The 71,809-nt window shown below is 40.7% G+C and overlaps 6 protein-coding genes and 1 pseudogene across 9 annotated transcripts in view; 4 read left to right on the top strand and 3 right to left on the bottom strand.

Annotated features, from left to right (window-relative positions):
* LOC121987490 overlaps positions 1–914 on the top strand; it is a 1,295-nt gene extending 381 nt beyond the window's left edge. The window contains exons 2-3 of the mRNA XM_042541257.1: positions 63–282; positions 477–914. Of these exons, the coding sequence (XP_042397191.1) occupies positions 63–282; positions 477–562 (306 nt within the window). The 3' untranslated portion in view covers positions 563–914. The remainder of the gene's footprint in view (positions 1–62; positions 283–476) is intronic.
* Positions 915–16,719: 15,805 nt separating this feature from the next.
* Positions 16,720–17,058, top strand: LOC121986730 (heat shock protein 90-1-like; the record flags this gene model as incomplete). The annotated part of the gene is made up of 2 exons (XM_042540674.1): positions 16,720–16,827; positions 16,909–17,058. Coding segments are annotated over 2 exons (258 nt in total), but the record flags the coding sequence as incomplete, so codon positions are not given.
* Positions 17,059–26,090: 9,032 nt separating this feature from the next.
* Positions 26,091–29,603, bottom strand: LOC121986731 (annotated as a pseudogene).
* Positions 29,604–47,427: 17,824 nt separating this feature from the next.
* LOC121984532 (O-glucosyltransferase rumi-like) lies at positions 47,428–50,594 on the bottom strand. The gene is made up of 6 exons (XM_042537501.1): positions 50,275–50,594; positions 48,716–49,428; positions 48,416–48,608; positions 48,204–48,268; positions 47,915–48,125; positions 47,428–47,842 (listed from the first exon to the last, which is right to left on the bottom strand). Exons 1-6 carry the CDS (start codon positions 50,446–50,448, stop codon positions 47,480–47,482), a joined length of 1,719 nt encoding a protein of 572 aa, XP_042393435.1. The 5' UTR covers positions 50,449–50,594; the 3' UTR covers positions 47,428–47,479.
* Positions 50,595–51,574: 980 nt separating this feature from the next.
* On the top strand, positions 51,575–54,731 carry LOC121984533 (transcription factor SRM1-like). 4 transcript variants are annotated; one of them, XM_042537505.1, is made up of 4 exons: positions 51,575–51,858; positions 51,971–52,033; positions 52,124–52,493; positions 54,188–54,731. In XM_042537505.1, the coding sequence occupies exons 3-4, from the start codon at positions 52,144–52,146 to the stop codon at positions 54,642–54,644; spliced, it is 807 nt and encodes a 268-aa protein (XP_042393439.1). In that variant the 5' UTR covers positions 51,575–51,858; positions 51,971–52,033; positions 52,124–52,143; the 3' UTR covers positions 54,645–54,731. The 4 variants fall into 4 exon arrangements, with proteins under 4 accessions (XP_042393439.1, XP_042393438.1, XP_042393436.1 ...); XM_042537504.1 differs by having other exon boundaries at positions 51,575–52,033; XM_042537503.1 differs by lacking the exon at positions 51,971–52,033 and having other exon boundaries at positions 51,576–51,761; positions 52,070–52,493.
* An 8,767-nt stretch (positions 54,732–63,498) lies between these two features.
* Positions 63,499–65,127, top strand: LOC121984534 (pentatricopeptide repeat-containing protein At1g61870, mitochondrial-like). Its single transcript, XM_042537506.1, has one exon. The coding sequence runs from the start codon at positions 63,531–63,533 to the stop codon at positions 64,902–64,904; it is 1,374 nt and encodes a 457-aa protein (XP_042393440.1). The 5' UTR covers positions 63,499–63,530; the 3' UTR covers positions 64,905–65,127.
* A 906-nt stretch (positions 65,128–66,033) lies between these two features.
* LOC121986732 (mediator of RNA polymerase II transcription subunit 32-like) lies at positions 66,034–66,303 on the bottom strand. The gene has a single exon (XM_042540676.1). The coding sequence runs from the start codon at positions 66,301–66,303 to the stop codon at positions 66,034–66,036; it is 270 nt and encodes an 89-aa protein (XP_042396610.1).
* Between the last annotated feature and the right edge of the window lie 5,506 nt (positions 66,304–71,809).

Genomic DNA, 71,809 nt, shown 5'->3' on the forward strand with positions numbered 1-71,809 from the left:
AACTCCATTTTGCTTCATCATGCTTTAGTTATTCAGATGGTAAAGCTAATTTACTCCTTCAGCACACAGTTTTATGGAAGGTGGCTGGAAAACTAATCATGCCAAAACCAAAGGGCTTAACATCTGAGATTAAAAAAGCTCCGTCATCTGGACTTAAGTGGTCCTTTTCTCCTGGGACTAACCTGCTATCAGGTGGTGCTGCAAAACTTGAAAAAGAGTCTAGGCAAAAACTAAATGAGTTTTCCAATGAACTTAGAACATTCAGAAGTGTTGACTTGTCAGGTTAGCACACTAAACTTGTTAGAATGTATCTACAGCAAGTGATTACAGTTGTTCACTCTATAACTGATTATTTCTAAATCTAATATCTGGTAATGAATATGCTGAGATAACTTTTTCAGGGGATTAAACTTACATTTACTTTACCAAGGTAATGGAATACTTGTAGATATTTAACAAATTCATGATTCTATTAGGTCGTAACTTTGGTGATGATGGTCTGTTTTTTCTTGCTGAAAGCCTTGGTTACAATAGGTTAGTTCTTTTCCTTCCTTTTCCATAACCTTACTTTTTTTCTTGTTCCTACTTGTAAACTATTACTGAACCAGACTCTTAAAGGTATGCCATTACTAAAGCAAGACATTTAAGCATAACTTTTTTAGTGTCGTTTAGCATCTCATTAGTTTTTTTCCAAGTCTCAGGCAGCAGAGGAAGTTGATTTTTCTGGCAATGGGATTACAGCAGTTGGCCTAAAGGCACTTGATGGTGTTCTTCAGACGAATACCATGCTTAAAACTGCAGTTTCTGTGAGATAATCAAGACTCTTTCACATGCCCACAGTTTTCCCTTTTGTTTTTGGGGAAAGGAAAGCAAATTAGAATACTAATTCTGATCACATTCTTTTTGCAGTTCAACTTTGGGCTTCTTCCTCCACTGGCAGCCAGTGACAAAGCCCTCACAGAACCTTGCTTGTCAATATGCCCGAGTGCTAGCCGCCGCAAAGATCTTGGTACCAACAAATTTAAACAATGTCCTACAGTTTAAATGTTCAGATGTATATTTTACTTTCTCTTCCCCCCCCCCTTCCAAATGTAACTTTCATGTTCCAGGAATGCATTCATGGTTTTTGAAAGCGCTTGAACTAGCAGTGGATCAAATATATTTATGGTAACTGGTTCTTCAGCCAATTATCTACACTCAGTGATTCCTTAAAATTGTTTGGTATTAACGCATAGCAAATAAAATTGTAATTTAGCACGAAAAGATGATTGTAATTTAGTTTCCATTTCTTATGAAATTTGCATCAAGTTACCTTGTTTATTTTTTTTGGATTTGTTTACCAGTTTAGGTGTTGGACTAAGGCACAGAATTTCGATATTCAGTTTCTTATTTCTTTTGGCGAATTTGAATCAGGATAGGATACAAATTGCTAGTTCTTTAATACTCATGAAATTCAATGCATGGCTATATTGTTTATTATTGAATCTCACTGTCCCAGAATTATCACTTTAGTATTAGTCACTTTGTTAAGATTAAGAGAATTATATTTTTCAAGTAACATTTATTTCTTCTTTGTCATCTATTACCAGCATATTTTTTGTTTTTATAACTTTTGTCAAAATGAGTAATTTAACATTTTTTGGGTATTGATTTTGTTTTCTTTATGTGTTTATTTCTTAATAATTTTTCTCAATGATCAAGAAGTTTTTGGACATGTTATTTTACTTTACATTATTCCTATTTCTTTTCATTAGATGTTGAGATTGTGGAAATTTCCTATGCAGTGTCTTTCAGATATTTTGAAGGTGAATGGATGTATTCAAAAACTTCAGCTAAACTGTAACGACCCGCCTTCTACTAACTAGGCTGTAAGGCCAGACCGTCACAATATTCTGTGCTACACTATATCCATGACCATCACTAAGTCTATGTGCGGAAAATTGTACCAAATTAAACCTTTGCTAAACTAATACCATTTCTTTATTCTACATGTGCTAAGGGATGCAATCTAAGGTATACATGGCATATCCTACATCCCCTATGGTCAAGGAGCTGAGTTACAGGGTTTCCTGGTCGAAACCCAGCTTCCCAATGGATTCAGACTCAACTCAATCGATTGCAAGCTGTTGGATCAATCCATGGATCGATTAGGATGGCTATTGTGCTCGGGTTAATATTCTAGATCAATCGGCTGATCGATCCAGACTGGCCAATCGATCCATTGATCGATTCCAGGGCTCTCTGTTCGCGGGAACGATTTTCTCGATCGATCAATCGATCGATCCCCAAACTCTTTGTTCGCGATAGAATGCGACTGGATCGATCGGCTGATCGATCCAGGACCTTACTGTTCACGGAACCAGGCTCCCAATCGATCCACTGATCGATTGAGGGCCCCCAATCGATCCACTGATCGATTGAGGGCCCCCAATCGATCCACTGATCGATTGGGGTTTCTGATTTCGTATCAGAAGTCTGATTTCAGTACTGTTTCATGCCAAACTCACCTACAAGAGTTCTACAATAGCTGGGAACATACTAATAACACATAACTAGGATTATGAGCATAAGTACTAACAATCTAAACAAGTCTTTCATGATTCAAGGCATTAAAATAACTAGAAATGCGGAAATAACATTATGTAAAATCTAAAGTCTTAGTTTGCTAATTTCTCCAAGATCTTCATTCCAGGTTCCTTCCACACACATCTTCCTTGCATTGACCTCCAGCCTCCACTAGTCCATCTTTCCTTTACCTATATTTGCAGTATAAGGAAAAGAGTATCTGTAAGCTTGAGAGCTTAGTAAGAAACCATCTACCTCACAAAACATGCATACGATGCAATTTATGATTTGAAAACATGCTATTTGAAAGATACGCTGAACAGATGAGAGCATGGCATGGTATCATACACATGGAAACCAAAAACTAATCATAGAACTATCACATGTATCAATGATGAACTAAGCTGAAGCATGAACTGAGCTAAAACTAAGACTAAGCTAGAACTGAGTTGAAACTGTATACACAACTGATTTGTGAGTTTTGAAAACTATTTATCATAGATAGATAAAAATACATAATCATACTGCTGAGGGGCCCGACATCTGTACGTGCTATGCGCGCATCCCTTACTAAACCCGGGTTTGCAAGTCCCGAATTTAGTAGGGTTACTAGGTTATCTGAACCTAGGGACGACTGTGGGAGCCCAACCCAATGAATATCTAATCCAGTACAGTGCCACTGCTAAAATAAAATACTGATTATAGCTGAGTTCTTCTTATATTGCTATTTCTAGGTTATCTGAACCTAGAGCTAGGTTATCTGAACCTAGAGGCGACTGAGGGAGCCCACCCATTGGACCGTAGTCCCACAAAAACTGTAATAAAACTGGACATGCTATAAAAGTGCTTCTATTGCATTTACTGAGCTATTACAATGCCTAAGTTGCATTTTAAATGAGCTGCACCTACTATCAAGCACTTGGTGTGCGCTATTGCTCACCCTATGTGCCCAAAAATCCATATACTACTAAACTAAAACATGAAATCATACGAAAGCTACTTATACTGTAGGTGAGGGGTTTCTTACATCCTGCGCTAGATTTCCTTACGATCTGATCGCTATATTTCCGGTGGAGAAGATCCCTTCGGCGATCTCCTTGCGTCTACGTGTTCCTCTTGTAGTGGAGAGCGTCCTCGTACCGGAGTTATCGCCGGAAGGTGCTCTTGGAACCCTTGGAATGGAACCCTAGTCTTCCTTGTGGTTGGCGCCGAGAGATGAGGGAGAAGGGAGGTTCGGCGGGATTAGGGTGAGGAGAAGAGGTAAGTCACGATAAAAATAAAACTCCTCACTTAATTCCCTATTTATAATAAGGAATTAATTCACCCAACTCTAACTTAAATAAAATTAGTTTCCTTTCCTTTCAGCACAGCTCTGCTGGGTTCTCCTGGTTACTAGAGTTCACCTTAAGTCATAGGACCCAATAGGTCTCGGGTTCAATTCCCGCGTAGGCTATTCTACGATTCTATTTATTTTTGCTACTTCCGCTACTCTAAAAATTCCATAAAAATATCCTAAAATTCTAGAAAAATCTTAGAATATTTCTAAAATAATTTTGAAAATTTCCAGGCATTACAATCCCCCATACCTTATAAAAAGTTCATCCTCAAACTTAGAATAACTCTGGGTACTTCTGTCTCATACTAGCTTATGTCTCCCATGTTGCCTCTTCTGTGGTGTAATCTTGCCAAATGACTTTTACTAATGGTACCTCCTTGTTCCGCAATTTCTTAACTGCTCGGTCTATTATCTGAATAGGACTATCATAGCTGAGGTCTTCGCGGACTGGTACCATCTGGGGCTCAATCACCTGGGTGGCATCTGGGATATGCTTCTTCAGCATAGAGACATGAAATACATTATGGATGGCTGACATCTCCTGTGGTAGCTCTAGCTCATATGCTACCTTGCCAACTTTTCTAGTGATGAGGTATGGTCCCACATATCTGGGACTTAATTTGCCCTTCTTCCCAAAACGCATTACTCCCTTCATGGGAGCTACTCTGAGGAACACTGAATCCCCAACTGAAAACTCTAATGGTCTGCGCCGGGTATCAGCATAGCTTTTCTGGCGGCTCTGAGCTATCTCTATCCTCTGGCGGATCTGCTGTATAGTTGCCGTGGTATCTGCCACTAGATCTGTCTGAAGTTCTAGTTCCTTCTGTTCACCACTTTCATACCAGCAGATTGGGGATCTACACCTCCGCCCATAGAGAGCCTTGTAAGGTGTCATACCGATAGTGGCCTGATAGCTGTTGTTGTATGCAAATTCTGCTAAACTCAGATATTTACACCAACTTCCTTTGAAGTCTAGGGCACATGCGCGGAGCATATCTTCGAGTACCTGATTTACTCGCTCCGTCTGACCATCTGTCTGAGGATGGAAAGCTGTGGTAAATTTCAACTTAGTGCCCAATGCTGACTGTACACACTCCCAGAAGTGTGATGTGAATCTACTGTCCCTATCTGAAATAATGGTCCGTGGGACTCCATGTAGTCTGACGATCTCCTTGAGATACAACTGAGCTAGCTGTTCCATGGAGTAGGATATCCTGATAGCTAAGAAGTGGGTTGATTTAGTCAATCTGTCGACTATTACCCAGATGGTATCAAAACCATTCGTGGTTCTGGGTAGTCCCACTATAAAATTCATAGAAATGTCTTCCCACTTCCTTTCTGGGATCTGAATAGGCTGCAGAACTCCTCCTGGTTTCTGGTGTTCTGCCTTGACCCTCTGACAGGTCAGACAGGTGCTAACATATCTAGCGATGTCTCTTTTCATCCCGGGCCACCAAAAACGTTTCTTTAGATCTTGGTACATCTTGGTGGAACCTGGATGCATCGCATAAGGAGTCCTGTGAGCCTCATCTAAAATATTCCTCTTTAGTTCCTCCTGATCTGGAACACAGAGTCTGTCACCAAAGTATAATACCCCACTATCGGACACTCTGAATTCTCTACTTTCTGATTCTGCTAACCTTTGCTTGATTTTCTGAATTTCAGGATCCTGCTCCTGAGCTGTCTGAATGTCACCAAGCAGGGTAGATGCTAATGTCATAGGAGAGAGCTGTTCCACTATAAGTTCGAGACCGAAATCTGTGATCTCTTTCTGTAGGGGCGGTGACATGACTGCTAGGGATAGTAAGGTAGCATCGGACTTCCTGCTAAGTGCGTCTGCTACCTTATTGACTTTTCCTGGGTGATAGAGGATGTCTATGTCGTAGTCTTTGACCAGCTCTAGCCATATGCGCTGTCGCATATTCAGATCTTTCTGATTGAAGAAGTACTTCAGACTCTGATGATCTGTATACACTCTGCACTGAGCTCCATACAAGTAATGTCTCCAAATTTTGAGAGCGAACACTACTGCTGCAAGCTCAAGGTCATGAGTAGGGTAATTCTTCTCATATTCCTTGAGTTGTCTGGAGGCATAGGCGATCACCTTGCCATGTTGCATCAGTACTGCTCCTAGTCCCAATTTAGAGGCGTCACTGTAAATATCAAAGCTGTCTGTGTTTTCTGGTAGAGTCAAAATGGGAGCACTGGTCAATCTCCTTTTTAACTCGCTGAAGCTGTTCTCACAGTCCTCTGTCCACTGAAATTTTTTGTTCTTCCTAGTGAGAGCTGTCAGTGGGGAGGCTATTCTGGAGAAGTCCTCTACAAACTTTCTGTAATAACCTACTAGTCCCAAAAAGCTTCTGATTTCACTGGCATTCTTGGGTCTTTTCCAATTACTCACAGCTTCTATCTTACTAGGGTCTACCATGATACCATACTTTGAGATGATGTGACCCAGGAAGGACACCTGATCTAACCAAAATTCATATTTCGTGAACTTGGCGTACAGCTGGTTCTACTGAAGGGTCTACAATACTATTCTCAGGTGCTCTGCGTGTTCTCCCTGAGTTCCTGAATAGATAAGAATGTCATCGATGAACACGATAACGAACATATCTAAGTATTCCCTGAATACCCTGTTCATGAGATCCATGAAAGTAGCTGGAGCATTTGTCACGCCAAAGGGCATGACTACGAACTCGTAGTGTCCGTATCTAGTCCTGAATGCTGTCTTGGGTATATCCCCTTCTTTAACTTTCACCTGATGATAACCTGATCTGAGGTCTATCTTAGAGAACACTGCTGCTCCCTTTAGCTGATCAAACAGGTCATCTATTCTGGGAAGAGGATACCTGTTCTTGATGGTGACTTAGTTCAGTGCCCGGTAGTCTATGCACAGGCGCATGCTCCCGTCCTTCTTCTTCACGAACAATACAGGCGCTCCCCATGGTGAGTGACTAGGGCGTATGAAACCTTTGTCAAGCAGCTCCTGTAATTGCTCCTAAAGTTCCTTCAGTTCTGCTGGGGTCATGCGATAAGGTGCTTTGGAGATAAGATTTGTACCGGGAATGAGTTCTATCTCAAATTCAATCTCCCTGTCTGGTGCTAGGCTTGGTAACTCTTCAGGAAAGACTGCTGGGTAATCACACACAACTCAGACTTCTGCTAGCTGTTGGTCCTTGTCCTGACTGGCATTGACTACATGCGCTAAAAATCCCGTACATCCTGAATCTAACAATTTCTGTGCCTTCAAAGCTGAGAGAAATTTCTTCGCTTTTCTCTTTGGTTCTCCGATGTACTCGAATTGCCCTTCTGCTTCATGCTGGAATACGACTTTCTGTTTACGACACTCTATAGAGGCACCGTATCTGATCAGGAAGTCCATTCCAAGGATGACATCATAATCAGTCATATCTAGCACTATCAGATCACAAAAGAGTTCTCTGTCTGCTATAATGACTAGCTCTATACTCGAATTGCCCTTCTGCTTCATGCTGGAATATGATTTTCTGTTTACGACACTCTATAGAGGCACCGTATCTGATCAGGAAGTCCATTCCAAGGATGACATCATAATCAGTCATATCTAGCACTATCAGATCACAAAAGAGTTCTCTGTCTGCTATAATGACTGGCACCGCTCTGAGCCAGTGCGTGGATGCCATAATTTCTCCTAAAGGTAGTGTTGTCAAAAACTGACCACTGAATACCTCTGGGGTACTGCTAACTTTTCAGAAAATGTCCTGGATATATAAGAATGGGTTGCCCCAGTATCGAATAAGACAGTTGTACTTTGCTGTAAAATACTAATCTGACCTGTAACAACTGTCGAGGCATTCGCTACGTCCTCTCTGGTTAAGGAGTAAATCCTTGCATTCGTCATAGCTGGAGGGGCTTCTAGTCTGCCCTGGCTGATATGTGGACCATCTAAAACAGCCTGCATCTGATGTAGCTGTGCTGGCTGGCCTCCATACTGTATCGGTTGTGGTTGAGGAAGACTTGTCTTGTTCGGGCATTGCTTAGCCATATGCCCTTCTTGTCCACATTCAAAGCATCCTCGTGTGCCCTTGCGACAAACTCCTGGGTGAAATTTCCCACAAGTAGCACATTTGGGATAACTAGGCTGTTTGCTGGCTGGTCCTCCCTTTGGGTAACTTCCTGGTTTGCGCTTGTTGCTGGAGTTCCCTTTCCAATTAGAGTTGTGGCCCTATTGTTTCTGAGTACCTGAGCCTCCTTACCCTTTGGACTCTAAGAGGACTTGCTTCTGCTGCTTGATATGGTTCTGGTAATGCTCGGTGGTCAGAGCACTGCTGACTAGTTCTTCGGTGGTTTGCAGCCTATGGACGCCGCCAGCCACGTTCATTGCTATTTCCGGCCTCAGCATCTTGAGCATCAACCGGACTCGTTCTTTTTCTGTGCTGACTAGTTCGGGGCATAGACGAGCCAGTCTATTGAACTTCTTCACGACTTCCTCAACTGATAGGTTGCCCTGACGAAACTCAGTGAACTCATCGTAGTGATGGTTTGTGACCCGCATGTGAAAGAACTCCTCGAAGAATTCTTTCTCTAAGTCAGCCCATGTCATCTGGTTCACTGGTCGCTTCGCTCTAATTCTCTCCCACCACATACGTGCATCTCCTGTCAAGCAGAAGGAGGCGCACTTCATTTTTTCATGCTCTGGCCAGTCCAAAAGCTCCATCGTACTCTCCAGTGTTTTGAACCAGGCTTGAGCATCCCATGGTTCACTGGTGCCTGAGAAGTTCTCGGGCTTGACTCTCTGCCACTGGATCAGATAGGCTTCTCTCTTTGCCTCTGGGCCACCGTGCTATAGGTTGGATGGTGGAACCTCTATAACCACTGGGTTGCTATGTTTGGTTCCGGTGACGGGAGTATTATGTTGGTTAGCCTTTAAGGTGGCTATCTCCTGTCGCTCGCTAGCCGCTCAGAATCGAGCCACTACTCAGAAGGTTGGGAGGCACCGCCGCCTCATGTCGCGGTTCAAGAGTGGTGCCCTTCTAGTCAAGGCCCTCGTGCCATTTCTAAAGGAACAAAGGACGTACATAACTAAAGCATCATGTTTACATAGCTAATACTATCATGTTAGTTACTATCACAGATAAGCATACTCTAGTTATCTACAAATATGAAAACAATAAACATAGCAAAGTGAGAGGTATTCTTACTTGGAAGCTGCAGGTTCAATGTTGATGTGTGTGTAGGAAGTATGGAACTTTCTGCTCTGATACCACTCTGTAACGACCCGCCTTCTACTGGCTAAGCTGTAAGGCCGGACCGTCACATTATACTGTGCTACACTATATCCATGACCATCACTAAGTCTATGTGCGGAAAACTGTACCAAATTAAACCTTTGCTAAACTAATACCATTTCTTTATTCTACATGTGCTAAGAGATGCAATCTAAGGTATACATGGCATATCCTGCATCCCCTATGGTCAAGGAGCTGAGTTACAGGGTTTCCTGGTCGAAACCCAGCTTCCCAATCGATTCAGACTCAACGAAATCGATTGCAAGCTGTTGGATCAATCCATGGATCGATTCGGATGGCTACTGTGCTCGGGTTAATATTCTGGATCAATCGGCTGATCGATCCAGACTGGCCAATCGATTCATTGATCGATTCCAGGGCTCTCTGTTCGCGGGAACGATTTCCCCGATCGATCGAACGATCGATCCCCAAACTCTCTGTTCGCGACAGAATGCGACTGGATCGATCGGCTGATCGATCAAGGACCTTACTGTTCGCGGAACCAGGCTCCCAATCGATCCACTGATCGATTGAGAGCCCCCAATCGATCCACTGATCGATTGGGGTTTCTGATTTCGTATCAGAAGTCTGATTTCAGCACTGTTTCATGCCAAACTCACCTACAAGAGTTCTACAATAGCTGGGAACATACTAATAACACATAACTAGGATTATGAGCATAAGTACTAACAATCTAAACAAGTCTTTCATGATTCAAGGCATTAAAATAACTAGAAATGCGGAAATAACATTATGTAAAATCTAAAGTCTTAGTTTGCTAATTTCTCCAAGATCTTCATTCCAGGTTCCTTCCACACACATCTTCCTTGCATTGACCTCCAGCCTCCACTAGTCCATCTTTCCTTTACCTTTATCTACAGTATAAGGAAAAGAGTATATGTAAGCTTGAGAGCTTAGTAAGAAACCATCTACCTCACAAAACATGCATACGATGCAATTTATGATTTGAAAACATGCTATTTGAAAGATACGCTGAACAGATGAGAGCATGGCATGGTATCATACACATGGAAACCAAAAACTGATCATAGAACTATCACATGTATCAATGATGAACTAAGCTGAAGCATGAACTGAGCTAAAACTAAGACTAAGCTAGAACTGAGTTGAAACTATATACACAACTGATTTGTGAGTTTTGAAAATTATTTATCATAGATAGATAGAAATACATAATCATACTGCTGAGGGGCCCAACATCTGTACGTGCTATGCGCGCATCCCTACTAAACCCGGGTTTGCAAGTCCCGAATTTAGTAAGGTAACTAGGTTATCTGAACCTAGGGACGACTGTGGGAGCCCAACCCAATGGATATCTAATCCAGTACAGTGCCACTGCTAAAATAAAATACTGATTATAGCTGAGTTCTTCTTATATTGCTATTTCTAGGTTATCTGAACCTAGAGCTAGGTTATCTGAACCTAGAGGCGACTGAGGGAGCCCACCCATTGGACCGTAGTCCCACAAAAACTGTAATAAAACTGGACATGCTATAAAAATACTTCTATTGCATTTACTGAGCTATTACAATGCCTAAGTTGCATTTTAAATGAGCTGCACCTACTATCAAGCACTTGGTGTGCGCTATTGCTCACCCTATGTGCCCAAAAATCCATATACTACTAAACTAAAACATGAAATCATACGAAAGCTACTTATACTGCAGGTGAGGGGTTTCTTACATCCTGCGCTAGATTTCCTTACCATCTGATCGCTAGATTTTCGGTGGAGAAGATCCCTTCGGCGATCTCCTTGCGTCTACGTGTTCCTCTTGTAGTGGAGAGTGTCCTCGTACCGAAGTTATCGCCGGAAGGTGCTCTTGGAACCCTTGGAACGGAACCCTAGTCTTCCTTGTGGTTGGCGCCGAGAGATGAGGGAGAAGGGAGGTTCGGCGGGATTAGGGTGAGGAGAAGAGGTAAGTCACGATAAAAATAAAACTCCTCACTTAATTCCCTATTTATAATAAGGAATTAATTCACCCAACTCTAACTTAAATAAAATTGTTTCCCTTTCCTTTCAGCACGGCCCTGCTGGGTTCTCCTGGTTACTAGAGTTCACCTTAAGTCATAGGACCCAATAGGTCTCGGGTTCAATTCCCGCGTAGGCTATTCTACGATTCTATTTATTTTTACTACTTCCGCTACTCTAAAAATTCCATTAAAATATCCTAAAATTCTAAAAAAATCATAGAATATTTCTAAAATAATTTTGAGAATTTTCGAGTGTTACATAAACAGTTCAAGTATTGGAGATGAGGTTGTTTAATTTTACTTGTTGCAAGTTCCGGTTGTTTGTTTCTTGAGGAATAAATGATTCTTGATTCTGGTAGTCTCAATGCTAAATATGTTATGTAGGGTGCAAGGGTTATTGCAGATATGCTGACAGAAAATCAAACTTTACGTGTACTGGAACTTAACAATAATATGATTGAATATTCTGTATGACCTTATTCTTGGGCAATCTTTCATGTTTTTTATGAAATTCCTAGATCTTTTACACTTTGTTTCTGGTGTCCTTACTCCTTACACCTTATTTCCATGTGAAATTTTATAGGGTTTTGTAAGTCTTGCTAGAGCACTAGTTGAGAATAAGGCAATTCGATCTATACATCTCAAGCTAATAAGACTTACACACACTTAGATTTTCTATCCATACAGTTCTTTCTTGCAGATTTAATTTCTTCATCAGATTTGTTGGCTTTCCAGTATTTATTGATTGTACTACTTCTCAACAATTATGTAAAACTATATTTCTTCTTGTTTAGGAAAAATAACACTTCTAGATATTGGCAACAATGAGATTGGTCCCAAAGGCGCCTTTAGCATCGCTGAGTTTGTTAAGAAAACTAAGTCCTTGCTATGGCTGAATCTTTACATGAATGACATTGGCGATGAGGTGTGGTTATTGACTATTGTTGTTTTATGCTATGTTGCTTCACTTCTAAAACATAAATTATCATCTAAGGTGCATATATATATCTCATTGGAAATCATATAAATGAATTGATGTTACTCATCTTTATTGCTGCTGAGGAATTTATTTACTTTCCATGTACTCTTAGTGATAAAAGTGAATTTATTATTTGCAAACTAAAAGTGAATTTATTTACTTTCCATGTACTCTTAGTGGTAAACAGTTATGCCATTTGGGTCGACTACTAATGAATTGAATTTGAAGGATTAAATTGTTGTTTATGTAGTTAGATTAAAATTTTTGGTTTGGATTATATTAAGTTCACAGGAATGATAGATCTATCACTATACGATGTGGTTGAGATAAATGATGAATATTTTTCTTTTTACGCAGTCTAATTAGTCATCTTGTTACTTGGTGCTCTTACTACTTTTTCAACTATGATTTTTAGTCTTGGTTTACTAATATATTATTTATGTGTTTTTACAGTTTACAAATCTCAAGTACTCGAAAGTTGAAATTGATGAAGTGCGGTTCGAGTGGATTGAATGCATGCGAGATTACATTTGAGTAGATTATTTATGTATTTTAAATACATAAAAAAACCACATGAAGATTATTTATGGATACTGTTGTAAGAAAATTATTTATGTAATTTGTGAATATTTGTGTATTTTATGGATACTGTTGAATGAAGAATATTTGTGTAATTTGTGAATATTTGTGTATTTTTTTTGTTACTGTCAGTTTTTCATTGTTTCGGAAATCAAATTTGTGCTGTTAAAAAATATTGATATTACATCGGTTTTCCACCGCTGCAAAATCGGTGTTATTAACTGATATTACATCAGTCATTTACCGTTGCCAAAATTGGTGTTATTAACATACAATATTACATCGGTTTTACACCGTTGATGAAACGGTGTCGTTAAGTGATACTACACCGGTTAATAACCGATTCGAAGACCGGTGTCGTTAAGTGATACTACACCGGTTTTAACCCGATGTCTAAACTGGCAGACTTTTTACATCGGCTTCATAGACATCGGTCGAAAATGAAATAGACACCGATGGAAAACCGATGTCTATGAGGGTTTTTGTTGTAGTGCATTGCCACATACTCGGCCTCGGTTGTGGACAATGCCACACAAGGTTGTTTTCGACTACTCCAACTTACAAGAGAAGGTCCAAGAAATTGACATCCACCGCTAGTACTCTTTCTATCCAATTTACAACCCGCATAATCGGAATCGGTATACCCAATTAAGTCAAAATTTCTAGTTCTAGGGTACCAAAGCCCCACATTAAGAGTGCTCTTGATGTATCTCAAAATTCTTTTTACCGCTACTAAATGTGACTCTTTAGCACATGATTGATATCTTGCACACATTCCTACCACGAATAATATATCCGGTCTAATAGCGTTTAGGTATAGCAAACTACCAATCATGCTCCTATATTGCTTTAGATCCACTAATTTTCCTTCTTGATCACTATCTATCTTGGTGTTTGTCCCCATAGGGGTAGTTGCTCCTTTAGCATTTTCCAACCCAAATTTCTTGATAAGTTCTTTAGCGAATTTGGATTGGTAAACATAAGTTCCCTCATTAGTTTGTTTGACTTGTAATCCCAAAAAGAAACTCAATTCTCCAACTAGACTCATTTCAAACTCACTTTCCATGTGTTTGATAAAATCATGAAGAAGGTCATTATTTGTTGAGCCAAAAATGATGTCATCAACATAGACTTGGGCAACGAAAATGTCTCCATCTTTAGACTTTAAAAATAATGTTGGATCAATTGTTCCCCTCCTAAAGCCCTTAGAAATTAAAAAAGATGAAAGTCTCTCATACCAAACCCGGGGAACTTGTTTTAAACCATATAATGCCTTTTTAAGTTTATAAACATGGTTCGAATAATCTATATTCTCAAATCCGGGTGGTTGCTCTACATAAACTTCTTCCTTAATGAACACATTTAGAAAAGCCGATTTTACATCCATTTGATGAAGTTTGAACCTCATATAGGCGGCATATCCTAATAGTATCCGAATGGACTCTAATCGTGCTACCGGAGCATATGTTTCATCATAATCAAGTCCTTCTACTTGATTGAAACCCCTAGCTACCAACCTAGCCTTATTCCTAGTGACTCTCCCTTGATCATCCAACTTGTTTCTAAAGACTCATTTTGTTGTGACAATTGTACTATCATTTGGTCTTGGAACCAACTCCCATACATCACTTCTTTCAAATTGATTCAACTCTTCTTGCATTGCTAGAATCCAATCCGTATCAAGTAAAGCGTCATCAATTGTTTTTGGTTCAAGTTGTGATATTAGAGCAATTTGACTAGTATGATCTCTAAAGTATGATCTAGTCCTTACCCCTTGTGCAACATCTCCAACTACTTGATTAATAGGATGATCTTGATAATGCCTTAAGATCCTCGAGGTTATGGAATCATCATCTTTGGGAGGATCATTGTTTACATTGTTTCTTTCATCATCCGAACCATCTCTTCCTCCCCCTTGATCAATACCCCCTAAATGTAGATTTTGTAATCCTTGAGTAACGTCTTGATTTGGTTCACTTATATCCTTATCAATAGGGGATTTCCTAGGGTAAGTACTAGTGGATTCATCAAACTCAACATTGGATGATTCCTCAATCGTTTGAGTCCTTTTGTTGTATACTCTATATCCTCGACTAGTAGATGAGTATCCAACTAAAATTTCCTCATTGGACTTGGCCTCAAATTTTCCTAAGTCATCTTTAGTATTAAGAATATAAACCTTATAACCAAAGACTTTAAAGTAGTGAATTGTAGGGATTTTGCCATTCCATAATTCAAAAGGTGTTTTACCTAAAAACTTGTAAATCAAGACACGATTTTGAATATAACATGCGGTATTAACCGCTTCGGCCCACAAATAGCTAGGTAATGAGTATGCATTAAGCATGGTCCTAGCTGCCTCTTGTAAGGCCCTATTTTTTCTCTCCACTACACCATTTTGTTGAGGTGTTCTTGGATAAGAAAATTCATGCTTATAGCCATTTTCCAAACAAAATTTAGAAAAGTTCAAATTTTCAAACTCTCCACCATGATTACTTCGAATTTTATCAATCTTGAGGTTCTTTTCATTTTCTACCCTCTTGATAAACCCGATAATTGTTTCTAAAGTTTCCCCCTTTTGTTTCAAAATATAAACCCAAGTATATCTAGAATAATCATCTACTATCACCAAACAATATTTGTTACCTACCAAAGAGGGTGTTCTATGACAATAAAAAAGATCCAAATGCAATAACTCTAATGGCAATGAAGTGCTAGTTAAAGTTTTACCTTTGTGTGATGACCTTGATTGCTTACCCTCTTGACATGCATCACACAATTTGTCCTTGATGTACTTGATCTTTGGTAGTCCCTTTACTAGCTCCATCTTGGTTACCTTGGCTATGTTTCTCATGTTGATATGTCCAAGTCTTCTATGCCATAACCATCATTGCTCTTATTTTGATATCAAACACTTAATAGGAGGATTAGAAGCATATGAAAGATCAATATAATAAAGATTTGCTTTTCTAAATCCGTTTAGCACAACATTCTCAAGATTTTTGTGCTTAACTAAACATTTATCGGGATGAAACTCCACATTATATCCGGCATCACATAATTGGCTAACACTAAGCAAATTAAACCCCATACTTTTAACCAATAGGACTTTATGAATGGTAATTTTAGATGATACCTCAATTGTACCTTTACCTATAATCTTGAGCTTTCCACTATTCCCAAATGATACCATTCCCTTCTTTATATAATTTATTGTAGAGAACTTGCTCACATCACCGGTCATATGTCTTGAGCAACCGCTATCCACAATCCACATACTTGCATCCTTCTTATCCTCTACCTAAGAAACATAAAACACACAACTCTTTGGTACCCATGCACTAGATTCGGAAATATCATTCAAATATTTCTTAGGCACCCAAGTTTGTTTTACCTTCTCTTTAAGATTTTTCGTAACTTTGTTCCTAAGTGCATCATTTCTAGTACCATTGATTAGAGACATATATGCAACTTCCTTTTCCTTAGGTCTATATCCTATTCCGGCTTTGTTGTAAACGGCTCTTTGATCTCTAATGATCATATCTAGATACTTGGATCCATTTGTGAATTTTTCTAAACATGCTCTTAATTCAATCACATCATTCTTCAATTTCTCATTTTCTTCCTTGAGCATATTTGACTCACTAGACATGCATGCACTACAAGAAAAACCCTCATAGACATCGGTGGAACAATAACAGTTTTAAGTAAAAACCGATGTCTTTGAGTATTTTACACCGGTTTTTTAAAAAACCGGTGTCTATGAGCGCAGATTTTCGCTCATAGACATCGGGTTTTTAGCCGATGTCTATGAGCGCCTTTTTTTTGTTAATAGACACCGATTTTAACAGCGGTTTTTAAAACCCGGTGTTAATGAACCAAAAAATAATAATTTAATTTTTCCACCAGCCAAAATTTACAACACTTTACAAAGTTCCCTCCAAACCTAAACCAATATCGCGCCCCTTCTCTCACCCTAAACCTAAACCTAAACCTAAACCTCCGCGTTCCAGGCGGAGATCAACCAGTTGCTGAGTCTCATCATCAACACCTTCTACTCCAACAAGGAGATCTTCCTGTGCGAGCTAATTAGCAACGCCTCGGATGTGAGACATCGTTGCTTTCCATGTTGTTGCTCCCGTTTTTTTCCCGTGTTGTCGTTGCTGAAGCAAATCATGTGACTGCAGGCACTCGATAAGATCCAGTTCGAGGGTCTCACCGACAAGAGCAAGTTGGACGCCCAGCTGGAGCTCTTCATCCGCCTCGTGCCTGACAAGGCGAACAAGACGCTTTCCATCATCAACAGCGGCATCGGCATGACCAAAGCTGGTAATTTCTCTTCTCCGCACCTTGTCGGGATGGCGCCGCCGTCCCGACGAACGCTCAAGGTAATGTAGTCCGAGAAATGCCCTAATTTTTGGCTCCTCACGCTTATGATCACTTTTCCTGGCAGCCCGTAGGCGGCATTAGCCCCGTGATGTTCGGAGCGTAGCTGTCGGCAGAAGAGGCGGAGAGCTTGAGCAAGAGGTAGGGAATGGCTTATATAGTGACGTCTGTTCTTTCTTCTTCTTATTTTCTTGTTAAGGTTTATTTCTGATCTTGTTTTCGCCTCTCACTCGGTTTGATTCGAGTTCCATGGTGAGAAAATTGTCGTTTTGTTTTCCTCCCATTATCGACTTTCTTGATATGACGAGAAGAAAGGGTTTTTTTTCTTAACAGTAGGAAGCATGTAGCAGTGTAATAGTTCCGAATGTTGCTGATCTCCTTGCTTTACAACCCGCAGCTTCATTTTCCCCTGTTTTCCTCTAGTTCTTGTGTTCTTCTATTTTATTTATCAATTTTTCTAAATTTTGTTTATGCCACCTCAGTTGACCTAGATTCTCCTTTGTATCACAGACTCGAGTTCTGCATATATCTTCAAGATTGTTACTCTGCCTTGTGTGTATCATCATTATCATATGTTCTGCACATGCTGTGTTTGTCAAAATTCCACACTCGTCGGTAACTTTGATTTGCTCTTCAGTTAAATCGGATGGATTGTTCATTTAGTCGATGGATTCTTCCCCTTTTTGCCTCATTGGATTGCTAAAGCTCGTAATGTTGTTTTGCAGCATGGGCATTTAGGATTTATGCTCTCATGTTATGATGCTGAAGTTAGCTACGATGGTCGCACTGACACTTTTCCGGCAAGGTATGCGGACAATTGCTCTCATTTGAATTCAAAATATGTTCTCCTTTTGATGAAAAGTTAAGTTGTGTCTGTCAAAGTTATCACACTGGCTTCATATAACATGGCGTGCATTATTCATTCTTCTCAACTTGTAGATATCCACCACATGGAAGAAGAACTGTGGTCATAGAAGAAGTTGACCAAAATATATATATACTCTATGATCGTATGTATAAGAGACTTTCTTTAATGTATATGAAAATGCATATTATAAACGTTACAGTCTTTGTTCAAATTAGTGCCTCTTTTACATTCTCAAAAAGACTCTTTCAGGCACAAGGAAGAAGAAGAGCTTCTGAATCTTTGTTTCTTCCAGGTTCAGACAGCTATGGAATCAGCTTTGGTAACTGCTATGGCTCGCATCATGGGCGAGAAGGTGGCAATTCTCATCCGAAGCAACAAGAACGTCAAGGAAATAACTGATATTGAAGAGAAGATGGAGAAGCTCAAGGAGTTGTTACTGATTGTTAACATGGTGATCCAAGATGTCGAGTCTCGCCCTTTCACTTATGATGTGAAGATCTTGTCAAGGAAGCTCAGGTACTTGGTCTACGATCTCAAGGATGTTGTGGATTGCTATGACACTGAAGTCTTGCGCAAGCAGAGATCAAGAGCTTCTTTTAGGTCGGTGAATGATTTCTTCTCTTCTAATAACCAAATTTTGTTTAAGAGTAGGCTAGGCAGCATGATAAAAGCTGTAACAGATAGTCTGGATTCAATTTTACTGCAAAAGTCAAAGCTTTTGAATTTGTCACAAGGCAATTTTGTGATGGAAATCGGCATTTAGATCAGTACAGGTTGATAAAACTTGATCAATATAGGTTGATAAAACTTGAAAATATGGATATTAGTAGTGATATAGTCTTGCATAAATCTCAATGGAGATATAGATCAATATAGGTTTAGGGTTTAGATACTGTGTTTTTTCACCTTGTTTGTTCGTCTCAAGGAGTTGGAGCTTTTCCCGAAGGTCAAATCATTGGAGAAAATACGACTATTTCATGATGACCTCTACCACAGTTATTCTGTGAGGGATCAACTTTTGAAGGTACATCTTCTCCTTTTCTTTTCTTGCTAACCAGTTGTTTTCTCTTATTCTAACTTGGTATTTCTTTAGTTAAAACGAGCTTATTGTCTTCCTAAAGGGTTTCTTATATGGAGGCATATAGCATCACTGACAAATTATATTTGATTTCATTTCCAATTTAATATGCTGAATGCCAATTAATTTGGATTAAATTATATGTTTTTTTAAGTCTTCGAAACCTTCACAAGAAGTTGATGTCAGGAGATATTATTGAGAAAAAGATTAATGATATAGGACAGGTGTCTAAAAGAAGCTTCTGGGATAATGATCCAGATGTTATTAGTGTGTTTGGATGCTTGTTGACCTGTGCAACTCCAATGAAGAAAATATTACGAGTGGAATGCTTGCAGATTTCATATCTCGGGTTAGTGGTGAACTTTTTTTAAAAAAAAAAAAAAAATTTACCAATGACCTTCAAGATGTTTTAGATCTACTACAATATGACATTTGACACCTGCTATTTTCTAAGACTGGTATAGGTGATCCTTGTCATACTGGCTTTCATTTGCCTACTATGTCTACTGAAAGCCACACCATGCATTTTGTTGGTTGATGTAGTTGGACTGATCTCTCTCTCTCTCTCTCCTGGTTGTCTATTTGCTGCTTTCCCCTGTTAGAATCATACAGTTCCATGCTATTAATTGCCCAATGACTTGATGTTGAACTTTGTGTAATTCCTGGAATATGCAGCTAAAGGTGAACTCTACAAGGAACTACAGAAGTCCAAATGCTTCAGTGAGAGGCGAACTGCTACAGTGAGTTCTTTGCAAACACACACTAACGGTTATCAGTGTATGAGCTTTTATCTATTATTGCCAATGAAGGACTAACACTCTAATCATGTACCCATAGAATTTGCAGTTCCTTTCTCACTGTATGTACAAGTGTTGTGCATTTGCAAATTTAATGAGGCTAGTGTGTCTGCAAACTTGAACAAACGTTCTGATAATTTATAAGCTTTATGTGTTTTTTTAGAAATGCCTTAAGGTACTTCTTAATGAATTTTCCCATGTTGTCCAGGTACTTCTATAGATTCTTCCTCATGATATTTTTGTTTATCATGGCAACGTCCAGAAGTCTATGGCAGTCGCTTCTGCTGAGGGTGGCCTCGATCCCATACTTGCCTACACTGCCGGAGTAGAGATCGAGCAACTGCAGTGGTCTTCCTCCCAACCCGACTGGGTTACCATTGCCTACTCCACTAAGCTTCAGATTCTGAGAGTTTAATGGAAAGCAAATGGATATTAGAGCAGTAAACAATGAACAATAAGATTTTGTTCAGAATTCAAGTCTATGAACCCAAATTATTCAGAATTCAAATTTCCATGCATGAAAGGTCACCCTTGGCATAAGGTAGCTGAACCTGTAATATAATGATGATCCTCCTAGTAATCCAAACAATAACGCACCATGTCTACAACATGCAGTTTTTTACAAATTCTGTACCCCCTGAGGCAATTGATCTTGTGTCAACACTACTTCAATACTCACCTAATTTTTGTCTTACAGCGGTAAGTATATGATACATCCAAATAAAAATAAAGTTTTTCTGTTTCACTTTCATAATGTCTTCTCTACATCTTGCTAGTTTCTATTTTGATCATTAATGGTTTGCCATTGGTATGTATTCCAAGTGACATAAACATGTTTGTCATCATTGATACAGTTGGAGGCCTGCTCTAATCCATTCTTTGATGAATTGAGAGATCCTAACACATATTTGCTTAGTGGCAAACCTCTTCCTCCTTTATTCAACTTCACATCTAAAGGTAATGCCTTGTTCACCTTCTTGTCTAATCATCGTCCGTCCATCGATGGTCCTTTAAATGAGATTTAAACATGTTTGCAGAGCTTGAAAGCGCTTCTCCTGAACTAGTTCGATGCCTCCTACCCGAGCATTGAACTAAACTCGGGGTCAAGAAGTTTAGGCTGAGTTTGGTAGAGAGCTTCTTTTTCCAGTTTTCCTGATGTGGTCAATGGTTGGAATTCAAGATGATAAACAAGAACCATTTCAGTTTTAAGGCTGCAGTGTGTGCTTGAAGTGCAAGATTTTGCGAAGACTTGATGAGACAGGGAAAGAGAAAGGATTCCTTCTGCAGCAGACAATCTTGAATTATATCTGACACTACTGATGGCCATCTTATAATTGATCGGAGACATGAAGGGGCAGAGCAAGAGAAAGGTTCCTTCTTTAGCAGTCAGTTTTCTGTTGCATTACCATTGACCATTTCTTGAACGTACGTAGCCTCGTTGTACAACCCCAACAAAATCTTATTGTTCATTGTATTGTTGTAAGAAGAATATTTATGTAATTTATGAATATTTGTGTATTTTATGGATACTGTTGAATGAAGAATATTTGTGTAATTTGTGAATATTTGTGTATTTTTTTTGTTACTGTTTCGAAAATCAAATTTGTACTGTTAAAAAATACTGATATTACATCGGTTTTCCATCGTTGCAAAATCGGTGTTATTAACTAATATTACATCAATCGTATACCGCTGCCAAAACTGGTGTTATTAACATATAATATTACATCGATTTTACACCGTTGATGAAACGGTGTCGTTAAGTGATACTACACCGGTTAATAACCGATTCGAACACCGGTGCCGTTAAGTGATACTACACCAGTTTTAAACCGATGTCTAAAATGGTAGACTTTTTACATCGCCTTCATAGACATCGGTCGAAAATATAATAGACACCGGTGGAAAAACGATGTCTATGAGGGTTTTTGTTGTAGTGATGCATCAACTTTAATGGTCTTAAGCTTTCCCTTCAAGGTTTTTACCTTAGATTGTGATTTGACAAAAACATTTTTGAGGTGAGCAATAGTTTTATAGAGAAATTCTACTTTGGGAGATTCTTTTATGTCATCATCATCACTTGATGATGATTCCTCACTTGATGACTCTTCATTTGATGAATCCTCTTCACTTGACACTTCTTCTTGACTTGACTCTTCTTTGTCATCTTCAAAAGCCATAAATGCCATATGTCGAGTAACATGGCATAGCTCATCTTCATCCGATGAGTCAATGCTTGGTGTATCCCATGTAGCTTGAGCCACCATGGCTTCCTTCTTCTTTTTCTCCTTCTTCTTCTTCTCCTTTTCTTCTTTCTTCTTTAGTTCCGGGCAATTTGGCTTGATGTGTCCTTTCTTGTTACATCCATAATAAGTGACATTAGTGTTAAAACTTGAACTTTGACTACTTTTACCTTTTGAGGGTTGAAGCATTTTCTTCACATCCTTTCTTGTGAATTTTCTTGATCTTCCCATCATCTTTTTGACATAGTGAGCCACTTCACTCGCCGACATTTCATCATCACTATACGATGATTCTTGCTCGGATTCGGATGATGAGGATTCTATCTTCTTTTCTTTCTTCTTTTTCTTTTCCTTCTTTTCTACAATAAGAGCCATACCTTTCTCTTTTGAAACCATATTAGCTTGTTCATGAAGTTCAAATTCACAAAATAATTCATCAAGCTTAACTAAGAAAAGATCTCTAGAAACCTTATACGCATCAACCATTGATGCCCATAAGGTAGTTCTAGGAAAAGATTGAAGAACATACCTTACTAGGTCCCGATTTTCAATTTTTTCACCTATTACATGAACATCATTCACTATCTCCTTGAATCTACCGTGCATTTGACTCACGGTCTCATTTGTCTTCATAGTGAAAGTTTGAAATTGCCCCAACAAGAGATCTCTCTTGGCCCTCCTTGATTCGCTTGATCCTTCATTTAACTCAATGAGTTTCTCCCAAAGCTCCTTGGCGGAATCGAATGGTCCTACTTTGCTTAGTTGCTCCTTTGAGAGTCCACATTGTAGGGTTGTTGTGGCCTTTGCATTTGCTTGGGCCTTCTTTGCCGTCTCCTTTGTCCACTCTTTGGTTGGAAGAGGTGCTCCCGACCCATCTTTTGGCTTCTCAAATCCATCTATAACACTAAACCAATTTTCAATATCATTCATTAAGTAATATTCCATCCTACCTTTCCAATATGCAAAGTCATTGCCATCGAAGAAGGGTGGTCTAGCGGTGCTATATCCCTCTTGAAACACCATCTAGATGCTTCGGTTGACGATTAGTTCTTCCGATGCGAACCAAGCTCTGATACCAATTGATAGGACCTTGAGTATGGCTAGAGCGGGGGTGAATAGCCTTTCTTTGATTTTTCACCTACAATTTGTTAGCGAAAGCACGAAAATAAATGAAATTGAAAGACAATAAGAGAACAAGGCTAACTCCTCGATTTACTTGGTCTCCACCTCCTTGAGGTGACTAATCCAAGGCACACACACACCCAATCAAGCTCCACTAAGATCTTCTCCTTTTCAATCCAAGAGTGATGGTGGAGAAACCTTTACAAGATGATCTCCTCCTTTTACAAGTTTTTGATGAGCTTAGGGAGGAGAGAATAAGAGTAGTAAGATTTGGAGATCACTTGGAAAGCTTAAACAGTAATTTGAATCAGTTAAGTTGTTCTTTCCAAGCTTTCAACTTTATATACAGTATGCTGGAATTTCCGATATCAGTCGACTGATGAAACATGCAGTCGACTGGTATCACACAACGACTATTATTTTATTCGAATCTTTGGAGATCTTGTGCGTCATCATCCCAACGGTATTATACCAGTCGACTGCTAAAACATGCAGTCGACTGCACCAGTCGACTGCATGTTTCATCAGTCGACTGGTAACTGTGGACTGAGCGAACAGAGATATTCTATTCGCTCCCAGTCGACTGCATCAGTCGACTGGTGTCCGAAGTTGTCCTTGAAGTCTTCCTCCTTTGCCTTTGTCCCTCAGATGCACTCAAGCCTGCAGCTATTCTTCGTGCCATCCTTCACATTGCCTTGAGGTTCACTTCCCTTCACTCCGTTTGCTTCTTGTCCGTGGTCCATCGGATGCACCATCCTTCACCAATCTTTAAGAGCCTGAGCCATGAAACTTTCCAAGCTTGTGCAATCTACCAAGTCCTGCACAACTTAAGTACATATTAGAACCAATATAAAGCCTAACTTAAACCCTTTGACACACACATCAAAAGCAAAGATCACCCTATTTAATCCTAGGTCGATTGTATCAACACTGATAACATGATCTTCTGTGTGTGACACTACACACCATGTTATCTACAATATAAATTAAGTGGACAACTACACTTAGCATAAATGTAGACATTTGACCAATGTGATTCTTATAAATGTTTACAAAAAGCTAGGCTTTTAGTATACATTCCAACAAACCTAACTTAAACCCTTTGCCTAAACACCAAAACACATGGTCGTCCGGACCATTGGGATTGCTCCAACAGTACGCAGGCGGACGAGCAGGAGGCGCGCGATATTTCCAAGGGACAAGAAGCTAGGAGTGAAAGCTTACTCGAGAAGGCCGAAAGTTGGTTTAGGGTGAGCCCTATTTCGGATGGCCGAGATCACCCAAGCAAGAGGAACCGAAGAGGAAGACCTTGACCGAGGCGAGCGAAATCGGAGAGGAAGGCTTGGACTGAAAAAGTCAGCATGGTTGACTTTCTAGGTTCGGACGCCTGAACTCAGTCCGAGCGCCTGAAATCGAATTCTATCCGGATCACATTTGACCATAATTCGTTGCGAAGAGGATAAAATTTTATCCCCCTTCAGGTGCCTAGAATCCTTCCAGGTGCCCCAAGTAAGGCTATATAAGCAGCCTTACTCCCAAAGCTAAAAAAACAACAAAAAAAGATCAATACAACACTTGTACACACTTTATTTTTTGTTTAGTTTTCTGTTTCTGAGCGTTCACTGCTGTAAAGAGGCTTCTCCACCTGAAGGAGAATTATTAGTGCGCTTTTACATCTTGGATTAACAACCTCTTCGGTTGTAACCAAGTAAATCCGCTGAGTCTCTGTCTTTTAGTTTCTTAATTATTTTTATATGCAAGTGTTCTTTTAATCAAGTTATTTGTCCAAGAAAAGTTATTTTTGTTTATTTTGTGTAGGGGCTATTCACCCCTCCCCCCTCTAGCCGGCCGCCAAGGGTCCTGACAAAGATGAAAAAAAGGGAGTTCATGGGTCATCTTGGGCTGCCTTCTACAAACCAAAGAGTTATGGAGGTATGAGTTTTCACAATATTTTATCCTTCAAGAAAGCTCTTTTGGCCAAACATATTTGGAAGATTATTCAATCTCCTTATTCGCTGATAGCACAAGTACTGAAGGGGATGTACTTTAAGCACACTGATATTATGGTGACAAATCTTGGGTCAAATCCATCTTATGTTTGGAGATCCTTGATGTGGAATAGAGATCTTATTTAAAAGGTTTGTGCTGGTGAGTAGGGAATGGACAGAGCATCTTAACAAATTCATATCTGTGGATTCCAGGCCTTCCAACTTTTAAAAGCTATTTCAACTCTCTGCCAGGCCCATTGATTAGAGTAGTCAGTTTTATCACAAACACGAGGATGCGGGATGAGCAAGCGGTGCACATAAATTTTACCACATATGAAGCCGAAACAATCCTTAATATACACTACAACAAAAACATTAAAAGACAACGGTTAAAAACCGTTGTCGTAGGCCCTTTAAAACCGTTGTAATTGGCAGTGTTGTTAAAAGTGGGGGCTACGACAACGGTTTAAAACCGTTGTCGTAGAATGAAACGACAACAGTTTTGCAACGGTTTAAAACCGTTGTCTTTGAATGAAAAGACAACGGTTTAAAATCGTTGTTGTTTAGAGCACTTTTAATAACGCTGCTGTCAGTTACAACAGTTTTTGGGGCTACGACAACGGTTTTTAACCGTTGTCTTTTAGGGTGATAGACAACAATAATAACAATTTTAAATCGTTGTCTTTTAAACTATTGTCTTTTAATACCAATATATCATATTTCAATATAAATATATAATAAAAACTTATAATCACAAAAGAAAAAATATTCCCCATATCAATGTCATTCAAAATATTACTTATACAAGAATTATAATCATAAAAGAAGAAACATGTCTCATATTCAAATAAAATTTATCCCAATACAAATAAACAAATAAACTCCATCTACAACTGCTTCCTGTGGGGCAACTCCCTGAACGTTTGTGGGCTCATTTGTGGACTCTCTTCCCTCAACGTGTCGTTGAGTATGGCCAACTCCCTGAGCTGTTGCTTCTTGTAGTAGTCCATTGACTCGTCCTGCAAGATTTGGAGTTTGAATAGTGATTATGTTTCGATAATAACATTCGCGACGACATCTTGTAGAACAATGAGGAGGATGCAACCTAGGTGAAAGTTTTTGTTGCCACAAGCTTCAGAAGATCTTCAAGGGTGGCAACAGCTTGGTTTAAGCGAGCATCAATTATGTCTAGTGTAAATTCTGCCTCCAATAGTATGTGCAGCGGTTCGTTTAAGTGTTCATATCCAGATTTATCCCATAAGCTTTCTTCCTGTTCAAAAAAAGGAGAGAAAACTTGAGTATTAAGACAAGAAATAATGCACCTTAGCTTTTGAGTTGATAATAACAATCCATTAATTAGGACATATTATAGGATGCTAATATCAAAAATTACATAAGTTCTAAAATGCACGGTTAACTTAATGTCGGTGTAACTTGTACAAAGAACAACATACTCTAGCAGAAACAAGAGAAGAGAAACTCATATCACATTCAAAAACATCGATTATTTTGCCTTCAAACATAAAGACAAAGATCTATTTTTTATGTAGGTAGGCCTTAAAAAGTTAATAGTGAGGATAATACATCAAGGTTTGGGAGATTGGAATATACTCATTTTTCATTAAGATAAATATTACATGATATCCACATACCATTATAGAATCCTTCACTGAACCTCGACCTCATATATAAACCCTGCATTGAGTTGAAGCTTCAACTCTTTTTAAGGAGTTCCCACGTGGTCCTAGTAAACAGCCAACAAAGTTATACTGAAACGCATGAAACCAGCAGTTTAATACATGTTGATAGATTAACTAGTTGAATTGATTTAGACAATCTATCGACAACATCTTGCTAAAGAGACCTGTCATCAGTTGCATTGCCTGCAGAACCTTGGTATCTGGAGTCATTGTGATCAATTTATTCTGGATATAGGAAAAGAATCAGCATCAGATTGGAAGCAAAATAACAAAATCTTGAAATAATACTTCTACTCAATTCAAAATTTTCAGACATTGTCTGTACAACTTGAGATTGAAATTTACCTCTTCAGTCATGATGTCACCAACTTTAGTTGACTTGGAAGATCTTCCCTGTACAATCATTTTCCGGAGATAATATGAAGAAGAAGGAATCGTTAAGAACACAAGTAATTTGCACGGCAAGTATAATTGCATAAAAGAACCATTATCAAAACTGGTTCTTAGTTTTCAAAAAAGATATTGAACAGAGGTGAAGACCAAATTTATCTGCTAATCAACTGCTCTTGTAGGATGTTAAAATTGTCTTAAACTTATTTCCCTAATGTCTTGAAGAGGTGAAGAACAAATCTGCTGCTTAGAGAGAACTGACACACACATTGGACCATCACACAATTGATTTGCATCAAGTAAATGATTGTGTTTGAGACAATGTGATTATCAAAATGTCATGAAAATAACTTTCAGGATAATTAGATAATTTTTAACTTAATTGAAATTTAAAACTTCACATTGGCGTACACTCAGTTGTAAAAAGATTTCCATAAAATTTGAAGCTGTCGAAGAACATCTGAAAATCATCTACCCAGTTGAATCTACTGGAGCAGCCATAGAATTGAGAAATTTACCAACTAATTGGAAAATATCTTATGATTTCACATAAATGTTTAGCTTTATCCATGCACCCATGAGCACATTTAATACAATTTCACAGCCAACAAAAACAAACATGGACAACCAATTACCTCTCTCAGTAACAACTCCAGCAATTGCCTTCTCTTCTCCGAGTCTCACCACCACTAAAGCTCCAACATTGTGTTGTGTCATCTAGAAACAGTAGAGCATAAGCCATCAGTTAAAACTATTTAAAGATGGATGGTAATCCCAAACAAGATTGACACAATGGCCATTTACAGATTTGACAGCATCATAAACAGTGTCATCAGTTGTGCACCATAGCCAGGAACCATCAGCATTCTTCCCCTTAGCTGTAAGAACATCCCAGATAGTCGTGCTTTCAAAACCATGCTCTTCCAACTATGTAGGCGAAACTGACTCAAAACATGAAAACACAGTAGGTAACATCGCTGGGTTCACACGCATGTGTTGAAGACGCATGTGTGCGCGTCTTCTTCGTGTAAAGCGATGTAGTCTGAACCAAAACTGACGACCGGCACCACGGTGCACCTGACTTTTTTTTATTATTATTTTTTGTGAAAAGGCGAACATAAAAAACCTAAGTGACAGAGGGACGGTGGCCACAAGTGGTGAAATTGGAGTTAATAGAAAGAAAAGAGACAAGTCTCAGCTAAGTTAATATAATTGACAGAATATGAAATAATGGCATGAGACGACAAACAACTACCACAACAATTAAACTTTTTCTTATTAGATGGGATCGACTAAAATAGGACTCAAAATAAGACCACCCAACATATTTCTAAATTCCCTAATTGATTCAACAGGCTCCGGCATAATCTAACGTAGAGGTTATGAAAAGTAAGCTACTTAAATTAACGTTGAACTCATAGGGATCCAACCAATACAGTTTGAAATCCAAGAATTAGAAGAGAGAACCAAAATGACTTAGTATGGCTTATATCTGCGTCCACGTCCACTGTCATTGTTCTGACCTCCACTTGAGCTGCCACCATATTTTACCCCATGCTGCGGTCTTGAGACAGGTGCTTCAGGCTATTGCCTAAGATAAATGGAGAATGTATTGATGATTTAACTATCTTAGTTGCAAAACAAGACAAAAAAACATATGGAAGACAAAAAACAAAGAGCTTTTGTTACTCCACGAGAATGTTTATCTATTGAAACAATTGTTAGCTCACTTACAGCACATATCCAAGTCGTCCATCGGGTAAGACCATGGGCACCATTGTCATGCCAGTAGGGATCTGCCCCCTTCCATAAGCCATAGACTGCAAAGTAGGCGAAATGAGATATGTAAAACCATCTTAACAGAAATATGAGAAACAAAAGGTAAGGCAAATAATGCAGTAAAACAATGAGCCTTTCGCATTTTCCTTAAAGAAGCATGTTGTACTTTATACCTGCTGGAACCCTGAAGCTAGAGCACCATAAGCACCTCCCAACACACCGTACCCCATTTGAGATAAAACTCCCAAGTACTTGAAATTCAAAAACCAAGTTGACTACCAGCAGCTAAGATTGTGGAATTACTAACCGGGATCGCATTGTTGATAGAAGTCCTCGAAATCTGCACAGGCGAATAACCAGGAAACAACAGAAGGTTAATGACGATAACATCGTTGAGAAAGGAAAAGAAGAAAGAAGCAGAGTGGAGTTACCGGTGGTGAGCGCCCTAATGATGGCGGCTCGCCGGCCCTTGATGTCGCGGAACACCTCCTCCACCAGGCGGGAGTTTTGGGCTGCCGATCCATGGTCCATCTCGGCGATCGAGGGGGCTCCTAATTGGTCACGGAGCTGAGAACGTAGCCAAGAGAGAGAAGGGTGTCAAGCTTCGTGAGCGAGGGGCAACTCGATCAAAAAGGGAAAACCAGATCTTTCTTTCAGATCTGAGTTTTACCGCCATCCATACCTAAAACCTCAGATCTACAAGAGGGAAAGAAGAAGGAGACTCACGAAGCTGGTCCTTGATGGCGCCGGCAACGGAGTAGGGGAGGGGGTTGATCGGGGGAAGCAGATGGCGGTGGAAGGAGTCGCAGATTGTTGATGAAGTCCCCGAAGGGATCAAAGTTTGGTTTCAACGTCATGTCGTGCAGCCGTATGAGGAGAAAGATCGTATAAGGGGAGAGGTTTAGGGTTCGGGTAGGTTAAGGGGGGAAAATAGAGCGCCAAAAAATTTTCGGAGAGAGGGAAGCAAACCACTGCTACAACAAAAACAACGAAGGAGAAAAACGACGAAAGAATAAAGTCAAAGACAACGGTTTATTAAAACTGTTGTCTTTGACCCCTAAAAAACCCTTAAAGACAATAGTTTTAGAAAACTGTTGTAAAAGGTGTTGTTGATTTTACAAAAAATCGCTCAACAACAACGGTTTTTACAAAACTGTTGTTTTTTTTTTTTTCAGACGCTCAAAGAAAACGGTTTTGTCAAAAACCGTTGTCTTTAACCAAATTAACAACAGTTCCTTCTAAAACCGTTGTCTTTATGGTGTTGTCTTTTAACAATTTTGTTGTAGTGATATCATTGAACCGTAATGGAGGTGAGGGCCTTATATTTTGGCATGGAAGCCACAATGGTTGATATATAGTCAAATATGAGTATCTTTTGGAGACGAACACTGTGAATCCTCCTCCTTTTCAATCTTCTCATGTCAATCAATCATGGTGAAAATTTATTTGGAAACTTTAAATTCCCCTTAAGGTTCGAATTTTTTGTGGTGGACATCCAAAGATATTATTCCTACAGCAAGAAATCTTAAAGCTAAGCATGTTCCGATTGAAGGTTTTTACCCTTTATGTAAGTTCCACGATGGGTCCACTAGTCACTGCATCTTGTTTTGTCCAATGGTTTGAAGTGTAGGGAAACGCACCAGCTCTGGAGCTATCTTAGCAAGGCTAGTATGACTTCTTTTGTGGATTGCGACATCTACCTATCCATGATGGTTTCAAAGGATGAGTTCGAACTATTTGCAATGATATGTTGGGCAATGTGGAGAGAGATTTGTAAATAGAATCATAATCCAGATAGCATATTAATGGAGATCAGGGCAGATTGGGTGCTTACGATGTTGGAGGTATTTTGGGAGTCTAATTTGACAGAAGATGTACTATACCTTTGATGAAGGTAAACTCAGAATGGGTTTAAAAACCTCCTGATCCTAACTAGGTTCGGCTGAATGTGAATGCAGACTATGATGAGGTCAGAAACCTTTTTAGTGTTGGAGAAATTGTTCAAGATTCGTATGAACATATTTTGGGTGCTAAGACAGAAGCTATTCGGGACTGTGGGTCGGTGAAGGTGCAAAGTTGACAGTGATTTACTATGGAATGGACTTATGTGCTCATTTGGGTATTCAAAATATTTGTATCTATTCAGATTCCCTAAAGGCGATTCAAACAATAATACAATCTGTTGGTGCAATTGACCTCTAGGGTTTCGATGTTTGACAATGCACCTAAGTCTGGTCAATTTGACCAAGGGTTAATCCAATAGGAGAGTAGTCTAGTCAGGACTAGATGACTAGCAAGTGAGAAGTCCTAACTAGATGTTAGACAAGTGGAAGTCCTGGTGAGTGAAGTTGGGCCCTAGTGAGTGAAGCTAGATGGTGGAAGTCCTGATAAGTGAAGCTGGTCCTCAGTGAGTGAAGCTAGGTGGTGGAAGTCCTAGTGAGTGAAGTCGGGCCCTAGTGAGTGAAGCTAGGTGGTGGAAGTCCTGGTGAGTGAAGTCGGACCCTAGTGAGTGAAACTAGGTGGAGGAAGTCATGGTGAGTGAAGCCAGGCAATGAAAATCCTAGTGAGTGAAACTAGGTAACCCTAGGGAGGTAACCCTAAGTAATGTGTGATTGATTGTTTTCCGGCCTACCGCGCGCGGTTGACCAGACCAGCAAATCCTGAAATATGTTGGCACTGTGTTACTTTACTATTTTATCTATTGTACTAACCCAGTGTGCAGGAGTTGACATGTCTGAGGGAGTCCAGCTAGGTCAACAGACCAACCGGATAGCTGGCATGAAGTCCAGACAAGTCGACGGGCTGATCAGATGTCTGACAAACTAGTAAGTTAAGGTAAGTCACTGGAGGAGAGTGACCAAGTGAGGACACGTCCCGGTTGAAGGGACAGTAGGCGTCGGTCCAGTTTAGATCTATTTGAGATCTCTAAGCTAAGACCTTGACTAGTTCTTGGTCCTAGGAGGACATGAACTAATTACTATCTTTTATTATAATTTATTATTTGTTCTAATACTTGTTTTGCAGGCTATTTGGACTAACATGGTTTTTGCAGGACAAAAGGAGTTGATTTGTCCTCGGATGAATAATACTGAAGGCACCTTCAAGTAGTGAAGGCGCCTTTGTACTATTCATAGAAGGCGTCTTCCATAGCTATGAAAAGCGCTTTCCGCAGGATAAATTTTGGCCGACGTTGCGGATAAGTGCCTGGCTGTTTAGGATCGATTTTGCCTCATTGGAGGCGCCTTCCATGGTTATAGAAGGCGCCTTCCATATCTTTTATAAGGCTATCTCGAGAAGGCATGCGTCCATTTGAGGCTCCGACTGCTCTAGGCTCCTGCTACGAAGTTGCTGCATCCGACGACTGCTCCGAGGACTTTCGATCGTGACAGGCAGATCAACTACGACACACGAGCGCTTTCACATCAATTCCTAAAGTGTCGGTAACAAGATTTCTAGTTGCAATTAAATTTTGCAAACGGAAAGTGTAGTCTGTTACACTTCTCTGAACTTTCTCTGTACTTGATTCCCTCTTCTGGAGGTACCAGAAGAGGTTTTTAGTGGATTACCCATCGATAGGTCCGCAGGACTTGGGTTTTGGAGTAAGAGTCACCGAAGGCTCCGAACCATGTAAAATCACTCGTGTTTTCCTGTATTATTCGCCTTTTTAATTTTCGCTGCACATACTCGTGATTTCAAAATAAAAAAGAACGAGTTCTTAAAAACCACGTGATTCACCCCCCCCCCTCTCACGTACGTAATCGATCCAGCACAACCTGCAGGGGATCTAGGTCCTGATGGTGCCCTAGTTATGAAAATTAATTCTTTACTTACCACCCTGAATTTTATCTCCCTTGCTCATATGAAAAAGTCAGCTAATAGTATTGCTCACTTATTTATTGACCGAAAAGTTATTCTTTTTCCTCAATATTTGAATGGCAGGAAGGTTCTTATCTTTGTTGGTTATGTCAAGTTGTATTTAAAGACATGATGTTCTCTCTTTAATAAAAGGTAGATCTTCTACCTTAATAGCCCCCTAATGAATGTAGGTACATAAACGTTAAGTGCATGATAGGGTAAACTCTAAGGGGGTGCTTGGTTCACATAAGGAAATGTGAATGAGAAAGGGATTGATAGAAATGGGGAATGGGAATGGGGGGTTTCCCATTCCCCTCCTTTTGCTAGGGAATGGTTCATTCCCATGTTTGGGGTAATGAATCCGTGGGACCCACCACTAATCCTCCCAACCAAACATCCACTTTCAATCTCTTTCCCATTCCCCACTCTCATTCCCTCTAACCAAGCACCCCCTAAGTTGTCAGTTTTTAAGAATCGACCCCTAACCATTACGCTAGAGATACCATGCGTCCATCGTCTACATTACATATTAGGAAATAATTATTATAAGTAAATAATTATTTATTTTCTAGTTATTAGGGAATAATTATTATTAGAAAATAATTATTTGTTTCCTAATTATTAGAGAATAATTATTATTAGGAAATACTTATTGTTTTCCTAATTTATGTATTTTTTCTATTTTCACTTGTAATGGTATTTATATATACCATATGCTATCATTAATAATATGTGTGAATTCTATTGTCAATATAGTATCAGAGCGTTAAGCTTAATAGCAATCTTTTTTTAATTTTTTTTTATTTCTTTTTCTCCTCTCTTCCATGTTTCCTTTTCTCATGGTTCAAAAAAAAAACCTTAGCTTTCTTCTCCTTTTTCTGCCGCTGACACCAACAGGATTCACCGCTGTCACGTCTTTTCTACTATTCACCTATTGCTGCAGTCAGAGGAGGTGTCGTCATCCAAAGGCAGCCCACCATCGGCCTTATCGCTGTCAAAAAAAAAAGTTCTTGCTGTCCCTCCGCCACTGACGTCCTTGTATCACCAGCCCCCTTTCCCTACAAATTTAGCGACTCCATCGCTTTCTCCTTCACGGGTTCAAGTCCATCCTGTGACACCTCCTTCATCGGTGTCGTCTTTTCTCGGACTTTCTGTCCGGCAGCTTCGGTGATCTCTTTAGCTTTCTTATAATCTTCTTTCTCCCCTGTTTTCCTTTCTTATGTTTTTTTGTCCTAAAAAAAAATTCTCTTTTTTGACTTCCTCTTTTCCACTGTATAATAATTTTATTTTCTTCTTTCAAAAAGTTCATTAATGGCGAGTTTCAGTTCCTCCTCTTTTCTCTTTCTCTTCTTGTTTTTTCTCATAGCAAGAGCAATATTATTATCATTTTTCTTAAGTTTAAAGACATCAAATTTCATCCTTCTCTTCCTCCTCTCCTTTATATGTTTGTTTTTTTAAGCAGCAGTCGCATTATAGCAGTCTTTCCTTCATGAGTATTGTTTTAGCCATCTTCTGATAGGCCAAATAGCAAGTTTTTTTTTTCAAGTTTTGTTCAATAGCAAATTTTCTACATCTACTCCAACATATGCAGCCACCAAAATATAGTCTTCTCTCTCTGCTGCTCTTATTATGATGACAAGTCAGATTTCAGCCTTCAAACAACAACACCTCGTCTCCTTCTAGTTGTTGTCTTCTTTCATCAAAGGCAAAGTTCAACAAATCGTCGTTTCATTGATCGCACTGGTGGATTTTGCTCTAAAAAAATACTCATTGGTCGCCTTCTACAATGGTTATCGCTGACGACATCATTCGCCGACTATCTCTCACAAATACTCCTGATTCATCTTCCAAACAACGCACAGTTGCGTGCTCTTCGATTGAGGTTAAATATCGCGTCATTGCCTCTGCGACATCTGAGATCCAATGGATTAAATCATTTTTGACATATCTGCTTCTTCCGGTTACCACGCCTATTATGCTTTTCACTGATAATTTGGGTCTCCGAACTACGTGTTACTTATATTTCTACTGAGGATCAGTTGATTGATGCACTTATCAAGTCGCTTTCTCGACCTCGGCTGTTTGCTATTTGTAAAAAGATTGGTGTCATTTCTGAGACACTATCTTGAGAGGGTGTATTAGGAAATAATTATTATAAGTAAATAGTTATTTATTTCCTAGTTATTATGAAATAATTATTATTAGAAAATAGTTATTTGTTTCCTAGTTATTAGAGAATAATTATTATTAGGAAATACTTATTGTTTTCTTAATTTATGTATTTTCCTATTTTCACTTGTAATGATATTTATATATACTATATGTTATCATTAATAATATGTGTGAATTCTATCATCAATATTACATATGAGGATATATCATTCACTCTCTATGATGAATGCATATAGTTTGGCTAAAAAATAAAAAAATAAAATTATTTAAATTTTATTAAAATTATATTATAAAAGATAATACAATATTATACCAATGGTATAGCTGTTACAGGAGTTGTAATAGCTAATATACGGTCTCCTCGGGGCAGGGTGATACCGTGCGGTGGTTAAGGTATGTGATCCGGTAGTAAGAGCGGGCCCCTCTTGCAAAGACAACGCCAAGTGGAAGTCACCGGAACAGCCGCCCATCCAGAGGAGAGTGTGGTCCGACCGGACGGACGGTCGTAGACGGCCGGTCCGACTGGACTGCCGGCCGGCCAATGGAATCGAGTACCCGAATGGGTCCGGCCGGCTCGCACTTATAGTTAGAAGGCACCCTGTCAAATCGGGGTTCCGACGCTCAGTTAAAAAGGTCATGGACCGAGCTGACCTTTTGACCGACCACAGTCATAAAGCACCCCTGTTTATTAGTCTCCACAAAGCACAAGTAAACCACTGCGGATGTCTGGTCGGATGTTTAGGGATCTGTCCACTCGGACTACAAGTTTGGAGCAAGGGAAAAGGCCAGAGGATTTCTTTCTCTGACAACCGGTAGGTTTCACGTGTGTGTCATGCTCCAAATCTTGTGACAGGGGATTCTGCTGTCCCATCGAGGGCATGCTTTGACTGTAGCGATATGGGTCAGGTAAGCTTTCTGACAACCGCATACCTAGGAAAGGACAGGTAAGCTTTCTGACAGCCGCATACCTAGGAAAGGACAGAGGACACTTATGCACCTTGGTACGCGTGCCCAAACCTTTCACAGCTCTATATAAAGAACCTCAGGTTTCGCCGGCAAAGGAGGATTCTGGGTACGTACTCTGAGACTTTGGGAGCCACCTTGTTCATCGTGATTTACCTGACTTGAGCGTCGGAGGGTCGTCGCCGGGAACCCCCTTCCCGGCCCGACTTCTGTGCAGGTTAGCCGGAGCATCGTGCCACCAGTTAGAGATCTACATCAGCGAGTCAGGGAGCGCCACGTGCCCAGCGTCTGTTGACTTCTGGTTCGGACAGGATCAAATTGGCGCCGTCTGTGGGAACGCACCTGCATTCGAACAAGAACAATGGACGAGGCTGGACGACAACACACGGTGGCGCTTTCAACAGAAGAACTCGAAGCTCTGGTCGAGATGAGGGCTGCCAAACTAGTGGAGCAAAGACAAAAAGCATCAGCCGACCGTTCGGAGCAACAAGCGACATCTGCGTCTGGTGGCCGAGCGGAAGCACCTCAAGCCACCGTCGCTTTCCATCGGGCCTTATTTCGCACTCCTGAAGCCGTACCAGCCCGAAGAGATAGAGGATCTTCTTCAGAAGAAATGCCCAGACGAGATGACAGAAAGGGGAAAGCTCCCCGAGCGGACTCATCTCCCGAGCGGATCAATCACCAATTTTCGGAGGCTATTCTACGAGACCCTTTGCCCAAGCACTAGGTGCCTCCGACGATCGGCGAGTACAATGGAACAACAGACCCGGATGATCATCTGGGTAAGTTCGATAACACCGCTACGCTCCATCAGTATACAGATGGAGTAAAGTGTCGAGTCTTTCTTACCACTCTCTCGGGATCGGCTCAACGGTGGTTTCGGAGGTTGCCGAACGGATCCATCACTAGCTTCAAGGATTTCCGAACGGCCTTCCTCCACCACTTCGCCAGCAGTCGGCGTTATCAGAAGACAAGTGTTAGCTTGTTTGCCATCAAGCAAGAGCCGAGAGAATCGCTTCGAGCTTACATCCAGCGATTCAACCAAGTGGCGATGGATATCCCAACGGCCACATCGGAGACGATGATGAATGCCTTCACACAAGGCCTTGTGGATGGGGACTTCTTCCGGTCGCTCATCCGAAAGCCGCCCCGAGATTATGATCACATGCTACATCGGGCCAACGAATACATAAACGTGGAAGAAGCGCAAGCCGCTCGGAAAAAGGAAACTCCAACCGAGCGTGCTCATGCCGAGCGGAAGCCGCACGCTGCTCAGCCACCCAGAGGACCGAGGGCCGAAGCAATTCGATCCCCACGCCGATCGCACGTACAAGAGGTGCCGGCCCAAGCCAAAGAAGAGGTGGACCCTATGTTCCGCTCCTTCCACCAGACGGATCGCACAACACGAGGGATTGTCAAGTCTTCCCTTCGTGGCTAATCCCGTTCCAGGAAAGTCGACGGTCTCCTCCCATCGACAGGAGACAAAGGACCCATGAAGCTGACCGGACCCGCACCGAGAGGCGACATCACCAGACGCCCGATCGGCACCGATCCCCAAGGCAGGAGAATCGCCGGGCGTCTAGAGAACGGTCCCGACCGTCCACTCGGGAAGAGGAAAACAGGAGCAATACTTCCTGGGGCGAGATCAACGTTATTGCTGGCGGGCCGACCGGAGGAGACTCCAACCGAGCCGAAAGGCGGGCGTCCGGCAGATCCACGCAGTCAGTGTAGCCAAGAGCGGGCAAGTGGACCGAAAATCACTTGGGCCCGGAGACTTAGAAGGAGTAGAAGTGCCCCACGACGCTCTGTTCATTAAAGCGGTAATAGCAAATTATACTATTCACGCATATTTGTTGACACAGGAGCTCGGTCAACATCATATTCAAGAAGGCGTTCGATCAGTGCAAATTGATCGGGCCGATTGCCCATGACTACCCGCTCTACGGGTTTCGGTAACGGTTCAGACAGATCCACTGGCTACCTCACTGGGAGAGGAGCCGCTAGGACCAGGACAATAAACTTCGTGGTGGTCGACTCTCCTCGTCCTACAACGTCATTTTGGACCGGCGCTCGGCGAATTCCGAGCGGTTGTCTCAACCTTCCACCAGAAGATAAAGTTCCCCGTGGAGGACAAAGTAGGAGAAGTACGTGGAGATCAGCTAGCAGCTCGGTGGTGCTATATAGAGATGATCCGAGCAGAAGCTTGTTCCGCTCGGAAGGCGCCCCGAATCGAGGTACACGCCATAACCGAGAAACCTCCTGCTTTAATTTATGATGAAAAGGAGGAAGTTCAGATCCCTCCGACCCGATCGGAGGCCACGACTTTTATCGCCTCTGATCTGGAGGAAGAACAGAAGGAGAAGCTGATCCAATGCCTCCAACGAAATCATGATGTCTTCGTCTGGTCGACACATGAGTTGCCCGGAATTTCGCCAAGCCTAGCGCAGCATGAGTTGCATGTCCGACCGGACGCTCGGCCAGTGAAGCAGAGAAAAAGAGATTTCAGTGCCGAGCAGAATGCCATCATCCGGGCGGAAGTAGAGAAACTTCTGGAGGCCGGCCACATACGCGAGGTGCAGTTCCCGAGCTGGCTAGCCAACGTGGTATTGGTCTCCAAGCCGGGCGGCAAGTGGAGAGTTTGCATCGACTTTCGGGACTTAAACAAAGCATGCCCCAAAGATTTTTATCCTCTGCCCTGGATAGATCAGCTGGTGGACTCTACGGCCGGCTGTGAATTAATTTGCATGCTCGACGCCTACCAGGGCTATCACCAAGTACCGCTCGCCCGTGAAGATCAGGAAAAGGTTAGCTTCGTGACTGCCGACGGCACATATTGCTACAATGTGATGCCGTTCGGATTGAAGAATGCCGGGGCCACCTATCAACGCTTGATGAACAAAGTGTTCAGGGAGCAGATCGGGCGGAATCTGGAAGTTTATGTGGACGACATTCTTATCAAATCCGTCCGAGCGGCCGATCTCTTCAAGGACATGGAAGAAACCTTCCGAACGCTACGCAAATATGGAGTCAAGCTAAATCCCCAGAAATGCTTGTTCGGAGCAAAAGGGGGGTGTTTCTTGGGATATATAGTGACGGAGCGGGGAATTGAAGCCAATCCCAGCAAGGTGAAAGCTCTGCAAGACATGCCACCTCCCAGAAATACAAGGGAAGTGCAACAGTTGACCGGTCGGATAACTGTTTTGTCCAGATTCATCTCCAAAACCGCCGACCGGAGCTTACCATTCTTCAAGATCCTGCGCAAGGCTACTAAGTTCCAGTGGGATGAAGAATGTGACCGAGCATTTGAAGGATTAAAAACATATCTAAATTCTCTGCCTGTACTTGCCAAGCCGATCGGGGGTGAGTCACTTTATCTGTATCTGTCGTCAACTGAGCATGCTGTAGGCTCGGCACTTGTGAGGGCGAGCGGCGAAGAGCAGCCGGTGTATTTTCTAAGCCACATTTTAAAAGATGCTGAATCTCGTTACACCGGGCTCGAGAAGTTGGCCTTTGCTTTGGTTCTAGCCGCTCGGCGCCTTCGTCCATATTTCTTGGCTCACACCATCATCGTCCGGACAAACAGTCCACTAGGAAGAGTGCTGTTGAATCCAGAAGCGTCCGGACGGCTCATCAAGTGGACGACAGAACTAAGTGAATTTGACATCCAATACCAGCCCCGCTCGGCAATCAAAGCGCAATCCTTGGCTGATTTTGTGACCGAAGTGCAGAGGCCAGAGCCGGAAGCTCTGTGGAGGATATATGTGGATGGGTCTTCCACTCGACTCGGAAGTGGGATTGGAATATTGCTGATCTCACCTCAAGAAGAAAAGATGCACCTATCCGTCCGGCTGGACTACAAAGCCACCAATAATGAGGCAGAGTATGAGGCCCTCATAGCCGGATTACAGGCAGCACGGCATGTGGGAGCCGGTCGGGTGACTCTCTATTCGGATTCACAGTTGGCCGCTCAGCAACTTTCTGGTACCTTTGAAATCAACAGCGTTCGGCTTAAGCTCTACGCTGAAGCCTTTGAAAAACACAAAGCTACTTTCCGAGAGGTCCTTATTCAAAAGATTCCCCGAACGGAGAACCAGACAGCCGATGAGTTGGCCAAACTAGCAAGTTCTATAACGCCGGTCGCCATTCAGCAACCAATTGAAAAAGTACTGCTGGTGGCGCACGTCGACCGGATGGAAGGCTTCACATTTCCAAGCGACTGGAGGACACCCATCATAGAGTTCCTTCGCTCGGGAGCCACACCGGCCGGTCGGGATGAAGCCCAGCTGCTCAGGAGGAGGGCCGGTCGGTTCACACTCATCGGCGATCAGCTCTACAAGAAGGCTTTCTCTCGCCCGCTGTTGAAGTGTGTGAGCTCGGAAGACTCGGCTTACATCCTCCAAGAGGTACATCAAGGATCGTGCGGAGGACATCCGGGCGGACGATCACTAGCCAAGAAGATTTTGCTAGCTGGATACTTTTGGCCGACCTTACAAATAGACGCCGCTCGGACAGTATCTACGTGCCTTTCATGCCAGAAGTATCACAACGTCTCCCACCGACCGACAGAGGAGATGAAGGCATCAACCGTCTAATGTCCGTTCGATCAATGGGGAATGGGTATTGTGGGTCCATTTCCTATGGCGACCGGGCAGAGGAAATTTTTGCTAGTGGCGGTCGATTATTTCTCCAAGTGGGTGGAGGCCGAGCCACTAGCCAGGATCACCGAGCAGATGGTCAAGAAATTCATCTGGCAACATATCATCTGTAGGTTCGGTATCCCTCGCCGATTGGTTTCCGACAATGGGCGGCAATTCACAGGGAAGGTGCTGGAAGATTGGTGCAAAAGCTACGGCATCGAGCAACACTTCACGTCTGTGGCTTACCCCCAAAGCAACGGTCAAGCCGAAGTAGCCATCGAATTCTGCGCGCTCGGCTCGACCACGTGGGAGGAAGTTGGCCGGATGAAGTGCCGGGCGTTTTATGGGCCATCCGGACGACTCCTAAGGAAGGAACGGGCGTTACACCTTTTCATCTGGTGTACAGCGGCGAAGCGGTCATTCCGGTTGAAGTCGGCGTCGAGTCCGTCCGGGTTCAATGTTACGATGAAGACAACGTCGAGCGGAGGAACATGGAGCTGGATTTGGTTGACGAGGAACGAGCCAGGGCATCCGTTCGGCTGATGGCCTACCGTCAACGAATGAAGCAAAACTACAACCGGCGCGTCATTCCCAGATCATTCCAGGTAGGCGACCTGGTCTGGAAGAAAGTCAAGCCGGTCGGCGACGTCGGCAAGCTTGAAGCTCCGTGGGCAGGTCCCTTCAAAATCATTGAAAAGCTCCGCTCGGGAGCGTATTATTTGGAGGATGAGGACGGTCGGCAGCTAGATAGGCCGTGGAGCGCGAACCACCTCCAGCCTTACCGGGCGGGGTGAAAGGTGTGCCTATGTAAATCATCCTGTGTACATTTTTTGACTGAATACTTGAAATGCAGAAATGAAAAGTCAAAAGAGCGAATATAAGGCATTGTCATCGAGGAACGAAGGCCCCGCGCCGCTCGGCCGGAGGTAAATGGGTCGAGCCAAGCGCTCGAGGAACGAAGGCCCCGCGCCGCTCGGCCGGAGGTAAATGGGTCGAGCCAAGCGCTCGAGGAACGAAGGCCCCGTGCCGTCCGGACGGAGGCAAATTATTCGAGCCAAAATGCCCGATGAAGCAGACCCTGAGCCGTTCGGCCAGGAGTACGTTCTCCAAGTTGGGTGAAAGGTGCGCTAAATGTAAATTTATATACTTTTTGGTCGCCTATGTACTTGCGATGCAGGAAGTAGAAAGATGAAAGCACATTGAGTATTCTCTGCTGAAAGGAAGGCCAAGGTCGCTTGACCTGGTAAGGAGTTAGCCTTAAAGGCCGTCTAGCCCAGACGTTAAATCGTAGAGCCGCGCCGTCCGGCTATAAATATCCGCGCCGACGAGCTCCGTCGTTAAAGATCGAGAGACGAGTCGGCGTCTATAAATAATCCGAGCGGACGAACCGACGAGCTCCGTCGTTAAAAATCGAGAGACGAGTCAGCGTCTATAAATAATCCGAGCGGACGAACCGACGAGCTCCGTCGTTAAAGATCGAGAGTCGCGCCGTCCGGCCATAAATATCCGCGCCGACGAGCTCCGTCGTTAAAGATCGAGAGCCGCGCCGTCCGGCTATAAATATCCGCGCCGACGAGCTCCGTCGTTAAAAATCGAGAGACGAGCCGGCGTCTATAAATAATCCGAGCGGACGAACCGACGAGCTCCGTCGTTAAAGATCATGAGCCGCGCCGTCCGGCTATAAATATAAGTGTCGTCGAGCTCCGACGTTAAACATCGAGAGACGCGTCGGCGTCTATAAATAATTCGAGCGGAATATCGTCGACACTGCAATTATCAGACTCGAGGTATAAAAGGTTCGGATCGGCTTATAACGAGCGATTCTGGCTAGCAACACAGAATGATATTCGGCCGAACGGAAGAGCTGGGGAAAACACTTGCAAGAATGCACCTCGAATGCCAAAGGTATGATGTGATAGTAGACGAGCGGACAGCACAAGTGTTAGCAAGGGAACAGTGCAAAAAGATGGAGTACACGAAAGGAAAGCATTTCATTAAAATTAAAACCTTAGGCCGAGTGGCCTAAGTACAAAAAGGTTCATGTTCAGCCGAGCGGCGAAATTACAAGAATTACTCGATGTAGTCGTAGAGGTCCCTCGGAATGTTGCTCAGGAGCTCCACCTGATCGCCGGCCGGAATATTGGTGGACTCCGGAAGAAGGCCCTTCGACTTCAGATAGGTCACAGTGGCCGTAATGGCCAAGTCGAAAGCCGAGTACATCCGCTCGCAAATTTTCTCCGAGAACTTGGGCGATCGGATGTGGCTTTATCGGAGAGCGGCGACTCGGCTCGGCTCGGCATCCTGGTATTCTTTGAAGGTTGCCTGGGAGCTTGTGAGGGCGTCATTCAGACGTTCAATCTTCTCCGCATCGGCCGAGCGGCCTGCCTTCTCTCGGTCGTGCTCGTCGGCTCCTTTATCTTGACTCAGCCCCGGGCCTCCACGTTTTCTTCTCCGGATCGGAGATGGGTGTTCTTAGAGTGGTGGCGAGTTATCTTTGTGTCAGCGACTTGACATCGCCGGACTCGGTTAGGGCGTGGGCACAGTCGGTTGTTTTCTTTCGCTAGCGAGTTTGAGCTTTCTTGACTCTTTTGCATTTCGGAGTAGGAAGGGCCTTGGGAGCCGCTCGGACCGCGCAATTGCCTTATCTCCTCGTCCGCCATAGCCTGGAGACAACTATCTCTTCCACCCATCTCCGAAGCAAGAAGGCGCAGGTGTTAAAAGCCGAGCGGAAATATTTCGGCAAAACTTCAAAAAACAACAAACTTACCGTAGCAGCTTGCATGTGGCTGTTGGCTAAGACGCGCGCCCGGGCGTCGGCCCACATCTCGGCGAGGGCCCTTTCAAAGTAATGGTGTGCTCGGGCACGGTGGGCGTTCGACTTGACTTGATTGGAAGATGAAGAGTAACCCGTGCGGCCGTGACGTGGATCGCCCGACCGGATCGCGAAAACCGCGAATGGATGGTGAGCGTTGGGTGAGCAGCGGCGGGGAGAGTGTCGGACCGGAGTGGCCTCAACCGGGGCGGTCAGCTCGTCCCAGTCGAAGGCGTCCGGTCGGACGAAATGGTCTCGCAGGCGCCTTGCCTTTAGCGACCACGGCGGCGGTCGGAGGGTTGGACCGGAGGTAGCCGAGCGTGAGTCTCCACCGGCGCCTCTTTGCGATGGTTGTTCCTCCTCCCGACGGACCCTTCCTCGGGGCCGTTGGTTCCTGGAGGGTAGCTGGCCACTGTTGTTGAGAGGCTGGCCGATTCGGCTGGTGCCGCTCTCTCCTTCGTGAGAACCGACCAGCTGAATACCCAGCGCCTTCATTTCCTTGGCCGCCGCGGCCTCCAGCGCCGTTGCCTTCCTCTTCAGAACGCCGGCCATCACCGAGTCCATGACGATGTCGGCTGCATGAAGAGAAGAAGAAATCAGTTAGCAATTAAAGCAAGGGCCCAAGCAAAATTCTTACCGAAGCCGGTCGGAAGTGGGGTCCGTATAGGACTCAGCCCAAAAATGTACATCACTCCCTCGTGAAGAAGTTTGTTGATGTCGAGCCGCAGACCGGCTAGTACATTTGCGGCGTGAAGATAATCCGGTCGGGTCTTGAATTTCTTCAACTCGGGAGTAGGAGGTAGACTGACTTGCCACTGGGTCGGAAAGTTTGGCTGATTGGGCATGCGGATGTAGAAATAATAGTCCTTCCAATGTTTATTGGAAGTGGGTAGTTTATTGAAGAAGACCAAACCGGGCCGAGCTTGGAACATAAAGGTGCCCGGCTCGGCTTGCTTAGGATAATAGAAATAAAAGAAGACCTCCGGTCGGAGGAGAATGTTGTGAATCTTAAACAAAACGACAACGCCGCAGAGGAGACGGAAGGTATTTGGTACTAAACTTCCGAGCGGCACGCCAAAATAATTACAGACGTCTGCTATAAAGGGATGTACGGGGAACCGCAGACCGGCGGTAAATTGGTCGCGAAAGACACAGAAACCACCGCGCGGCGGTCTGTGTGGCCGAGCGGCAGGACCAGCTAGGCGAACTTCGATATCCTCGGGGATTTCGAAATTGTCAGCCAATATATCAAAATCCCGTTGTTCGAAACGGGATCGCATGGTAGTATACCATGGGCCTAGGGATTGTTCTTCGAGATGAGAGGAACTGGCCATGATCCGGATAGGAGAAATCAAAAAAGGAAGTTCCAAAGATGAAGAAATGGAATTTCAAAGACTGGAGCTAGGGGAAGAAATGCGAATTAGATACCGGAAAGGAAGGAGGAAAGATCTAAAACCTTACTGAGGGGAGATGGATCGAGGAAAGGCGCCGGAGAGCGTCAGAAGGCAGCAACAAGATCGCCGGAGCTCCAAAGCGCAGAGAGCAACAGTAGAGGTAATGGAGGCGTGTGAAGGTGAGAAGGAAACGAAGAATTTATAGGGTGAGGGTCGGCCGGCCTCCACCATCGGATCCAGGTCACGGGAATCAAAGCATACATCTAGCCGTTTATTTCGAATTGCTTCGATCACATCAAAATATCATGCAACCGCCTCCGTACTCTGATGGCATTGCTCCACGTGGCAGTCAATCATTCGGAGCATTTAATGAAGGTATAATCGACATTGATGTCGAAGATTGGCGCAGAACGCGAGGAGATCCGGTGAAGGTCATCATTGATTCATTCAAGGATATCTCTGCTGCTGACCGGGCGGAGAGTATTAGCATGGAGGAGCTGTTCGGCTAGACTCACAGTCCAGTCAATCGGACTATGCGCCTCCTTCGACTAGACTTGAAGGGAAGACAAGTGATCCGGTAGTAAGAGCGGGCCCCCCCCTCTTGCAAAGTCAACGCCAAGTGGAAGTCACCGGAACAGCCGCCCATCCAGAGGAGAGTGTGGTCCGACCGGACGGACGGCCGTAGACGGCCGGTCCGACTGGACTGCCGGCCGGCCGATGGAATCGAGTACCCGAATGGGTCCGGCCGGCTCGCACTTATAGTTGGAAGGCACCCTGTCAAATCGGGGTTCCGATGCTCAGTTAAAAAGGTCATGGACCGAGCTGACATTTTGACCGACCACAGTCATAAAGCACCCCTGTTTATTAGTCTCCACAAAGCACAAGTAAACCACTGCGGATGTCCGGTCGGATGTTTAGGGATCTGTCCGCTCGGACTACAAGTTTGGAGCAAGGGAAAAGGCCAGAGGATTTCTTTCTCTGACAACCGGTAGGTTTCACGTGTGTGCCATGCTCCAAATCTTGTGACAGGGGATTCTGCTGTCCCATCGAGGGCATGCTTTGACTGTAGCGATATGGGTCAGGTAAGCTTTCTGACAGCCGCATACCTAGGAAAGGACAGGTAAGCTTTCTGACAGCCGCATACCTAGGACACTTATGCACCTTGGTACGCGTGCCCAAACATTTCACAGCTCTATATAAAGAACCTCAGGTTTCGCCGGCAAAGGAGGATTCTGGGTACGTACTCTGAGACTTTGGGAGCCACCTTGTTCATCGTGATTTACCTGACTTGAGCGTCGGAGGGTCGTTGCCGGGAACCCCCTTCCCGGCCCGACTTCTGTGCAGGTTAGCCGGAGCATCGTGCCACCAGTTAGAGATCTACATCAGCGAGTCAGGGAGCATCACGTGCCCAGCGTCTGTTGACTTCTGGTTCGGACAGGATCAGTATGAATTGTTATCACATGAAATCTTAGGGCCGAAATTCAACACGTTCGAGCAGACTTTCCCCTATACCTTGGTCATTTACACTAATGACTAGTAACCATTCATAATTTATCTTCTTCTTATTAGCCTAAAAATAGATTGACGGAAAGTTTATTTTTTACCACATGTAATAGCTAATATACTATTATAGCAATTAGGGGTGATCGTGGATCAGGTTGATTCGGTTATTGGGATAAAAAACTATCCGGCCCTACTAGATCGGATAATGTAATATCATGACCCTACATCCGTCCCTATATCCGGCGATTATTATGTATTAAATATCCAACGGGTTGTCAGTTATTTGGATATCCGACCCTATATCCAATGAAATATAAAATATAAATATAAATATAAAATAATAAAAAATAAAAAATAAAATATTTTAAAATGATAATAGACATTACTCATTACATGTTGTAGTAGCTAATCGTCAATAGCTGCTACAACGTGTAACAACTTATCGGCAGTAACTACTACAACGTGTAGCAGCTTATCCGCAGTAGCTATTATAACATGTTACAACTTATCGGCAGTAGTTGCTAAAAGTAGGGGTGATCGCGGATCGGATGAGTTCGATTATTGGGATAAAAAACTATCCGGCCCTACTAAATCGAATAATGTAATATCATGACCCTACATCCGGCCCTATATCCGGCGAATTTTATTTTTTCGATTCGGTTCGGGTCGGTATAAGCAGATTGATCGATTTGACGGGTTGACCGCTCACCCCTAATAGCAATTAAGTAACTGCTGTAAAAATTTTAAAGTGATTTTTGACTAAGTTAAATTGATTTTAATAGAGTTTAAATAATTTAGATAAATTGATAAATAATATTTTAATATAATAATATTTATACATAATAATTTTAATTAGAGTGAAATATTCTACTGTACCACATTGTAATAGCTATAGGAATACTTTCAGAATAATAAAAAAAAAAGATAATGGAGTGTACATTTGATAATTTATATATATATATATATAAATACTCATTTGACCGATTCATTAAATGAAACACGCCATTTTTGCCCGTATATTATGAAACTCGACAGCTTCCGACATTTCAGTCTAGATCAAGCTCCAACTGCCTAGAACTTCCTTCTCCGTTCTGCCCGAGCATTTTGCTGCCAGCTGATCGTTTGCCTGACTGCATCGGCTTTCTTGTCATTCAGCTGTCGGAGTTCTTCTGGAGCGAAAGGCGGAGGTAATTTACATGGCTCCGAAACACCTGTTGATTTCTCCATCGACTCCAACATGAATTTCTTGACATTGTCTTGTACATGGCAGGCCATGGATTCCAAGCATATCTCAGTGGCTTTCTCTGGCACGGTAGGCTTATATCTTAAAAGTTCGGCATAGTCGGTGAGCACGTGCAACATGTAATCGTAAACATAATCCATCTTCACTTCTTCTTCGAAGAATTTGAAGCTTGCTTTTCCCATAGCTTGTGCCTGTTAATTAATGCCAATGGCGATTAGGAACCCACATGGATTTGTGCACCAGACATTGTGTTTTGCTCATACCTCCTTATGGTGCTTATTACCCCAGTCAACTGCAAATTTGATAGCTTTACACTTATCGTTCTCTGGTATAGGCCAGTAGTGATGCCCTGGCATGAGACCTCTTTGGAAAAACTCATACCAAGGTGTGTCGATAAACAATGTGGGTGAATCGCATGCCATTACATACTTCTGGCTCACTGACCATGCAAGACCATCTACATAAATTCTGTATCTGTTGACCACAACTGTTCCTAGGTAAGATGTTTGGTTTTCGAGATTGCGTATTCTTATGAAATCAGAAGCAATTTACCTATAGTTGCATTGTTTAGCCAAGTTTGAGCTCTGGTACCCTTGCTCTTCCTCGCGACTCCAATCCTTAGAAGGTAGAAACATGTTTTTCAGCGATGAATGAGAGACAAGAACCACACCAAATATCAGTTTCTTTATAGTACAAGGGATTGCAAAGATTTATAGTTTTACTAGTCGAACTCAAATCTGAAATAAAGCTAATTCAAGCCGTACCTGAGTATAGATTCGACCATTCCAGTCCTGTTCCCTGGTGACATTACACTGTAGAAGCTCCTGCCTATTGGCACCCATAGTTGGATTACCCTTCCAAAAGGCATATGGCTCTCTATCTACCCACTTCATCTCTTCGTTTGCTTGCTTCATCTCCTCCATCAAAGGTGCCCATGGTTTTATATTGGTGTCGGGCCTTCCAATATTGTCATAACCAGTTAAGCATAAAACAGCTCAAAAAAGAATGAATGATAACGATAATAAGCAGAGCGACAAAACTACCAGGAGAAATCGAGTCATTACCAACCCCAGAAGGACCAGTCAGGGAAGAGAATATCCGATGTCTGATCATCCTTGCAATAATGAAAGACTGGTGGCAGAGTTGATGGGCTATACTGAGCAGACTTGACAGATGGTTGGTCCATGCAGTTGAACATGAGATCAAGATCAGGTACACGCCCAGGATATCTGTTAATGAGCTGGATGATACCCCAGAGGGTGAACACATTCCTTGTCATTGAATGTCCAAAGTATTCCTCAACATAAACTCGGCCATCAAGAACCACCAAACGGAAGGTTGCTAAACTCTTAGCACTTTCAATTAATTCCTTTGTTATTCCATCGGATTTCCAAGGGCGCAAGTCCTCGTGAATCCACCGAAAGTATTCAGGACAAGTAGGGGATAATTGGGGTGTTTTGAGGGAGAGAGTAGATGCTAGGCTAGAAGATCTTTGGCAGACGGGTGCTGCTTCATTTGGACAGTTCAATTTAATAGGGACTGCTTGTGCTTTGGAAGGTTGTGTAGAAGGACTTGATTCTACTTCAGACGGTTCTGTAACAGCAGCAGCAGCAGTAGCAGTAGGAATTGATTGTGCCTCAGATGGTTGTGTTGTAACCGAAGGACTTGATTGTACTTCAGAGGGTTGTGTGATAGTAGTAGTAGGAACTGATTGTGCTTTAGAGTTCCGTTCTATAAGAGATTGTGAATCAACTCCTCGTTCACTCCGACTGAAGCTCTGCAAATTGGATGTCCAAACATGGGAGGAAAATTTAATCTATGTATATACCAATATGTCGTGATTTACCGACGTAACAATAGACAGGCAATGCGAAACTGTAGTAATAGATGCATACAGATACATTGGCACACCTCAAAAACCTTAAAAGAAGTCAATCTATGAAGACAAAATATGTTTAGCTGTGATAACATTTACTGAGAAGTCAGCTAGAATTTTTCATTTATAAGGCATACTATGATTGTTTTCATTCACTGGATTTTGTTGGAGTTTCTCTTGTTTACTAAAGGGGTAAAGCAAGAACTACAAAAGCAGCTTGCTTCTGCTGTAATGACTGCAAATTATTGTGAAAAAAGATAGATATGTGATAAAAAATATCGAATGAAATACGGGCATTAATTCATATGAGTTCCATATGAGTATGATGCAGTCTTCTTTTGCAGTTGCTGGTTAAATGGATTCCATAAATGTGATGAGACTATGAGAAGCGAAGCAAGTTGATGTAGTTGTTTATTTTGTCTGACAATTAAATGTGCAGTTGAATTGGCATGAACAATGTACAGAAACAATGACAGTTTCAAGATCTAGCTACAATCGAATAAACAAGGATCCATTCGGTTATCCTTTAACCTATTCCAATCATGTAAACTCACTCTGGTTAAGAAGTTTGAAGCTTTATTGATGGAACTGCAAATTAGGTTAAAATAGGAAAGTGTTTAGGGTTCGTCACTTTCATGCAACTGAAGGATGGAAAAGGGGCATTACAACAGAAACAAGTAATCTGCGAGGGTAATTCCAGAAAACAAAAGCAGCAGATCGAGATCCAACGGAGGGAGAGGAACTCACCGTGCCGCTGGAGTAGAAGTAGACCAGCACAAATAGGGCAACCAAGACGGCGACGATCATCCTGATGGGGAAACGCTTCGGCCCGGGGCTGCCGCTCTTCCCCTTAGTCTCCGACGAAGTGTTTCTCTCCTCGGATCCGTCCCACAACCGCCCTAGCCTCGCCCTCATCGCCATTGTCCGCCCGCGACCGCGTCGGACTCTAGAAGCAGCTAGAGCAGAAGAACAAGAAAGGCGCGGTTTTGCCGCATCCAGGAGGAGCAATCAATTGCGGAGGTGAATCGAGAGAGAGAGGGGGAGGAAGTAGGCTGTAACAGCAGCTGATTGACGTCACCACCGCCATGTTCCTCACTGTAGATTTTTATTTTTAGTTTTTTTATTTTTTTTTAACAACGACAAATTATAAACCACATATTAATATTGTCAAATATCCAAATAGTAAGTTCAAAATCACTAAATCACGCACTTAATTTTACTTTTACCCCTCTGTATATTTGATTCATAATTAAAAAATTATTATTCATAATATAAAATATAAAAATAATATTTTAATAAAAAGAATTAGTAATAAAATTAATCTAAATGTTTTATATCACCAGTCACTTTTAATCCAATTTTAATCAAAATTAATTAATAAATTAGAAAACTTAAAATTTCTTCATTTAATTCTCCTAATTATATTTATATCGTTAAATATTATTTTTATATATTATATCAAGAATAATAATTTTTTAATATGAATTAAATTTTTAATGGATTGTTATCCTATGACAATCAATTCCAAATTGATTATCATAATTTTAATGTCCCCGACCTTCTTTATCCGTACTATAGTTTCTTGAATCGATTGTACAGTAGAACAATTGACGAGAGAGAAAAAATAAAATTACATATATAATTTGATAATTTTAAAATTTATCTATGTGATTCCGATATTTGATAACTTTAGCGAGGTGGTTCGGCTCAGTGATTTGCCGAAGATTCAAATACAATTCATTTTTTCCTAAATCTTATATCATTTTTTTATAACATTACAATGCGTCAATATGATTATAATCTTTTCAATTATAAATATATTTTTAATCTACGTAAAGTCATTCCTTCTTTTATTTTTTTTTATAATATTCCTATCAAATTGTAAAAAAAGGTTATTATCTGCTAATTTCATTCTTATAGAAGCCCTTGAAACGGAATCACAACGACTTTCCTTTCCCGGATCTTTCAAGATTTTACAATTTCACTGCGGTTAAAATTCCACCCGTTTTTTCTTCCCTGGATCGAGCTGGAAAGTCCTTATCCACTACGCGAGGGAATACAGAAGCGGTTGGCCGCTTGGACCTTTCTTTCCTCCATGGATGGCATGCTCGCATTCATTTCATCGAGGGCGATGTTGAGCTGCTCCGACGCTTGCGCGGCTGGTTTCGATTCAGAAAACAAACGAGTGTTGAATGATCGGAGTAACAATTTGTTGCTCCTGCTCGAGCTAGTAGGTAAAAGTTTCGATTTTTACTGCGAAGTTTGTTCCTCGGATCGATCTCTAGGGCATAAAAGAAATCATTTTTCGCCCCCGTCGCCGTCGTCCACAAGGTTCTCTTTTGTTCTTTTCACCCCTACAATTGCATCTATCTGGTTCTTTGTCTGGTTTCTCTAAGTCGCTTTCAATCTCCAAAACCCCAATTTCTCCCCCTTGAGATTGCAGAAAACCTAATTCCGCCTGCGTTTGTTTACTTCCCAAATACTCCATCCTCGCCGTGTTCCTCAGGTATCTATAAACCCTAACTTTTTTTTTCCCGTTCAGAAAGCCGCCAGATCTAAAACCAGAGCAAAAATCCCACCTTTCTTCTTCATCTAGTTTCCTCCCGATTCAGCTACATGGCGATGGAAGTGGAGGGTTGTGGCTCGTCCTGGACCAGAGACCAGGAAAAAGCATTCGAGAATGCGATAGCAACCCACCCAGAGGGTTGCGGCGAGCGGTGGGAGAAAATCGCAGCTGATGTGCCTGGGAAAACCGTCGAAGATGTGAAGGACCACTATGACCTTTTAGTAGAGGATGTCAATCGCATCCAGTCCGGTAGAGTCCCTCTGCCTTTCTACCCGTCTCCGTCAGATGGTGCTGACCATGCCACTGACGCCGGCGGCGGCGGCGTCGGGCACAGTGGGAAAGTATCTCGGGCAGAACAAGAGCGCAGAAAGGGAATAGCTTGGACTGAAGATGAGCACAGGTTAGCTCACCTCAGTTCCTCCGTTTCGTATACATGTCTTCTTAATTACTTTGTGATGCTTAATAGATCTCCTGTTTATTGGAATCGTCCGAATGACGCCCCTCTTTCATTTATAATCAAAAGAGCGTCTCATCCCGCATCAGTACATTTTTGTTTCCGATACTACTCTTACTTTTGAAGCTGTTGTTGCATCTACAAGTTCGTAGCCACTACACAATTATAACAGCTACGATAAGTAACTGCTACACAATTGTAACAACTAGCTGCTACAACATAGATACTTCAACTCTAATCAACACTAATAACACTGTGTTTTAGCAATCGTGACTGTGACTATAGACACTTCGTCAAAAGTGATAAATATTATATTCTAGCAGCACTTTAACTTTTATCAATACTAATAACACTATGAGATGTAGCAATTACATAACTGTTACAATATGAGCAATTCATCTTTGGTAAACACCGATTAACGTTGGTCGACATTATGTTATAGTAGTTATAAATCGTATCTGATATTTTATTTATGATCAATAGTTCAATACCAATCAACATTGTGTTGTAGTGACTACGGTCTTGTAGTTGCTATAACTGCCCAGTTGTAATAGTTATAAAATCATAGTTATTATAATTGTGTATTTGTTGTGATTTAACTTTGGGAGTTCTCTGGGGAATTTTGAAGGTGTTATTTTGAGTAAATAATCTGTCATTTGTAGATTTTCACCATGTAGTATAACTTTTATGTGTGAGTTTAATTTTTCGGAGTAGCGCGGGTTACTTATATCTTGTTCGCTTAACACTTACTGCAAGACAGTGCTATGACACTTAGTTATGGTTTGGTATGAGGTTAGAATTACAAAATTCTTTTTCTGAATGTCGGCAATGTCGATATCGGGTTGATAGTCTGTTATTATTGTGCCGGTACATCGGCATTAGGATATTTTGGCTATGCTGAATTGAAACCATGTTATATTTGCGATATATCGAGGCGATACGAGCAGATTGGCAGTGTTTGGAACACAAACCAGAGGTCAGATCCTTATTCTATTGATTGTAGAAAGCCTACCGAGCATAAATTTAGAAATCCTACTGAACACAATTCATTCTGTTTCTTATCTATTTAGTTAGTACTAGTGTCCTGTTTCCTCGCTTCCTATATGAGGTGGGGATGGGAAGCTAAATGCCCTTCGGCATTGTCATCTCTGTTGTCTACTTCCATTTGTAAATTGGAAATTATGACTCTATCTAATCATCAGAAGTACTAGCTGAATTCGTATTTGAAACATAAGTTAGTAGTTTTGTCGAGTTTATGTTGCTAGATGTGCTAACCGAACACTTTGTGGAAATTATGAAACTTTCAGATGTTCCATATTGTACTTTTATCGACTTTATGTCGCGAGAAGTGTTAACCAAGCACTTTGCGAGGATGATGAAACTTGCAAATGTTTACATCTTTGAAATTCTACAAACTTCTGCATCATGAATCTGCTCCATTATGAGGGGAACTTGTATCGTGGTTCGCTTTGTCGCCTTGCAATTTTGGTTATTTCTATTGCTCGCTCCATTTTTGTTCAACTACATCCTGCTAGTAGGCTTCTTATCGATATCAGATTACTAGTCTGTGGTCTACTGATCTTGTATTGTACAGTTGATTGTTTGTAGAATTCTTCACTAATATTTTGAATCTTCTACAGATTGTTTCTCCTCGGACTCGATAAATATGGGAAAGGTGATTGGAGGAGCATTTCCCGCAACTTTGTAATATCAAGAACACCGACACAAGTCGCAAGCCACGCACAAAAATACTTCATTCGGTTGAACTCAGTGAACAAGGAGCGCCGAAGGACCAGCATTCACGACATTACAAGCATAGACAATGGAGATGTATCAGCAGCTCAAGGGGCAATCACCGGTCATGTTAGTGGGTTGGCTATGAATACACTGAAGCCCATCAAACAATCGTCTCAGCCGTCAGGCACACCTCCAGCCGTGAATGTGTATAGAGCAACCATCGGACAACCTGTTGCCGGCCTTCTCATTCCAGCAGTAGGCACGCCAGTTAACCTCCCCGTTTACGGCTTGCGAGCTCCGGTTTCTGCAAGTGTAGTGTCTGGCGCCCCAGTGAACATTCCACCGGCAACACATAGATAGTATCAGCTGAAGGCAGGTTGTTCCTTGTAATGCATCTCGGTAGGTCGATTATATCAAAATAAAGGGTTATACGTCGTTTTCGGTTTTCTAGTACTCTCAAGAGTTCTTAAGTTGCTTAGTTACTGGTTGCTTTTCGTCGGCATCAAAATATAAAACATAGATCGATGTATAGTTTGTAGAATCACGATTCTACACAGAATCGATTTAGGGTCAGAATTGGATCGGTCAGGATCGGATCGTAGAATCGTGTGATCCTACTAAAAATCCTTAAAATCATATTATACATGATTAATAATTAGAAAAATATTTTTAAAAAAATTCATTTACATATAAATAGATAACTAATTTTGTATATATATACTATCATTTATACTCAACATTTCATATTGCATAACTACACGTATAAATTTAAATTAACTAGTAATTTAACTATCATTCATATTTATATTTTCATATAAAAAAATAAAAGAATATAAAAATTTTATTAAAATAATAATAATAACACATTCAATATTAAAAGTATTTTCTTAGTTTATAAGATGATTCAATTTAAAGGCTAACAAAGTACCTGACGTACACAACAAAAGATATTGAATCCTTTGATTCAAATATGAACGTCAGACATAACAAAAGATGTTGAATCCTTTTATTCAAATATGAACGTCGGAAATAATTTTCTAAAGATTAGTTGATGTCACACAATAATAGATAATATGCATCTAAAAATTCATCATTTTGAGATAAACAAATGATAGAATATTATTGATAAAAAACTAACTTAAAAATAATTAAACATATGTTTAAATAATTTAAAATTCTAACCAAAAGAAAAAAAAAATAATAATAAAAGATTAAATCTTCTGGGTATCTAAAAAGAATTTAAATGATATTTTTTTAGTTTTGAAATAGGATAGTTAATGATAAACTTTAAAATTTATTAAAATCTATGAACAAACTTTGATTTGATATATTATAGGTCTTGTAGTTCAATCTCAGTCAAAAGTTATGAACTCTCAAAATTTTCATTGATCCTGCTCCGATCCTGTTACGATCCTACCGATTCTATTCCGATCCTGCTAATCCTGCTGCGATCCTATTGCAAAATTCGATGATGCATGATCCTAGATCGATTTTAAATTTTCAAATTGTAGGATCCTACAATCCGAATCATGATTTATAAAATCATGATCCAAAGCTTATAACCCTGGTATTCTCGATACTTGTACGATGAACCTCTCCTCTATCGCGTAACACAAGTATTTAACACTCACAACACTTAAGGGGTGTTTGGTTGATGGGTTTGGGAATGAGGGAATGATAGTAAAAGATAGTGTTTGGATTGTGGGCTTGGGAATGACATTTTGGGAATGATTACTAGATTTATGGGAATCAACCAAACTCATATAACTTGAAGGGTTTCATTTTCATTCGTATTCTTATTCCACCCTACTATCAAACTCATATTCATAGTGATTCTCATCATTTTACATTTTTGATTAGGAGATTGATAAAGGGTTAAGTTTTAGGGTTTAGGTCGCATAAACTCTGATTTTGCCGGAAGTGACAAGTGAGTCAGGTGCAGCTCGGATCCTCTGAACCAAATAACCCTGGACCAGCCCTGGACCACAAAACCCCTTTAAAAGGTGTATCACGTGCAAGGCACGTGCACGCCCGAAACTCAACTCACGCGAAACGCAAGCATCGGCAACGTTTCTCGCGAGCCCTAGCATCCATCCTCCCCAAGTCCGCTGAAACGAAACGACGAGCTGCAAAACGTTGTCGAGCCCTAACCTCACGCCCAAACGACGAGAGGCAGCGAGCTCTAGCCTCAAGCCGGGGACTGAAGCCGGCGACGGAAAACCCTCACTGCGAAACGCAAGCTGTGCCCTAGCCGCAAGTCATCGTCCCCGCATCTGCGATCCGCCGGCGCCATCTTCCACTTCTTCCTTTCCTCTCGCCATCATCCGCCGGTGCCCTAGCCGCAAGCCATCTTCCACTTCAGGTCCAGGACTTTCCCGCAAGCTGTGTCAGTCTTCTTTTTCTTTAGCATCTGACGGATGCTCTCCATTAAAACGCAAGCTTGTTTTCTATTTTACTGCCTTTGCTTGAATTCCTTCCTATTTAATTGTTTTAGTTCCAGATTTACAATTTTACTTGAATTTTGTTGATTAAACCCCTACATGATACAACACATGGACAAATTACTCTTTACAAAAACAAAATATAACTGACATTGTTTGAAACATTTTACATCTTTATATTGTGCTATTATATATTATGGATTGCCATATGATATTGGGCACAGCTGGTTGTAACAGTGATTAGCCTGCTATATATGTATCTGTGTATATTCTGTGTTTGTGTGTTTGTTGCATGCACATGAAAGTAGGATTGAATGCTTTGTATTGAGCTTAGAGAGATAGGTTTCTGTGAGACTTTAACTGTGAGACTTTAACTGTTGATTTGTGTGCAACATTTGAAATCTGTTCCAATATGTTCCAATCTGTTCAACTCTGTTCCAATCCCAAGTTCTGTCGCCGTTTCTGTGTGACTTTAACTGTTGATTTGTGTGCAACAGTTAAAATCTGTTCCAATCTATTCAACTCTGTTCCAATCTTATAACAGAATAACAGATTCTAATACTTTGAAGTTATACTGTTGATTTGAGTTTAACTGTTAATTGCTTAGGCATAATAAGCTTATTTCTTTAATGTTGATGTTGAGTTTAACTGTTATTTTTTTTTTAATTTATTTAGCATACAATCTATGATCATTAAAAAATATTTGAACTTAAGTAATTCTTGTTTGCTTAATAGGTTGGTATCTCATGGCATCATCAAGTTACAACTCCATCGACAATACAAAATTTGAACATGTACCATGCAGGGATTGCGGACAAAGAACATTGGTTTGTGTTTCTAGATCGAGCAAAAATCCCGGAAGGAGTTATTATCTATGTGGATAGCATGGCTGGCAAAAGTGGGTGGTAGCCGATACTTTTTCTGATGAAGACAACAGTGAAATATGCCGTGGAAGGTTAGGAAAAATAGAGTCAAGGTTAGGAAGTGAACCCATTGCTTCTCGTGGGCATAATCTAGGAAATTCAAATGTACCATCAGTGGTTTGGATATTAGTTATAGTGAATCTGACTCTTTTGGTCGTTTACCTTATTACTTTGTTAGTTCGGTCTTGTTAATTAGTGTTAAGTAATGTTGTTGTTGTAATATGACAAATTAACTGTTTGTAAGAACCAGTTGACTGATATTTATATGAATAGTTTTGTGTTGTTGTGATTTGCACTGTAATCTTCTGTGGTCGAATGTTGTATCTGTGATTCATCTTGATTTAGTAAACAATGTGTTGTTTCTTCTTAATAGATTTTAAGTTCATTTTTCTGCTTGTTGTACTGTTTTTTGGTCCCTCGCGGGACTAGGAATATATTGTGGTAAAATCTTAATTTTGACTATCATTATGAATGATCATTGATTTTTTACCATTACAGTCTTCTGAAGGCCACCATTTGTCTCTGCAAGTCAAGCTTCATTGACTTAATTTGAACCAGAGAGAGACTTTAAGGAAGGGAAGTTAAGAAAAGTTAATAAAACTCAATTGACGTCCTCAAAAATACTATTAAAAGAAAACAAATGAATACACCATTCTTCTCTTCTTCTAAAAAACATGATTAGTAGCTTAACCATGCACGTGAAAATTAAGAGAGGAGGAAGTAGCTTAATCTGAAGACAAGACAATAGGGGCAAAAACATGCAGCAAAAACCAGTGAAAATCTCACATGAATTGCTTGAAAGCCGAGTTCAACTTCTTCACCAAATCTTTGGCTGTGATGCAGAATTCCTCTTCCATCTGCGGAAAATCCGCAACGAGATTTTTTTGCTATTTGCAGCTAGTCATAAAACCAAATATGAAAGAGAAAGGAACAAGGCTTGGAGCAAGAGGCTGAAGGGATGAAAACTAATCACACAACAACAAAATTCATTCAAAATATCGAGCAGTCCATTAGTTCTGTGATGGTCCAAATTATATAACATAACAGAGAATCAATAATGTGCATCTTTAACATCTTTAACATCAGTTGGGTTGAACTTCAGGCCAAGCTAATATAACATCTTTAACATCAGGTAACATTGACCTTGTGTTCAAACAAATAGTAAAAACATCTCCATTGCCAAAAAGAGGACAAATAGTAAAAACATTGACCAGAATTTTTCAAGCAAGATGTCTGGAACACCAGTGAAGATGCCGATAGCTCAAGAGATGTCAACAGACATAAAGTCTAAGAAGAAACGACTCAGTGTTGTTGCTCGATTGATGGGTCTTGATGATGAGCTAAAACCTCAATCGTGCCCAGAAGATAGCCAAAATAAGTCCCAATAAGCTGTTCCTTCTCAGTCTCATCAATCTGATCGTCAAAAGGAACAAGATGGTGCAAATGAAGTTTGGCAGAAATCAACTCAAAAGAGGGGAAGCTGTGAAGGTAATCAGAATGAGATAAAAATGATACTTGCCTGTCAAGATGCGCTGGATGTTCTCAGTTCAAACAGAGATTTATTTCTCAAATTTCTTGATGAACCAAACTCCTTGTTCACAAAGCAACTAAACAATAGATTAGTTGGAACCTAAAGTATTTGGAACCTGTCAATAAAGGAAATCATATCAATAAATTAACTAGTATTTCAGGTGCACATATAAATAGACATAGACACATACGAGATTGTTAATGTCTAAGGGGAGGAATCCGCACGAGGTGGTCTAGCAAATTGCACAAATGGGGATTGCACCTATACCAGTAAACAACTGTAAACTATCAGGAAGCCGAAACAATAAAGGAAGTCGAAACAACTGTAAACTGCACACATCAGCAAGAATTACAAGTGATTATGACATAACTAACTCACCGATAAAGGAAGCCGAAACAATTGAATAAATTGCAGGTCCATACAACAGTGCTTATCAATAGAAATGCAGGTACATACAATGTTGAATAAATTGCATCATTTAACTTTATACAAGGCCAAAGCATCGGCAGTAAAAGTACAATGTAGGTCAAATTTGCTCAGAAAGTTCATACAGATTGAAACAACAAGATTCAGATAGATATTATAAATTTCAATCAGACTTAAAGAAACTTGTGATAACTAAGATGTATATATACCTGAGAAAGTTGTGATGCCAATAATGGTGGAAATTGAGTCACAGTCATATTGAAACTACCAACAGAGCTACCAATTGTTGGCACAGAATTTATAGGCTAAAACAAAAAAATAAAATACATTCTTAGATAGTTATAACATAAATTATCTTAGATTAACATAAGTAAAACAAATACCAACTTGGTGAATGATCCGGTCACATTGTAGGCTGGCCACGGTGGAAATACTTTGATCTACACCCTGTGTTATAAAAAAATAGAATGATTTTAGTTACAACAAATAATACCAAATAAACAAAATTTGCGAAGTTAAAGAATAGAAACCATTACAATTGTTGAAGCTTGGTTTGTTTTCCTCGTTGCTTTTCTTTTCCTTGAAAACTTCTCTAACCCACCTTTCAACCTCTTACCTGACACCGTTTTTTTCTTCATGTTAATCCCTTTCACTCCAGTAGAGTTCTCTTCACCATAATCAAATTCCCTGGATGCTTGGCTCACATTTAATTGTTGGACATTTGATTCATTAACTTGTAATTTATCATCCACTATCTTACACAAGCTCAACATAGCATCTTTAACAAACATGTAGGTGTCATCCCTTTCTGCTGCCTTGGTAACCAATTGAACATTCAACCCACACAACTCTTTGTAACGCATGTTTTGAAGTACTTTTGGATCCAAACTAGCATTGTTGGCTATTGAATCATTTACTCCAAAATATCCAAATTTTGTTTTTCTTGTCCACCTTTTCAATACATAATCACTTGGGATCTTCATGATATTTTTCCACGTAAATATTTTCAGAATATGAGAACACAAATCCCAGCAAATTCAAATTTTCTACAGCTACGCTCAATTTTTTCACACTTCTTATCAAGTGTAACTATATGATGGTTTTTCTTTTTGTGAGGAGTAACTTTATATTTTGCAAATGTATCAACATCCTCACAAATTTCAAGATTAGAATCATGAGATAAGCACCACTCCTGTTGAAAACACTTGTATACCTCAGGAGTATAAATTTCACTAACATGCTTTAAAATCTCAATTGGAAACATTAAATAGGGAACAGTTGTATTTGATTTGAAATCAGCTTTTAATTCCTCATATCGACGATCATCAAGAAGCCTTTGGAAGTGACTGAAAAAGTCTAAAAACTTGTGTTTATAAGTGACATGTTTTTTCACAATACTATTCATGCTCTCACTTCTTTGGGTTGTAGTCATATCTGCACAAAACATGTGTCGTCCATATACTAAAGCCCATTTTTCCTTGATGTTGTACATGCACCTCAACCAATCATTGTCTTCAAGTGCATACTTGGCTAACATCATGTTCCATGCTGAAATAAAATCTTCCTCTTCATCAAAATCATATATACATGAGGCAAAATCTTTAGCAAAGTCTCTAAACATAGAAAAAACTTCATTCAAATGTATGGCAGCATTTTGATAAATATGCCAAATGCACAAACGATGATATGTTTCAGGCCATCTGGAAGCTAACGCCTTTGCCATTGCTGCATCTTGATCTGTAAGAATAGTAGTTGGCTTTTCTCACCCATAGCTCTAGTTAATGTATCAAATAACCACTCAAAAGTCAAACTAGTTTCATCATATAATAAAGCGGCACCAAATAGTATTGATTGTTTATGATGATTAACACCTACAAACAATGCAATTGGCCGCTCTTCATTGTTCTTTCTGTAGGTTGTGTCAAAGCAAACAACATCTCCAAAATTTGCATAATCAGCTCTCATCTTAGCATCAGACCAAAAAATATTAGTAATCAAATCATCTTCATCAACTTGGATAGCATAAAAAAAATTAGGATCGTCGAATTGCATTTTCTGCAGATATTCCAATACACCCCCTGTATCCCTAACTCTTATATTTATTGTTCTTTTGGATCGCAAGTAGTTTTTATAATCTTGAGGAATAAATCCTAAATTCTCCCTCCCACCTACTTGCCTCACTATAAGATCATGAGATGCTTTTGGGGGGATTCCCATATCACTTGCCATCTCAATATGTATATCTGTAGAAGAAAATATATTCCTATGACTTCTGTAGAGGTGCGTTTTGTTTGTACTTGAGAGATAATGATTATGCTCTTTAACAAACTGTACCACAGTAAACTTGCTTTTTTTTCGATTACAAATCTTCATTTTAGCCTCACAACCAAACCTTGTTTCATCACGACTTGCTTTGACATAAAGATCTCGTTTGTCTTTTCCTCTTTTACCTTGGGTACAACAATAAAAGACCCTATCAAGTAATTTACCCGATTCATCCTTGTGGATTCTACCTCTCCTTACACCAAATCCAACCTTTTTAGCATATGCTAAATAAAATTGATATGCATCTTCTTCTGTCTCAAATTCCAATCCCATTTGTGGTATATCCAAATCGGTTTCAATGTTCAAGCCTATGAAGCAAACAAACAAAGCAAGATGGGTAAAAAGGAAAATTTGATATACTGAAGCTCAATACATTCCCAATATGATTTTTATTACCTTCATCAATATCATCAAAGTTTGAGTTCCACATATCCTCATTTCCTTCAAAATTCAAACGACGACAACTTGTAGATTCACCCTCCATGATAATTTCTTTGATCCTGTTAATAAATTCTATTTAGGGCAAAAAAAAAACAGTCGCATATTTTCTTATGCCTAATGTCCCTGTTGTCATATATTCTTATATGGCGAAACCTGTACTTATACTTAAGAGTATAAATATATAACAGTGAGGGAGAAACCTATCTCTCTAAGCTCAATACAAAGCATTCAATCCTACTTTCATGTGCATGCAACAAACACACAAACACAGAATATACACAGATACATATATAGCAGGCTAATCACTGTTACAACCAGCTGTGCCCAATATCATATGGCAATCCATAATATATAATAGCACAATATAAAGATGTAAAATGTTTCAAACAATGTCAGTTATATTTTGTTTTTGTAAAGAGTAATTTGTCCATGTGTTGTATCATGTAGGGGTTTAATCAACAAAATTCAAGTAAAATTGTAAATCTGGAACTAAAATAATTAAATAGGAAGGAATTCAAGCAAAGGCAGTAAAATAGAAAACAAGCTTGCATTTTAATGGAGAGCATCCGTCAGATGCTAAAGAAAAAGAAGACTGACACAGCTTGCGGGAAAGTCCTGGACCTGAAGTGGAAGATGGCTTGCGGCTAGGGCACCAGCGGATGATGGCGAGAGGAAAGGAAGAAGTGGAAGATGGCGCCGGCGGATCACAGATGCGGGGACGATGACTTGCGGCTAGGGCACAACTTGCGTTTCGCAATGAGGGTTCTCCGTCGCCGGCTTCAGTCCCCGGCTTGAGGCTAGAGCTCGCTGCCTCTCGTCGTTTGGGCGTGAGGTTAGGGCTCGGCAACGTTTTGCAGCTCGTCGTTTCGTTTCGGCGGACTTGGGGAGGATGGATGCTAGGGCTCGCGAGAAACGTTGCCGATGCTTGTGTTTCGCGTGAGTTGAGTTTCGGGCGTGCATGTGCCTTGCACATGATACACCTTTTAAAGGGGTTTTGTGGTCCAGGGCTGGTCTAGGGCTATTTGGTCCAGAGAATCTGAGCTGAGTCAGGTGACCCAAGTAAATTACCAAAAACACCTTGCTGTGCAGTGTACAGTGTGTACTCAGGGAGGAGTAAAAATCTGTAGCCCTAAGCAACGTACTCAACCCCACACACACGATGAGACCCTTCCGTACTGCCCGGGCTGTAGCGGCGCTACGTCGAACCCTAACAAACCCCTTTCTTCGCCGCCAGCTCTCCACTTCCTCCGGCAACGCCGCCTTGTGTTTCACCTCCACTCACGCTGGGAGGCTTTCCCCAGCTCCTCTGGCACCGTCGGCCCTATGCCGAACGCTAACGATCCCCTTCCTTCACCTCCAGCTCTCCGCTTTCTCCGCTAAAGCCGCCTCCACCAATACCAAGTCCTCCGACGACGATGACAACGAAGACGGCGATCCCATTGCTGCTGCAAAGTCCGCCATCCGATCCGAGTCCGACCCCGACCGCCTCGTCTCCCTCTTCGAGTCGTCCGCGCACCACCCCTCCTTCTACAGCGATCGCCAAATCTATAAAATTTCGGTCCATAAGCTCGTTCGCTATGGCCGCCCTGACCTCGTCGAGCGCATCCTCGAGGGCGCCAAGTCCGACGCCAACATCAAAAAGTCGGAGGGCTTCTTGATCCGTCTTATCTCCCTCTACTCCGACGCTGGAATGATCGACCACTCCGTGCGTATTTTCGAGGCCATACCTAGCCTCGGCTGCCAGCGTTCTGAGCGCTCGTTGTGCGCCCTGTTGTTGGCTTTTCTGGAGAATAAGAAGTTTGATCGCATACAGGAAGCCATCGACCGATATGCCAAAGAGTACAGCATCGTCCCAGGCATTGCATCTTACAATGTTCTCCTCAAAGCCCTCTGTTCTAGCTACAAGGTTGACGAGGCGTTTGCATTGCTTGATGAAATGCCTGCAAAAGGGGTCGAGCCTGACATCGTCTGCTATAACACCGTTTTGGACGGATATTTTAAGATGAGAGACGATTCTGGATTCGAAAAAGTTCTCAAGGAGATTGGCAAGAAAAAACTTCGCCAAACTATGAACACCTATAATTGTAGGATTGCAGCACTTTGTGCAAAAGGTAAGAGCTCTCAGGCTGAAGGATTGCTTGCTGTTATGCAATCAGATGGAGTCTATCCAAATACTGTCTGCTTCAATACCTTGATTGGTGGGTTTTGCAAAGAAGGGAATGTAGATTCCGCTATGAAGGTATATGAGAGCATGAAACGTACTGGTGTGTCACCTGATTTTAGCACATATGTTGCTCTACTGAACGGTTTTGTCAAGAAAGGAGAGTTTCAGAAGGCTTTGGGGATTTGCAAGCAGTGTTTGGACTCGAAATGGGCACCTCCATTTGCTATGGTAAAAGATTTGGTTGATGGATTGATTAAGAGTTCACAGCTAGATGAGGCAAAGGACATTATTGCAAGAATGAGGGGGAGGATAACTAAGGGTGATTCTAAAGATGCTTGGAGGAAAATTGAAAAAGGATTTGCCTTATGAAGTGTGTTGAGTTCATTAATGCCCGCGAATAATATCAGATTCATGAAATTGGTGTAGTGAACAGTGAAGCATCCAAATGATATGGTTGTTACAGGGTTCTTTTGGTTTGGTTGCTGCATTTGTCTTTGGTCCCTATTGTGATATCAAGAAACTTGAAATATATTGGGGCTGTGTAACTTTTTTGTTTTGTTATTGATCCAATGCTTTAACTTTTGATTATCCAGCTCTTCTGTGCAATTAAACATCTGCTTGCCTTCCTTCCAATAAGGAATACTTTTGTTGCTCTCATCTAATTATTGTTACATGTTATATGACTCATGATGCCAAAACTGTTATACACTCTGGACACTGCCTAAATAGTTACAAAATTTCAAATGCAACTGCTTGTAGTTTATGTAATTGCAGGTCTTGCCCTTGTAGATTCAATATGCTTCCAGATTTGATATGATTGTGTGGAACAAGATCGCTTCAAGAACACAATCCGCTACAAACTTATCATTTTGCTCATTCTCTCCAGTTTTGTGGCTGCTTTAGTTTGTTTTAGATTCAGCAAGTTTGACATGTTGTTAATACTGTATACTTAATTATTCAAATCCGTGATGTTTTTTGTGACTTAATGAGTCGATGACTACTTGTTTCCTCTAGATTAGATTGTGCTACCTGTTGCCAAATGTTGTGAAATAGACATCTACTATTGCTAATGGGGTAACACATTTTTGTTTCAACCTATCTGTAGAAATGTTAAATATTTTGGTTGTCACATGGTTTGCAAAAACATCTAACAGTTCTCAAAATTATTACTTTATTGACTTCAGGCTTGAGTTATGCAAAGGATGTTGTGTTGCTTGTTTTGGTTCGATTAGCATTAAGGAATCAATGCCATCTTATTCGGTTCCATCTTTTAGGTTTTGGCGATGTTTTAGTTTATGCTTCTTAAAGTTGTGTATAAGTAAACCAAGTGCATACTTTCAAGGGCATGTTCAGTCTTTAATCTACTTCAAGTAGCTGCTTATATAGAATTTCACTTGGACACTTTATTTGGTACAACCGAGCAGTAGAAGCAGGTGAAGCTCAATCCACCTCGTGAGCCGTGAGCAGTGAGCCTTGTAGGAGATCCACAGTGAGAGAGTTAACTGCTGATGGGCGGCAATGGTGGCATTGCTGATCCTTCCGGTGCCATCCCAGAGGCCACATCCATCACATGCTCGGCCGTGATCCTCCTCCTTGCCAACTCCAACACTTCCTCTGCTTCATCGCATGCGGCCATGAACAGCTGCCATCTCTGCTTCAATTCCTCAAGTGCTCTACCAGGCTGACCACCGGACTTCTCAACCACCTCCACAGCCGCCGCCACAAGCTCCTCGTACTCCCTGCTCATTACTTCGATGGCGCTGTCCATGGCACAGGTATGGCAAGCCTATTCCTTGATCTATTCTCTTTATAGGCGCAACACATGCAAATGCAAATTTCTCGGCTTAACTTGTCCATTGGAAGAAAAAGTTCACTGATGTCTACTCGAGAGCTGGGTAGCTTGGGTAGGCTCTGAGTTGGTGGAGGCCAGTGAGATTCTTTAGGTAAGGTTGTGAACTTGTGATTGATGTGGCCAAGGATCAAACAGTGGAGCTAAACTGGGAACTGACGATCAATTGATAGTGACTGGTCCAATCCTCCGGTCCAGATTCGTAGTCACTAGCCCTGCTGACTGCCTTCCAAGGGATGTTCGCTCGCTTGCTCGTTGAGTCGTTGATTTCAAGCAACAAACATCACATTAGGTTAAAAGAGTGGCGACGTTAGGAAAGTTAAGCTGTTTTATGGTAGAAAGGATAAGTTCACGAGCATTGCGAGGGGATTGTGAATAATAATAGGTTTATATTATTATTTTGACACTTTGATCAAATAGTTTAATGATTTTTTCATTGTCAAATAACAAAAAGAAACTAATATTAGATTTATATTGCCTTTATGGTGGTGTGGTGCAGTGGTATAGTATTTATAGAAACAAACAAGAGGATTAGAGTTTGAATCGCATGTAGGGACGAATGTTTTGGAGATAGATTTTTAAATATGCGTGAGTTATACTCTGGATTTATTCGGTAGATTGTGGCAAAGGTGAATATGTTCGCCTCAGTGCCTCGTCAATCTGTCTCAAGGTCAATATGGAGGAGGTAAATTATGGACGGTTACAAGTCTTTGGAATAGTGACTAGCACATAAGGGAGGTATTTATCTCAGCTTTGTCGAGATTCGAATCCCAGATCTCATCGTGGTAACACCTCATGCGCTAACCACTAGATCCATCCGAGGGGACAAACTGTATGGATAATTTTTTTATAGTGATCGACACCACCGTCGAAACGGTCCCTTATTAGAAACCCCCGAAGGGATTTTTGGATGAACGGTACCACTTAATTGATAAGAGCCTGCGCAAGAGGGGTGCTTAAACCTGGTACCTCAATCAAAGGGTACAATGTCATAACCAGAACACTCCTGTGGATTTATACGGTAGATGAATTAGGGGAAAGTGTGTTTAATTTTTCAGATTAGTGTGGGGATTTTTAAAATGTGCTATTTTGGTTTCTGGAATCTCTGGCTAATGTGCAATCCTTTTATTGCTTCTGCATCTTAGTAAACTAACTTATCAGGTTACTTATATCTTGTTTGCTTAAGACTTACTGCAAGATAGTGCGATGACACTTAGGATGTATTTGATTTTAGTTATCATGTATAATTTTGATTATATGATTATCAGATAATCATATAATTAAAATTATAGGAAATAAAATATAATTAAATGTTGTTTGATTCAACCTATATAATACAATAAAAAATTATTTGTTTGAAAATTTTAATGAATAATTTAGTTTAATATTTTATTGTATTACTTTCAGTTACAAAATTAACCCTACATATTATTTTTTTTAATATTTTTTTACTTTTTAACACTTTTTTTTTAATGTTTTTTACGTTTTTTTTTATTTTTTTTTACGCTTTTTATGTTTTTTTTATTTTTTACGTATTTTTATGTCTTTTTCCTTTTTTTTTTTTAAGTTTATTTTTATTTTTTAAATTTTTCGTGTTTTTTTTTATTCGAGGATATTTTTGGTAAAAAAGTTCATTAACTCTAGAATCAAGAAAAACCTCAATTTTATGAGGTTTTCCGATTCCGGATTGTACATCCCTTTTGTTGACGTATTGGGCATGGAATATTACTTGAGAATCATTGATTACCTAAAGGGTGCGCTTGATTCAAGTTATCATATATAACCTTAGTTATGTGATTACCAATTGATCACATAACCAAGGTTATGAGAATAAAACATAACCAAATATTGTTTGGTTAAACTTAGATAATACAATAAAAACTTGTTTGTTTAAAGTTTTAATGAATAATCTAGTTTAATATTTTATTATATTACACTTAGTTATAAGACCAACCTTATTATTATTATTATTATTACTTAAACTCTATGTTTTTTTAATTTTTTTTTACTTTTTCTTTATTTTTATGAGTATTTTAAATTTTTTTTAAATTTTTTTTTACATTTTTTGTTTTTTACGTTTTTTATTTTTATATATATTTTATTTTTTTTATTTTTATATATATATTTTTAAATTTTTGACATTTTTTTAAAATTTTTTTAAGTTTTTACAATTTTTTTTTTCTATTTTTATGTTTTTTTCCATGGTTTTATTATTTTATTATTTTTTAATGTTTTTTTTTCTATTTTTTAATTTTTAAAAAAATGTTAATGTTTTTTACAATTTTTTATTTTATTTTTTTTCTTTATATATTTTTTTATCATATTTTTCTCTTATTCAAAGGTATTTTGGGTAAAAAAATTTCATTAATTCCAGAATCAAGAAAACCCTCAGTTTTCTGAAATTTTCCGATTCTGGGTTGCATGCCTCTTACTAACGTGTCGGGCATAAAACATTACTAGGAAATCATCGATTATCTAAACCAAATAGGATTTTCATTGATAACCTTGGATGAATAACTAAGGTGAAATGAAACCTTGTTATATTTGCGATATATTGTGGCGTTATGAGCAGATTGACACTGTTTGGAACATAAGCTAGAGGTCAGATCCTTATTATATTGATTGTAGAAATCTCACCGATCATAAATTAGATATCCTACCCAACACAATTCATTCTGTTTCTTATTTATTTAGTTAAAAATGATTACCCAGTCAGGTCATGTGGAATTTGGGGTGGCTAGTTTAGTTCTACGGAAGTTTTTTATTAATCGTCAGGATAAATCAGGAAAGTACATATAGAGGTTAATCCTAACAATTAGCATTTTCAAGTTCGCTACCTATTAAATTTTTTTTTTAATAATACACCATAACTATGTTTTGAACTTTAAAATTTAGATTCCTAATCTATCAATGAAAGGTTTAACCAACATACCCTCTCCGGGGCTTCCTATTTATTTAGCTAGTACTAGGCATCCACTAGTACTAGTGCAGGATGCCTTATTTCATCCTGTTAACAGGTTGTGCTTTGTTTCTTCTCTTCTTATATGAGGTGGGGATGGAAAGCAAACCGCCCTTCGGTATTGTCATGTCTATTGTCTATTACCATTTGTAAATTGGAAATTATTACTCTATCTAATCATCAGAAGTGCTGGCTGAGTTCTACTATCATTTGTAAATTGGAAATTATGACTCTATCTAATCATCAGAAGTGCTGGTTGAGTTCGTATTTGAAACATAACTTGGTACTAGCCAAACACTTTGTGGAAATTATGAAAACTTACAGATGTTCCATATTTGATGATGAAGCTTGTAAATGTTCCAAATTGTCTTGTAATTGATTTTTAATTTAATTCATTTAATTTGATTTTAGTAAAATTTTGATTTAATCAATATTAAATCAATTTTCAATTAATTCAATTAATTGCACATCCTTATTTAAAATTTTACTTTTGCATCATAAATCTGCTCCATTATTTGCAGAACTTGTACCGTGGTCATCTATTTTCGTCGACTTTCTGGATTTGTTATCAAGAGGTAAATGAATGGTTTGCTGCTTGTTATATGAGATCACAGGTTCCATAAGGAAAAAAGAAATGCAGCAGGCCTCGATCTTTTTTTTCCCTTCTATCTCAATTAATAGAATATTAGTTATGGCCCAAAGGCTGGTGTGGTATAGTTTGTGCACACGACCGTCGTTGGGAAACAACAGATGGTTTTCTTTGTCGCCTTGCAATTCTGGTTATTTCTGTTACTCGCTCCATATTCCATCCTAATTAATAGTAGGCTTCTTATCGATATCAGATTACTAGCCTATTGTCTACTGATCTCGTATTTTACAGTTGATTGTTTGCTTTCCTGCTCTTCTCCTCTTCCTGAATTGCTCACTGTGTCGAATTCTTCACGAACATTTTGAATCTTCAACGTATTGTTCCTCCTTGGACTTGGACTTGGACTTGATATATATGGGAAGTGCGATTGGAGGAGCATTTTCCGGAACTTTGTAATATCAAGAGACCACCAACACAGGTCGCAAGCCACGAATAGAAATACTTCATTCGGCTGAATTCGATGAATAAGGAGCGCTGAAGGATCAACGTTCATTTTTTTAGTTACTATCCAGTATCTAAGCCTTGAGTCTGATTAATTTTAGGATGACTGATTTAGTCCCACGAGAATTTTTAACTAGCTATTATGATAAATTAGGGAAGTATATGTGGAGACTTATCTTGACAGTTAACATTCTCGGATCCATTATCCATAAAGAATAAAATCGGATCCGTTACCCATAAAGAAGAAAATCAGCTCCGCTACCCATGATAAATAGGGGAAGTATATACGGACCTGCTATGCTTTTATATTTAGTATTTATGTATTTCATTACAATACTGTTTATATACTTTGACGGATATTGACTTGACCTTCAGAGTGAAAGACCGAGGTAATCCGAACTCTCTCTAACGCTTCGTCTATTTTTCCCTACTTTCTGGCAGCTTTGCAAGCATCATTGATAGGAGACTTTCTGGCATTTCAATCTCCTCTTCTTGGTCTTTCTTAGAGGTCCAGCGATTCAGTCAATTTAGAAGACAGCTTATCACCCCCTTCTCCCTCTGGGGCATGGTGACTTAGTTCATATTCTAGCCACCTCACTGGCAGTCCACTCTTCGTCGCTTCCAGACGGGAACAATTTTGGCACCGTCTGATAGAACCTCTTCACTTGATCTGGAACGTAAAGATGGATGACGTTGAAAAACTCTATGTCATCATCATAATTCTGGAGGATTTCAACAAACAGAGCACCATCACAGTGTAGGAGCAAGAAATTAGAGTTTCTTAAGCATCATTCTTGCTTGACTGTTGTGCTAGAAGCTCACGGATCTTCATCCTAGTAGGATCCTTACTCTTCGGATCTCTGGTCAGCAGATTTATTTTATATTACATTCTCAACCCGACCCTGTGGACTTTGGGAGTTACGAATTGAGTACTACAGTACCATTGTAGTTGCCTGCTCAGTGCGACCATCGTAGCCGCTCGCTCGGCGTGATCGCTGTTGGTTGATACTCGGAATATCGTACCGGTTCCCCTGTATAAAAATTTTGTACAAGTCCTGAACCATTCCTAACAACCTATTGTGTTCTTTAGAAATTAAATTAGGAATCGCAAGCGGAACTTAACATTATTGATTCCAAATTTAACTTATCTGTTCTTAGAGGTTTAGACTTGGATCGCAAACGATGCTTAACATTATTAATCCAAGTTCACCCATGTTACAAAGTTGATTAAATATTTATTTCTAAAATTAGCTTCCAGGTTAAACATGGTGAGGCACTAGGCCTTCTTGGTTATGGGATATCTACCACTTCCTTGACAAAGCCTTTTAAAGAAATTCAATATTCAATCTCCTTATAGTAACCTTAGGTTTAACCAA

Source organism: Zingiber officinale, chromosome 5B (genome assembly GCF_018446385.1).
Source record: "Zingiber officinale cultivar Zhangliang chromosome 5B, Zo_v1.1, whole genome shotgun sequence".
Lineage (NCBI taxonomy): Eukaryota > Viridiplantae > Streptophyta > Magnoliopsida > Zingiberales > Zingiberaceae > Zingiber > Zingiber officinale.

Coding starts and splice junctions, on each gene's coding strand:
- LOC121984532 (XM_042537501.1), bottom strand. CDS start 50,448: ATGGCGATGAGGGCGAGGCTAGGGCGGTTGTGGGACGGATCCGAGGAG. Junction 48,609..48,715: donor GACTGGTCCTTCTGGGGTTG/GTAATGACTCGA, acceptor CAATATTGGAAG/GCCCGACACCAATATAAAAC. Junction 47,843..47,914: donor GTAATAAGCACCATAAGGAG/GTATGAGCAAAA, acceptor ATTAATTAACAG/GCACAAGCTATGGGAAAAGC.
- LOC121984533 (XM_042537502.1), top strand. CDS start 52,144: ATGGCGATGGAAGTGGAGGGTTGTGGCTCGTCCTGGACCAGAGACCAG. Junction 52,494..54,187: donor TGGACTGAAGATGAGCACAG/GTTAGCTCACCT, acceptor AATCTTCTACAG/ATTGTTTCTCCTCGGACTCG.
- LOC121984534 (XM_042537506.1), top strand. CDS start 63,531: ATGAGACCCTTCCGTACTGCCCGGGCTGTAGCGGCGCTACGTCGAACC.
- LOC121986732 (XM_042540676.1), bottom strand. CDS start 66,303: ATGGACAGCGCCATCGAAGTAATGAGCAGGGAGTACGAGGAGCTTGTG.